Source organism: Mercenaria mercenaria, chromosome 19 (assembly GCF_021730395.1).
Source record: "Mercenaria mercenaria strain notata chromosome 19, MADL_Memer_1, whole genome shotgun sequence".
Classification (NCBI taxonomy): Eukaryota; Metazoa; Mollusca; class Bivalvia; order Venerida; family Veneridae; genus Mercenaria; species Mercenaria mercenaria.
This window is the reverse complement of record NC_069379.1, coordinates 6,856,028-6,928,116: the sequence shown is the minus strand read 5'-3', so window position 1 is coordinate 6,928,116 and position 72,089 is coordinate 6,856,028. Positions and strand designations below refer to the sequence as shown.

Here is a 72,089-nt window from a genome sequence, read left to right as displayed (position 1 = left end):
GATCATTAAAAAAGAAACAAAATTCAGTTGTCTTCAAAATAATATTTAAAGGTTGAGGTTCCAAAAGATTTAAGCCCTTCTTTTTTCTTATTTGACCAGTTACAAAATGGACAAGATTTGCTTGGGTCAATGAATGTTAATGATAGACTGAAATATAACAAATTATTATGTCATGGTAAAGAGACATCCTCTAGAACCATGCCTCTTTCTGTATATGCTTTATATCTACTGCCTTTGTACAAATGTAGGAGCATATAATTTACACAGTACTGTTAAAAGTGTTTATTTCAATTAACAGTTAGGGAAGAAGAGATTGTCATACAACACATATTTCAGAACTTTAAATATGTATGTTAATGGTGTTAACATAGTTTACCATTAAAGGTTCCAAATGCAATCTTGGTAAGCCGCTATTCACTTCTTTGTGAATTTTGTTGTGCAGATCGTGTAGAAATGAAAACGTAGCACCTTGTGCGATGTGAAGGAAATATAACTGATGTTTTTGAAAAAACTGTGAGCACTCATTTAATGTACAGCATACAAGTGACATTAACTCGCATTAAACATTTTGCATGCAATTTAGCTCACTTCATCACGGAGTTAGTTATTGCGATCACCCACCGTACATTTTACGTGTGTCTGCCGCCCGTCCGTCTATCCATTAACTCTTTCCTTACCACGAACATTCTTTAAACCCGGTTAAAACCATAGTTCCACTGCAAAATGCTTTCTGCCAATATCTAAGCTCACTTTTTATTGACTCGTATTTTCACGTCAAATGTGTTAACTTGTAGCTTATTGTTTTTCTTGATATTGTCTCTTTGTACACAATTACTATTTCCCAAACCCCGTCGACATTTACAACCACTCCCATCCATCAAATTAGTTTTTATATCACGCCCTCCCTGCCCCTTCTCACATCATCCACCCTTTCTCTTTTAACAGTCCGTTATTCCACAGCTCTCACACACACATAAACATCCATTCAAAATTTTATTTTACTTTTAGATTTGTCTGTTAGCATCCCGTCAACCTACCCGCCCCTCAAAAAGACATATTTTGTACTTTTAGTGTCTTTGGTTTTCTTTCAGTATCTTGTATTGCCTGATAGTGTCTCCAAGTATACCATCTACTTAATCTGATGACCATTTAATATCGTTCTAGTGACACTTTTTCCCGAAGCGTTTAGGAAGATTTTTATACTGCTAAAAGTTCTGCAGCTCTTTATCTCCATATTGTTTGGACAGTACTGAACTAAGTATTATACATATATAATAATAGAATCTTCTTAGAGATGTCACTAAATGTAAGCCTATATTAAAAAAGGAAAATAGCATAACTAACCTTATATTAATAAACGATTTATACACCTTGGCATAACATCAAGAAAAAAAGTGGTCATGTATTCACCAAAACATATTTTTTTGTCTGACAGCTGATACACCTACAAAACTGAAAGTTAAATATGGATAAGAACACATGTGAAATACTTTCGTTTACATTTCTATAAAAGCAAAATTTCTGATTCAAAATGCTACTGAAGTGTCCAGTTTGAGTCCAAAATTACAAAAACAGAAACTAACATCACAGAAAACTGTTTTGTGTAGTATTGGATTCAAGAAAGAAAGATTAATTTCTCAATTATAGAGAAGAAAAAACAAATAGTTAATACGCTACGTTAATAAACAAGAGCTGTCAGTTGACAGCGCGCTCGACTATTCTCAGCGCTTGATAGTATAATATAAGCTATGAGTAAAACTTTAACTATATTCTAAATCGAAAAGGGGCCATAATGCGGTCAAAATGCTTGATAGAGTTGTCCGCTCCTGTTTACAGACTGGGGTTATGATGGTAAACAAGTATACAACATATGAAAGCAATATTTCAATGGACTTTGAAAATATTTGGGACGGTACGCAAACTTTAACATTACAATAAGCATATTCCAAGTCGAAAAGGGGCCATAATTCAGGCAAAATGCTTGATAGAGTTGCCTCCTGCTTTTTACAGACTGGGGTAAAAATGGTAAACAAGTATGCAAAATATGAAAGCAATGTCTCAGTGGACTTCGAAAATATTTGGGGTGGTACGCAAACTTTAACATTACAATAAGCATTTTCTAAGTCGAAAAGGGACCATACTTCAGTCAAAATGCTTGATAGAGTTGTCTGCTCCTGTTTACAGACTAGGGTTATGATGGCAAACAAGTATGCAAAATATGAAATCAATATCTCAATGGACTTTGAAAATATTTGGGGTGGTACGCAAACTTTATCATTAAAATAAGCATATTCTAAGTCGAAAAGGGGCCATAAATCAGTCAAAATGCTTGAAAGAGTTGCCTCCTCCTTTTGCAGACTAGGGTCATGATGGTAAACAAGTATGCAAAATATGAAAGCAATATCTCAATGGACTTTGAAAATATTTGGGGTGGTACGCAAACTTTAACATTTGTGTGACGCTTACGCTAACGTTCATGCTCACGCCGACGCCGGGCGAGTAGGATAGCTCACCTTTTTTTCGAAATGCTATTTTTTAATGCGGTTTACCTTTATACTTCGCAAGTTTAATAACCAAGTAGATGTCAATAAAAACACATAACATAATTAAGAAATATACTTACTCACGATGACTTTCGGCATTTGCTTGATACGATCCAAGAACGTTATAGGATAACTTGGGTTAGCCTTACTTTTGTCTGAATTAAAATTGCATGAAACAATAAATGTTTTATGTCGCGTTTGAGTAAGCGCGACCTTAAAGCACATTTCGTTGTGTTGTCCTGGTGCACACGCAAACACGAATCAATGAAACACGCAAAAATTAAATCTATGTTGATTGCACGAACGCAAACCCGAAACATTTGATTTAGTTTTGGCTCTTTCGCTAACACGCCAAATCGAAATCCTTTTTAATGGCGAGGACACCAATGCGAAATTAAATGTTTCGTTTCGTCGTGTTCTGTGTTTCGTTATGTCGCGGTGTTAAATTCGTTTTGTCGCGTTGGACCTAATTTTTTATACGTTATTCCTTATTCGGATAATATTTTGAAAAACAAAGCAAACACATACCCTTACTTATTTCAAAAACTTCCACGGTTTAGCATGAGTGTGTAAGATATTAAAATAAACACATGAGACTGAGATTTCGAAGATCGACATTCAATAAAGACCTGGATCTGCAATCTTAAATGAACATTAAAAATCTGTATTCGAAACAATGCATATCATATATAGGTTTTCGAAGTTTTTCATATTGGAGATCAGTATCTATTAAAGGTCTTGACCTGCAATCGTAGATCAACATTCAAAAATGTTCACATTCAAGATTGTTCAGGAATAGATGGACACTTAATTTAGACCTGGGATTGCAATCGTTGGATGAGACAATCTAAACTCTCTTCGTTTATTTATTCGCCGACTACCCAGGTGCCCGCCCGTGATAAAATAATGCACGGAAGGGCATCTGGGGTCTTCCCCGACCACCAAAGCTGGAAAGTCGCTATATGACTTAAATGAAGTCCGGACAGAACCACCAAGTAATATAGCAGGACTACGCCTTAGCACTTTTCTGTCTATCGGCAAAACCGTTGGCGGGACGTCCATGAGAACTACATCTGTTAAGCGACGCTCGAAAGCTGCTTTAAATCAGACCAGTTACATTTTTCTACACCTATTCGTTTTCAGACCAAGATAACCAGTAATACAATGGGAAGTTGGGTTTGGAGCAAACCGCCCAACGTTAGTTTATTCCCTTCGCGGGCGAATCATCGCTAGCCTGTTCCCTAGATCTTCACATGTCAGGAGTCGCTAAGCGAATTGCGTCGACGGAGACCGCCGGTCAGATTTCATTCGAGCTTCTTATCTAAGAAGTCATCTAATATAAGTTCAGTTCCTTATTTGTACAGTCTTTCCTTATTTGAGACGACATTCTGAAAACCTTGGACAGAATCGCTTACTCATTCTCATGACAGTAATATATCTACTAAAAATTTCTACTTTTGATTTTACATATTTTCATTTATTTTCGTTTTCCAGTTCCTTATTCATAACATTAAGTTAGTGGACCCGTGATGACAATTAACAATTTCAGTCAATCTAATTATTCTCTATATGCAATTTCGGCGTTATCATGTTATTACGAATGATAATGTTCTGTCATTATCGAAGGATGCCGATAAAGGATTCAGGGAATACGTTTTTAGCGCGGAAATTTCCGACAGTTACCTTAGAGTATCAATGCCTCATTTGTTTCGGTAAAATTATAACCTAACTTTATACAACAGTCACATTCGCAATTGTTTAATTTCCATGCCCTTATGCAGACATTGTATTTATATTTCAAAAAACCGTTGTATCAGATTTTCATTTTATCTCGACTATTCCAAGAATAGAAAGAGCTATTGGACTCACTCATACATCGGCGTCGGGGTCCGCGTTCGCGTCCTGATTTGTACATTTTTGCATCTCAGTAATCGTTAGTGGGAATGAATTGAAATTTCGCTCGGTTATTCATTCTGATAAACTGACTGACAGGTTCTATACCTCTGTTTTGCTTTTTTTAAAAACTCACGCCCCTTTTCCGACTAAGCAATTAGTAGTTGAATATTTGTATGTAAGCTCGTATCCTTTTCTATACCCACTAATGGTAATGGATTAAAACTTCACAACTTGTTCACTCACATGATCTGAAATGCAGTTCACAAGTTCGATAGCTCAGCTGTGCATCTTACCGTGCAAAAGTATGCCCATTTTTCGACTATGCAGTTTTTGGTCAAGTTTTTGTCTGTAAGCGTGTGTCTCAGTACCCACTAATGAGAACGGATTAAAACTGCACACACTTGTTCACTGTCATACTCTTACATGCAGTGCACATGTTTCATAAATCTACTGTGTATTTTCACAAAATCATGTCCCTTTTTCAACAGTTTTGCCTTTTGTAGTTTTTGGTTAAGATCTTTTTTGTATGTAAGTGTATATCTCAGTACCCACTAATGGGAATGAACTGTACGTTCACACACTTGCTAACATCTGACATACACTGCACAGAGTTTATTACTTTACTATGTATTTTCAGAACAGTATGCCCCATTATCAACTTAGCATTTTTCTTTAGTTTTGTATGTAAATGTATTGAAACTCCACACACTCGTCCACTGTGATGAGCTGACATGCATTGTACAGTTTCCATAACTCGGTATTGCATTTAACCTATAGTGCGCCTTTTTCAACTTTAATAATATTTATTCAATTGACAAGGCTTTAGAATAGTCAAGCGTTGCTGTCCTCCGACAGCTCTTGTTTTTCTTTTAGTAATACGAGTTTTTAAGCAGGTTTTTACTGACCCGTAACTTTTCATTTTCGGAATTTCTATATATTATTCGACTTCTGTAAAAGAAACAGGAAAGAGTTCCTTAATCCGTATCAGTCATTTCAATTTTACATGTTCATCTTATGCTGTTTAAAGATTTAAACCGGGAGCATTTATTGAAGTTTTGTCATGTTTTTTTTAATTCTTAAACGGAATAGGGAATAAGTAATAAGGAATCAGCCTACCTCTTGACTTATGGAAAAGGGTACTCCGATTAGGAGAGATTTGCACACAGTTTGCTGGGTTCACACAAATAAGTAGGTATATGAACTCTTTTCATAAATCGATTCAGAAAGTTTTCTCAGCATGTCGGTTTCAGCTGCACCACAAACTAAAAATATATATTCTCTGCTGTGTTTGTAAATATATCTTAGTTCGTGCAAACATCAAATATTAAAGAGGGATAATAAATCTCATAAAATATTTATATATCAAGTTAAAAACTAATTTGAACATTGATTTATTTCTACGTTTTGGTATTTATAGTAGTAAGGAATAAAAATGTTTAATAAAATATACAAACAGTAAGAAATACAATTACATAATATGTAACTGAACTTATGCTTAAATGTTTATATAACTTGAATTATCATTAAAGTTTGATTTTTACATTTGAGAGTACTATTCGTTGACTCGTCTGTTGATCAGGGAACTCAGCATGAGTTGATACCTATTTCGTATGACGAAGTGGTTGCATGGCGGCCTGTCACATATGCGGCTGGCGTTCAATACTCTGACAAGTCGTTTTTACAGTGGACTTTTTTTGACTCGAAATTACATGAGTTTTATTATTTTGACGTTATATTTTAATCGTATTTCATCATTATTATAGCTGTGTGTAATCAGAATGTTTTATTAGCGGTATCTGTAGTTTCGCCAATGGATACCTGAGGACAGACTCCTCAATAGAATTGTTTTAGCTAAGCATTAGATAAAGTAATAACTCATTTCATTTGCACATGTACACAATACATTGACTGTGCATTCTATAAGATATTTCAAAATTATTTCGTAAAACATATTACAATATGGGAAGTCTTTCATCGTGTTAATTTTATTTCTCTAGTGTGAAAATACGGATTTAACAAAGCTATGTTAAAGATGAAAAATGATGTACTTAAATACAAGCACAAAATGCGAATATATCGAACACACATCTAGAAAATGAAACCATTACATCGTTAATACTTATGTGTACCGTCAAGTACATTAAAGCGGTGCAGTTTACTATCCAACATATATCGTACTGAATCATATTTATTTGTAAACATTACCTTCTGTATCAGTATATTTATCCTTATCCTTATCAATATCTTATATTCCTAAGCTAATATATCCTTATTATTACATACTTGTTTCTATTTCCCTTTAAGTTACACTGGTACCGAGTGTTTCCATACACTGACGCCTGAATTTCATATCGGATGCGTGACGTAATTCAGTGTTTGTTGTTGCACTATTGTTTCTTTTTAGTTCAGTATTGTCAATTCTATTCAAGCTATTGAACATATTTATGATATTTACATTATATTTATACGTGTAGATGTGTATGTAATAAAAAGGGTATTATCTTTGCATCGGGAAATATGCACTCGTTGTTCAGTGAAAGAATATTGCGCTCCTAAAGTCGCGCAAAATTTCCGCTGAAAAACTGGTGCATATTTCCCGATGCAAAGCTAATAACCTATAAATCTTATTTATCCTTATCCTTATAAATATTATTATCCGTCAAGATATTTTATTTACAGGAAATGGCAATTTTAGCTGGATGGTTGGCACATATCTAAGATACAGTGATACAAGTTTGACATTTACTGTAAATGACACGCTAGGATTTTCAGCGGCAAAGCAAATGACGATTTATTACTGTGGATGTGAAAACCCGTCACAGTGTGATTTTGGTTCGTTTAATGGGAATTCTTCAGGTATGAAGTTATTTTCAACCTTTTCATATACAATAGTGGTCAAAACTTCGAATGACACGAAAAGCCTGTGATTCTCAAAACCAGTCATACTTTTACTGGGTTGTTTTATGGCTCTGCGAAAGTAATCAGCATTATATATAACCGCAATTTAACTCTTTTTCTGACAGTACTTTTATTGATATTTAGTATGTTAATAGTTCAAATTAGATTTTCTGTTCAAATTAGATTTTCCTTCATTTGATTGAAAATAGTGTAATTTGCGTTTCTGTCACAGAGTGCAATTAAGAAAGTGATAATAAAGTGTCCTATGACATATTAAAATCAAAGTAGCTAGGCTAAACCAGAAACCGAATAAGCCTAAAGTAAGCCATAATATTAACGCATTTAAAGAAATTATTTTATTATATATTAGATAAAATACTGTAGAACCATAAAATATTGTGGAAATGAAATACAGTGGTTTTTCTAAAAACGTCTATTTCTTGAGAAAATGAATTCGTGTATTTGAAATGTTGTGGGTATAATGAATTAAATTTTTATTTGTTAAAGTTCTTGTTGATTTCAAGAATTGATACAACCACGAAATCAAAAAAAAAAAAAAAAGAAAAAAAAAAACATTACGATGAATTCTTTCCTACCATTTCTGACAATAAACTCCGATCAAAATCTCATATACGATAATGTCATCTTACATGGAGTGTCCAGCACTGGACTACGTCTGTACTGAATTGTGCAATCATTGGCTATGGATATATTTATTATTACAAGTGTGACTTATATTGGTAACACAACAAAATTTGTAAAACTTCGTATTTTTTATTTTTATTTTATTCTACATTCCAGATTTTATTTACTTCACAACAGCGGGTGTTAAGTGCTGTGTGGCGGCCGTAAAAAGTCGCCCCGACCTCATCTCAGTGTTGTTATATTTTCTGGTCCTTCGGGATCATTGATTTCAACTCATTTAGATTTGAAGATTGAATACTGCTTAAGCCGGTGCTAGGGGGCGTGGGCAGTGTTGCATTTTCCATTACTGCTCATGAACAGACTCAGTCAAACCGAGTCTGCAATTTTCACTGTTTGCCTTGTTTTCGATGCTTCCGAGGGATCTACTTTCCAGATTTTATTTACTTCACAACAGCGGGTATTAAGTGTTGTGTGGCGGCCGTAAAAGAAACGCCCCGACTTCATCTCAGTGTTGTTATATTTTCTGGTCCTTCGGGATCATTGATTTCAACTCATTTAGATTTGAAGATTGAATACTGCTTAAGCCGGTGCTAGGGGGCTAGGGCAGTGTTGCATTTTCCATTACTGCTCATGAACGGACTCAATCAAACCGAGTCTGCAATTTTCACTGTTTGCCTTGTTTTCGGTGCTTCCGAGGGATGTACTTTCCAGATTTTATTTACTTCACAACAGCGGGTGTTAAGTGCTGTGTGGCGGCCGTAAAAAGTCGCCCCGACTTCGTTTCAGTGTTGTTATATTTTCTGGTCCTTCGGGATCATTTATTTCAACTCATTTAGATTTGAAGATTGAATACTGCTTAAGCCGGTGCTAGGGGACGTGGGCAGTGTTGCATTTTCCATTGCTTCTCATAAACAGACTCAATCAAACCGAGTCTGCAATTTTCACTGTTTGCCTTGTTTTCGGTGCTTCCGAGGGATGTACATTCCAGATTTTATTGATTGAGCTTGTTCATGGACGGTAGTGGAAATGCATGCTACCGTCCACGCCCTGTAGCCCCGGGTTGAGCAGAACTCAACATTTACACATGTTAAAAGTACAAAAAGCAATTTAGAGACATCCGCAGATGTATTCAAACGGCATGGAACCTTCAATGATACACGTGTTGAGGAGTGTAATTCCATGAAGAGCGGCGTTTGGTCCCCAGATAAAGTAAAGGGTTTGCCCCAAACGAGACAACAATGGGCAGAACTAAACAAACTGGAATTTAGAAAGGGGATCTGAGGTTATGGAGCCTGCGTATCACAGGAACTGTCAAAAGACAAAATTAAAAAGCAGGCACCATATCCAAGGGGTGACTATCCAATACCTAAGGCTATGAAAGCGGGAGTATTAGAACCACCCAGGCCGAAATGGTCATGTTGAGAAACTAAACAGTACCAATAACACGACATAAAGGTTGTGCTGAAAGATCTGAGAAGATGAAAATATAACAGCCCTGATTGAATGTACGGGGAGACGTTTTACGGCCGCCACACAGCACAAACAACGCTACTGTGATAATAAAATAGAAAAAAGTAGAAACTTCACAGGTCGCCCAAAACGACAAAAACGAAAATGTTGCAGGCTCGGTTTGATTGAGCCTGTTCATGGACGGTAGTGGAAATGCATGCTACCGTCCACGCCCTGTAGCCCCGGGTTGAGCAGAACTCAGCATTTACACATGTTAAAAGTACAAAAAGCAATTAAGAGATATCAGCAGATGTATTCAAACGGCGGTGAACATGGAACCTTCAATGATACATGTGTTGAGGCGTGTAATTCCATGAAGAGCGGCGTTTGGTCCCCAGATAAAGCAAAGGGTTTGCCACAAACGAGAAAACAATGGGCAGAACTAAACACACTGGAATTTAGAAAGGGGATCTGAGGTTATGGAGTCGAATATGTTATATGTGAAAATCATCTATATAAGTAGTGAGTCAATATTGTTAGTTCTAACGTAGCGAGAAAAAAAAAGGTATGATTATACATTAATATACATTCGATGCTAAAACTGACACTCATTTTTATTTTACAAAAGCGGATTTAAAGAAGGCATACTGCAAGTGTCCTGCATATTCGGAAGGCTTGTACTGCGAAGTACAGTTAGATCCGTGTAATGATTACAAATGTTACAATACCTGCAATGGATCTTTCAATCGTAGTAGTCCAGTGTGGCCGTGTGCAGATTGTCCAGCAGGACGAAGAAGTCTGATCTCTTCCAATCATCAAACTTGTGAAAGTAAGTAACTTTACCACGTAAGAACATAATATTTGCCTAATAATATCAGTTCAAATTATTTGCTTCGGTGAAGCCTTTTAAAGCTATTGTTCTAATCTTATGAACCTTTTGATCCAAAAATGCGAAACATTCTAAAGGTGAAAACACATCAAATGTTCGCAATCCCACATTGTCGTAAAAAATACGTGTGTTGTACCAAGTATTACCGAAGAACAACATGTGTTGGGATATTCCAACATTTGATGTTCAAACTGTTACTGCTTCTTGAGGATTGAATAATTTTCAATGTATGTATCACTAGATCATTGAAACAATATGAAGTTCAGAAAGAGAAATGTAAGGTATGATTCTTGGTTTAACAGTTTCAATAAGGTTTTAAATGCAGTTTTTGGTTTAAAGTTTGCACAGATTCAAACACTTTAAACAGGCTCATTTATATCATGTTGAAACTACTGTGTTTTTAATGTTAACCATTCAAAGCCGGTTACTGAACGAGAAGAAGTTAAGAACCCGTATTATTTATCTCTTGTTGGTATAATAATATACTTGTTGCGATTTATTCTCCTATTGGGTCCTTTCAGTTCTGCACATGGAAGAAGATCGTTTGCAAATTTAATAAATGTTAGGGTTGATTTTGCATCTAATCGAAGGAATCCTCAATTGTTTATACTTGTTGATGTTTAATATATGGATAAACCGCGATCTAATTTTTTGAATTTTCTTTTTAAAACGTTTAGTATAATTACGACAAACACCGAAGCTCTCGCATTATATTCCGCTTATATCAACGACTACTGCATGTGTTTGAAATACTGTACTGAATCAACAACAACTAGCTTAAAGTTCTGTTTGAAATCTTTGTTACAATGTATTTAGGTATGTGGAACGATGCTTCATGTATGTAAAGCAAATCTACTTTACTTTGTTAATTTCAACATAAATATAAGGTAAAAATGATAAACGTTTACTTGGTACGGAATATCACAGCAGAAAATCTAATATAAACTGGAAATCTCTCTCTCTAATCTTACATTGTCTGACATGCAGATATAGATGAGTGTAAAGTTGTTCCTAATCCTTGCGAACAGAATTGTACTGACACGGATGGTTCATATAAATGTCATTGTAATGAAGGATTCAAGTTAAATATAGATGACCACAAATGCGATGGTACGTATTATCTCTTGCATTGCAGGTAATGGATATTCAAAACTATTTTGAACTCACTTTCATATCTACATCACATTTTATAGACATTAAGATAAAAGTTTATCAATAACCGACTTCCTTCTCATCACCGTAAGTAATACGGCCATTTACAGGTTTTAGTTTATACTGATTTATTTTCGCCCGATTGTGATGAAAGCTTCAAACCTCTTTGAGCTAATTCCCTAGTCCGCTTCCTAGCAAAAGCAGTACTGGTGTCATATGAGAGAGTATGGTCGTAACCCCAGTGGGGCACGAACTCACGACAACTGGATTGAGCACCAGATACCTTAACCACTAGACCACCATTTCTTAGGTTTGTACTTGGTTTGCTCTATGCAATTAAAGTTTACATTTATGGAGACTCGTTCACGACTTTAAGGCTTTTTTTCTTTTTTCTCTAAACTAAAACCCGAAATGCCGTTAAAAGATCAATGTAGGCAATGTTTTGATATATGATTTATGCAAGATTTCCCAATAAATTAACATCTATATTTTGTGCAAGGGAGACATTCAAACCATTTTTAAAAAATGGAGAAAATCAGCCTCTTTTTGCTTTTTATCATTTTTAATACGTTTATTAAAATTACTTTGTATTGTTTCAATGCTATATAATTCTTTGCCAAACTTTGTGGAAATGAACATCTTAAAAAATCAATCAAGTGTGAGCAAATATACTTAAATGAAATTAAAACGATGAAACGATGAAACTAATACATGTTACAATAAATTACATCTTCAAATATTTAATTCCTACTTGATATGATAGATACTTACACGTTTTGTTTATTTCTTTACAAAACTATGTTATCTATTTGAATTAAAAAGTACTATTCAGTCTTAATATGTAGATGGGTTGTTCGTTTGAACGGTATCTTGAAATGGTCTGTATTGTACAAAAATACCCGTTTTGTCTAAGAATTCATTTAAAGAGTATTTCTTAATAAATGATTCACATGAAACGTATAATTTTTAATTTATTGTTGTTTTTTTTTTTCTCACACTTATAAAGATAAAGACGAATGCAAGTTACCCCCCTCAAAATGCACAGGACAGAATGAGGTTTGTCTGAATACTGAAGGAAACTATAGTTGCATTTGTGAGCCAGGATATAGCAAGACAAATGGTACCTGCAAACAATCAGGTAAAACACATACAACCCTCAATCATTTCGATCGTTACATGGCTTTATATATCGACGACATATAAAGTTAAAAAAAACTAGAAACATTAATTATGAACACTTTAGTCGGGATTGGATGTATATTCGTAAAGAAAGTATTTTATAAGGACAAGGTGACCATTTATTTACATTGTATTTGTTTTGTTACTTCACCTTATCCTTTGTTACACTCATGCATCTTTTGTGTTAATTGTAGGGGGTTCCAAATATGTTGGTTATATGGCTTTTACTATCTCGGCAACAATTCAAGATGTTTCTAAAATAAACAAGACAATTAATTCTGATGAAAACAGAAAAGATGTCCAAGATAAGGTAACGTTTCAAGATGTCGATCTTTATCATATTTGTGGAAACCAATGTAAACTGGGATAGACAAAAAATGAATGATGCAATTAGACCACTGTTATCATAACTCACTCTTTGACTAAGAATAAGATAGTTCTAAAGATTAGAATTGATTGATTCAATGTAATCTGTATTCATACAGTACAACCTATATTCATACGGTACATTTAGTATTTTGCTGTCTGCACGAATACACAGTTCAAATACATGTTCTATTTGTGACCCTGTCATGCGTGAAATGAGTGTTTTCATGTATGTTCCTGCTTTTTAAATCATGTTTGTCAGACTACCACCGTGACTGTGATACTACGACACAGTAGGCGTGTGTACTTTCAGCAACTAGGCTGTGAATGGTTCAGATATTAGAAAATTATATCGTCAATTATTTAAAGGAAGTCAATAGGTTAACTAGTAATGGCTCAGTTTGTCAATCAGTATTTTGTATCAGTGCATTATATCAGATAACGTGTGTCTAATGTATCAAATTTCAAAGAATAATTAGCATCATGGGGTTTCTGAATAGCTGAGAATTTATAAGAAGATCTAAATACAGGTTCGATCCAAGTATTTTGTTTTATCTTTTATATTACTACAATCAAAGCTGGTTTGAACAGTTTCAGTGCACTTTCACCTATGTTATGAATACAGACCGCCTGTGTGTGTGTTTTGTTGTTGTTGTTGTTTTGTTTGTAATTTGATATAGATATCTTTCTTTGAAGCTTGCTGAAGGATTTAAAAACACGAAAGGGTTTTTAAGTGTGGAAGTTTTCCGACTGAGAGTGGTTATCCAGTGAGTATCTGCATTCAATATGAAAGCACAGTTGATCGAAATAAAAGTCAAGAAAAGTCAAATGCATTTTATAAAACTGTTCATAAAATGATAATATATAGTGATAATTGAAAGAAATAATAAAATGATGTACGTTTGTTTGATACATGGCAAACCTTCACAACATATTTATCTTTATTTTTATAAAAAGGGAGTTGCATTTGGTAAATTAATAGGTTGTTTGAGTCTCGTAGAATAATAGTTATAGATTAATGTGTTGAGTTAAAAAGGTTAGAACTGACTTCAGAGATCAATGCCACCATCCAGCCTCCATTTGGAGTCCTAACACATAACTAGAATGTCATTTCTCTCCTTTCAGCCAGGGAAAGAGACCAAGGCGGGATGCTGGTCAGTATGACGTTCGTGCAGATTACGTTGTTCACTGGAAAAATGTTTCTGACATTAAAACTATAGGAGAAAAATTGTTGGATTCCTTTAGAAACTTCACTTCACAAAATAGGACACAAAAGAATCTGAAAATTGGCAATGTCGAAATTAACCTTTTGTCAGCTGAAAACCACATAAACAACGGTAGGTATCAACAGGAATTCTCAATATGATCTGATCAGTATTTTACATCTCTGAGTATTTTGCACTAGTTAGTACGTTACTGTGTCCGTTAGTTCGTACATGCATCAGAAGCAGTTAGAATCTCCGTAATATTCAAACGATTTCAGGAAACATGGTCAGAGAAAGTTTCTTTGATCAGTTATACAGATTATAAGCGGTATATTCATACTACGTTCCTTGTATATCACCGCATGCTATACATTAGACTGGCACTTGTAAGTCTATATAGTTAATCGACGTAATATATTACCTTGATCATTTCTATTAATAATATTGGCAAGATATTATTATACAGAAATAACTTTTCAGCCATAATAGTTTTTATTGTTTTTATATTCATATATTTACATTCACCATGTATTTTCCGAAAACAAACGTGTAAACATCATTAGTATAATGATACCAAGGATGACCTATCCTAGAGATATTTTGCGCAATATGAAGTCATTCACAAATAAAAGCATGAACAAAACCTCTCTTTAAAATTGGACACCAAAATTTCAAAAAGAAACATTGAGTTATAGCTAAATCTAATTTTTGTAAACGTAAAGATCAAAATTAAATAGGCACATCTGTCTGATTTTTCACTGGATTAAAAAGAAAAAAAGCAGGATTTGTATTTTATTAGAATGCAAATTACAACTGAACGGGTTGTTTTGGATATTATATTTAGATGTTAAAGAGATCGATATTCTGATATTCTGATACTCGTGGAAATCTAACCACTTATTTTTGTAGCAAGTTACTGTAGAAAATGTAATATGAACGCTGAATGCGGTTTTTAGGCGCGTAATTTTAGCGCCATTCACTGTTGTGAAGTCTCAGTCTATTTTAAACCCGTATAAATACACAAAAATAACATTTTAATCGTAAGTATGTTCTGTAGGTAGACCAGTGAAAGTCAATTGTTTAGTCGACATTATTCTATTAAGAACTATTTGTATTACTACGAATTGAATGCATTATTTCCTCGTTGTTTTTAAAGTATTTCATTTCTTTAGATTATCAAATAATTACTATGATTATGATTCTGCTTTATCGCTGATACCTAATAATGTTTACCACTGTAAATTTGTTTTATAATGACAAGAACAAAAAGTTTACTAGCATTATCGACAGTCGACAAAAAATAAACAGAAACAAACATAGTGGCAGAAGGACGAAATTATTAGATATTAAATGCTTATGATATCCGCCATTTAATTATAAATAACCACAAAAACGAACATATCAGTATCACATTTATTTTTTAACATTGCTTTTGAAAAACAAATATTCAGTCATTTAAGTTAATGTTTCTGTTTGGGTATTTACTCATTCCTAATACTAAGAGATATGTCCGTTTAATGCGTAGAGATTTATGAACAGTTATCCACTTCCTAACGATTACAGTTAACGGAATTGTTGTTACTGTTATTACGGCAAGCATTTAAAAAGCGATTTAAACTGATTAAAAAGTTGTTGTTTTTTTTCACTGTCACATGTTAATGGGTGAAGTTAGCTCAAATCTGTCCAACCACTATCAGTTACTGTATATCTTTACATCGTAACGTCTCTCCAACCCTAAAATTAAAATAAATGACGGGAAAAATGTTTCTAAAGTCAACAACGTGTTTCTTATGTTATTTGTAATTAATTCCGCCATTTAAGCATGTTTTTATGAACCGTTTATATAAATCAAATGATAAAGGCCAACCCAAATGTATTATGGATCACAATTCTAATTTTACCATTCCAACAAAGTACAACCTTTACTCTTTCAATAAATATTTTAGAGTTAATATGTTTAACGGATCTGAAAGCTTAGGATCCTAGCTAAAATTGTGGCATATTACTGAGCATATGCTTTTTAATAGACTACTCTAACCCATCTGTACATTTTGTTTGCAGACGTGTAGTGACATTAGCGTCATTCACAGTTTAACATTACATCTGAAATTTAATTGCATTGCATGTGTTTAACTGCTTTGATTTTCAGCGACGACTGAGGGTGGATTATGTATAGTTCCTGGCAAAACAGACTGTGCCCCAAACAGTACTCACTGTATTGATAAAGAGCATGGTGATTACGAGTGCCAGTGTAAAAATGGATATACACCAGCTTACTTAAACAAGAAATATTGTTCAGGTAGAGTAATAGTTTTTCCACACATTAAGGGTGCAGCAGAAAAAGCATTGTGTAGTAATATGATTTGATTAATTTTTTGATAAACTGAAACATTATAAAACCATATCATTTACCAGTTAAGAGCTCTCCTGCTCATGATAAGCAAGAATATTTGAGAAACAAAATGAAAACATAAGTTAAAGTGAGAGTTATAGACAAATATTTTAAACGTACATAAGGATCTTATACATGTCTGCATGTGTAAAACAGGCGGTTCCCAATTCTGAAGTTTTGTACACCGGAAAACAAGCCATGAGCGAGTATATTTTTAACGCTATGCCGATGGTTGGAATTGACATGTACTATCTTTTTTCTTGTCACGTTCAAAGGTATTGTGAAATAACACATAGAATCAGGTACTTACCAACATTTTGTACATACTTCATGACGTTATATTATGACTAGTACCATATTACGTCACTTACGTGCATGATTAATTAGACAATGGAACGAAAGAGAAAGTCTATTCTAGCAAATGATCGGAAAGTGCAATACTCTCCCTACAGGACAAGCAAGAATAAGAAAAATATTTTAAGTACTTATTGACGTGATACGTGCTATACACAATTATTTATGATATATAAGACCGTAATGTATTGTCACCCTCTAACACGTTGAACTGTCAAAAATTAAAAGAAGCAATACGCATATACTGGAGACTCATGTCACTAAATGAATTCATCAGAAATGTTCCAACCATTACGAAAAAGCATTGGTCTTTGAATACTTTACCAGCTCAACTCATACCTATGGGAACAACACTCTTAGGAAGCTATGCAATGGTGCAGTTTCGATAGGTACCCACCCACCCATGCTTGATTGTCCAGAGGTGCAAATTGGTTTTCCTCCGTATGAGTGAGAAAGAGAGAGAGAAAAAGAGAGAGGGATTATACGAACATACACTGGATCAATAACGGCAAAACGCCTTGCATTACAGTCAGGAAATCAAGTCAGCTAACCAAAGTATCTAGAACAATGTTTTCAACTTAAAAATATGCGACCTGTATATTTGTGAAATTCTTTGCCAACAGATATAAACGAATGTGACGCCTTTAAATATAATCGTACCACGGAAGAGCGATGTGTACATGGTTCCTGTTATAATAGTATAGGATCTTGGAATTGTAGTTGTCCAACTGGTAGACAATGGCAAGCCGTTGGAAATGCAACATATCCAGTTTACCGATGCCAAGGTATGTAAGTCCAGATTTAATGCTGATTTTTTTTTCGGCAACTAAATCTATTAGCAGGAAACTGAATTGCAAAATATGGCTCGTTTATTGGACCTATATTTTCCATTTCCGCTTAATACTAGATGAATTTGCATATACATATATTTGCCATCACGATTTGTCCGACTTTTGTGGAATTGATCCACCGACTATGAAGCTAATAATTCTTAACCATATATTTTAATACAAGTGGACAAAGATTGTCGGCTTGATAACAGTTTTCTTGTACAAGTTTGTTCAGCATAAGGGCAATCCATTTAAGGGACATACATGTATGTTTTCTCAGACAATATTCTGATTGGTTTGTCTTAGTTTTCGTTAACTTTTTCTTCTATAGATTGGCATAGTACTTTCTTACATGCATGACGTGTGTTAATAATTTTTATGATTTTGCTTATTTGGAGGATGTCAGTCAGGCTATTTCCATTACGTGATTTGAAAAATAATATCATGGACTCCGCTTTTGCTTCTTCCTTGTTATTATGGTTTGTTCTCGAGAGAAAAACAATTTTGTTCCGTTTCATTTAAGTAATAGAACTGTATGACACACCTTCAACATGAATATTGTTTCTAGAAATATCTCTCCAACGTTCTTTAAAAAACTTGGTCATAGTACCTAAACATGTATATAATACATGCATCTTAAGGGCACTGGCCTCCATATCGTTCGACATAAGAAAAGAAGATTTTTTAGATATCTGGAAATTAATGCTGTATTTCTTAGAAATGCTTGGACACTTAATAACTGACATATTATATGTTACGAAAACACATGTGAATTAATTGTTTTTACTACTATTTTTTACGATAAAAATAGAAAAGAATTTGTAACGCTTTACTCGAGGTAAATTGCCTCGATTATAAACATCTATATTTAACGCGCATTGAACACTTAATCCTCTACAGCGGTATTGGTAACAAGAACGGTAAACTTCTTTATTGCCGCATCGGTCCGGGTTCGATTCTCGCACGTTCATCTGACTTGCTTGATTTTGGCATTTTTAAAATAGTTTAGAAAGAAAGACTCAAATTCTAATGTTCATAATATGACCAAACTTTAATTTGAAATAAAGATCATTTTTAGCCAAAATCTGTTGGTCAGTGCCTTTAAAATTATTTAATTCATTTATTTCAGTTTAATTAGGTCTTTAACGTCATCATTATAGCCAGAAATTTCAAAAACACTTTATGCGTGTAATTTCACTCACTTATATACGTGTAAACAAACGCTTATAAGCTTCGAAGCGCTCTTTTTACGAGGACTATGCAATGCTTTGGTAATTGGACTAAAACAGCTGTACATGGTTTCATACAAGCAGAAACATTTATACTGTAATTAAATGAGAAAATAGACATTAGCATCTGTGTTCTAAACAAACATTTGGTTATTTAATTAATGAAATTCATATTTTTGTTGTCCAAATTACGTCTACACGTTTTCTGCCTCAAACACATCTAGCATTAAAATGGTCAGACTTAATCTGGTCAAGCAAGATGTGTGAAGAAATATTTTTTTTATCAATAACACTAATTCATAAGTGTATTAATCTTTTCAGGAAATTTTAGTTACATTGGAAACCTAAGTATACTCTGGATGGGGCAGTCAAGTAGAGAAACAATTATTAATTCCATCCAAGATCAGGTATTACAGAGTCTTAAAATACATAAGAATTGAAAATAATTGATCATACATTTTAAGCAAATCACTATTTCTTTTTCAATTTTATTTGTTTTACATTTTGGTACACGCTAAATGAATGAACTATTTATTTGGATAAAGAAGTGTAAAATCGCTTTCATGTGTCGTCGTCCGAAATTATTGTCGAAAACTAACATGAAATGAATTTAGGTAAACATTGTAAATGTCAATTCCCACACTTCAAAACGGAACCGACCTGTTTTAAATTTTATAAATCCAGCTGAAGGTAATCTACACAAACAATACACTCGAAGATACAACTTACCGTGTGCCTATAAGCAGTCTGTTTGTCTCTGCCACTGTGCTGAGTCTGGAAGAAGACAGAAGGTAATGTATTACCGTTTATATGCAAATAGAGTCGAATTAAACATAATAATCTTGTAAACAAAACATTGGCAATGAATTGCTTGTACAAAACATTGCTACTTTTTCTTTTCATTTCGGATTTATATACATTTTTAATATGAAAAGGAAATTCAAGTACAATTTGTATGGATAGTAAGGCAGTAGCCCTAGACGTAATATGTTGTTGATTTTACAAGTTCTTGTTCTTGTAGTGCTAGTGTTTTCCCGATGCATAAGTACACTGTTTTGTATAACTTGCGCATGGGCGAGCAAATTGGACGTGACAGAGTATCAAATGTATTACAAACGGTGTTTAAATCTGGAAGCTTGTTGTTCCGATATCCACAGGACAGAGACATGACTTTTAGGAATACTTCATACTACATATTCAAAGGTATGAACGCTGCATCATACAGCGCTATAAAATTTACCTGTAATGATGTATGAAATAATCTTTGTGTTAAGAAGTTAAATCAATTGCAGTTGCATAAGCGTCAAACTGTACAGTTTAAGTAGATCATATATTTGAATTAACCAAATAAAACAAACAATTGACTTGACCATACAACTGTACATTACTTTGGTAGATTCTTTGTTTATACTCATGCTACTATTGTTAGTAAGAGTTGAAACAAAGTTTTAAGTTACTGCTGTTGTTGGTGTTATTGTGGTTATTGTAGTCAATGCTAACAAATGACATTTATTAGTGCAATAATAAAGTGTATTTTGATAGCTTTTAATATTACGTTGCGTAAAAACCACATCAATTACCCACATATTACTCACGTAACTATATGTCTTTGAAACTTTTATTTTTCCTATATTTTCAAAACTAGCAATAAATAAGATTTTTTCTACTTGTTTGATTTCTTATTAAGATTCCTATAATATACTGTGTGATTTGACATCAAATGGCAACTGTGACCCAGCGACGACTGACTGTCGGCAACAGAATGGCACAACGTTTTGCAAATGCAAGGACGGATATGAGAAATTTAATCCATCAGAAAAATTCTGCATCGGTATATATATAGACTGTAAACTTGTTTTATTTTTTTTTTTTTTTTTTTTTTTTTTTTGGGGGGGGGGGGGGGTTTAACGCCGTTGTTCAACAGTATTTCAAGTATGTAACGGCGGACAATTAACCTAACCAGTATTCCTGGATTCTGTACCAGTACAAACCTGTTCTCCGCAAGTAACTGCCAACTTCCCCACATGAATCAGAGGTGGAGGACTAATGATTTCAGACACAATGTCGTTTATCAAATAGTCACGGAGAACATACGCCCCGCCCGAGGATCGAACTCGCGACCCCGAGATCCGTAGACCAACGCTCTTACCTACTGAGCTAAGCGGGCGGGCTGTAAACTTGTTTTAAGTTGTAGTGTTTTCAAACAAATTTTACGCTTAAGCACACTGGCACCAGACCGGAAAGAAAATGACTCTGTGTATGTTATACCCTACCACTAGGTATACTATAAGAACCATGGTCATGAACGGGAAAATATACTAATTTCAATCGCGCATTTCATATCTAAAACGCGCAGTTCGGTAAATGTGTACTATGGATATTGAACAAGTGGATATTTCTCTTCCATTGTGTACCGGTCACATTTCTTCAATGTTTCCCATCTTAGAGAAACAACGCGTAGTTTTTTCAACGTTGCACAAAATAATGAACATTACTAGTGAAGTTCCGGTCTAGATTACAAGGCTGATGTGAAAATGTATGTCAGTCGTCGTTTAACAACACGTGTTCGCTAATCTGTGTATAAATGTGCAATATGAATTAAATAAACAGTACGGTATCTTAGATGAATTTCATTCATCATTGCGACTTTTATTGTAAAAGCATACTGTTTCTGTTTGTTTACATTTCGCCTAAATATGTGGACACTGCTGTGACCTGTAGACCGGATGTTCATTAGGGAAGTTCACGCAAGTTTTTTTTTTTTCTGTAACGTTGACGAAAGCATAAAATATGTGGAGTATCTGTGAAATATGAAAACTTGAGACAGTTAGACTGATGCACGATGGAAAATAAATTACCTCTTGTTCAATATGCTTGGTACCCATTCACCGAACTGCGCGTTTTAGGTGAGAAAAGTACGATTGAAATGGGTTAAATGAAGTGCACTTTTCCGTTTATTAACATGGTTCTCATAGTATACCTACGGGTAGGGTATAACATGTACAGAGCCATTTTCTTTCTGGCCTGGTGCCAGTGTTTAACCATTTCGCACTTCTTTTTCAGTAGCTTTTGTTTAAATTTCTCCATTTCGCCATTTCTCGCTTTTTGACTCCATAGTTCATAGTTTGTAGGAAATTGCACTTAACATTATGTTCTAGATATATGATAAAAAATGCAATAGAATTACATCAACGACAAATCCCAATTTATTGGAACGACTTATAATATAAATATAATTTACAAAATTAAGTAATACCATTTTTGCCAACCAGATTTATTTTTTTTCTCCTGAGCACTGTACCTCATTTGTATTACTAACTTCACCATATCCTTAATCTATATTTAGTTGAGGAAAGTTGAAATAGTTTTATCTTTGACTATATATCTAAATGGCCCCAATACTCATGAGATTTTTTTCTTCAAGGTTAACATTATAATAGTTTTGCGATTCCTTGATCCGGCTCGATTTAAATCTTACTCGGGAAAAAATATACATATCAAAAACTAACTAAAACTTAGAGTGACCCGTTTGTTTATTTCACTTTTTATTATATTGAAGCTGCATAATGCATACAATATTCCTATACATTTGACGGACAGAAATCTATAGTAAAACCATAAAATTCGACTTATGCCACACACTGATTGTATCAGATCACTAATACCGAAATATACTTATAATAAAATGCAATGAGCATATATCTGTATAGTATGAAGATTGTTTTATTTTTTTTTAAATAGAATCGGAAGTTTTATTTAGAAAATAACTGTTTACAATTTTGTCGTATTTTTTTCTGAGCGTGTAGTGTTGCACTAGCGATTTTGTAACATAAGATATTACAGAACTTGTTTTAACTTTGCTACAAATTATAAAATGGTTATCGGTAATCCGCCACGTAATAATGCAGTATGATAAATGAAAATAGATCATCTCAAGTATTTTGATGAAAATGCATTGAATAAATATAAGCACATTTACATGTATATATATTTGAAAGCAGATGATATACAATGGCATAATAATGGATGTGTTTGTTCTATCGTATAATACAGATATAAACGAATGTGAAACTAACAGCTGTAACAATGAAACTTGTGTAAATCTTCCTGGAAACTGGACGTGCCAATGTAAAAACAGCGGCTTTTTTCCGGTTCAAGACGACAGAAATAATTTTACATGTGAAGGTTAGCTAATACAGTATATAAAGTACTTTGTAATGAAAGCTGGTATCTGTGTAAAACCTAATTATGAGATATGTTATCAATATTAGTGTCTAACTCTAAACTCATTCTTGACTACTGTAACAAAACCCGACAGTAGTGTATACACATAATGATGTTTCTACGGTATACATTTACACAAATGTAAACAAGACGAAGTAAAACAAATGGAATGCAAATAAAATCAGAGGATATACAATCTGAAGGATTTAACCTGCTGTTTTGCACTAAAATGTGCAATGAGTTTCATTTTCCCGTCTCTCATTCCATTTAGGCGGAGCAAAGCCCCGCCCTATAAACAAACACAGTGGCACACAACCTCTGAACGAAATGTTTTCTTTTGTAATGGCTGTAAAATGACACTTAACAGTGTAGTATTAGAGAGACATATGGAAAGGCTCATCCTTGATATATTTATTCCTTGTACGTTTTCTCGTAGAAACCAGCCAGTGTGATAAATGCAAGGACTTAAAATGTGACGGTGGAAATAAGGCATGCTTCAATGCGTCTGCCCTAAGGGATATCATGAAGGTCCTCTAGAATGGAATATATTGTTTTCCCGCCATATTTGTCTCTATGTTTTATATTTGTCGAAGAGGAGAACATAATTATAATAAAGCAAGTTAATGATATTAAAACCATTTGTGTTCAAATTGATAATGGAAACAACAAATTGCTCCGAAGCATGAAAAAAATTAGTAAATTGAAATTATGCTTTTATTACTGTGTTTCATACTTAAACACAATGTTCCATTTTAGACATTGACGAATGTAACTCAACAGAATATACCTGTGAGCATGGAAATTGCTCTAACACAGTAGGTAACTGGAATTGCACTTGCCTTAGTGTTGGATTTTGGAGGAATGAGATTTCCAAGGATGTTGTGGTCTGTGAAGGTATTTGTACCCTCTCTCTCTCTCTCTCTCTCCCTCTCTCTCTCTCTCTCTCTCTCTCTCTCTCTCGCAGTCATTTAGGTATTTTAGCTTTTAATCAGTCATACAAGGTTTTAAATGAGGAATATTTTCTAGCTGTTGTAAACATATTGAATTTCGCAAATTCGATAGACGAGCCAGAATGTCATGCTATAACTTGAATAAGGAATAATATAATTTTTAGTTCTTAAATGTATGTTTATACAGTTACTTTAGTATGCCAATTTTTTACAGATATTAATGAGTGTTCTAATCAATCCTACTTTTGTGGCGGAAAATGTAGTAATACAGTTGGTAGCTGGGCATGCGACTGCGATACTGGATTCCGGTCTCATCCGAACAAAACCAGATATGCATCAAACATCACTTGCGAAGGTAATGTCTTTTGGACAATTTATTTAGATCTATTATCATGCTTTAATTGAAGTTTGAATACATTATTGTCATTAGTGATATTACATTTGAATACCGGTACCTTTTCTACTATATTATCATAATTGAGGATGTTGATTAATCAAGCATTTCATGAACAAAATAAGTAACCTTCCAATTCATTTTAAGTATCAAATATAGTATGAAAGTCGAAACATTATTTACGGTGAGATTGTTTTTGCTGTTATTTTTATCTAATAAACTAAACTGTAATTTCTGATATTTTTCCACGTTGTTCTACATAATGTGAATATGAACTGAGAGTAACCATGTCTCCACGGATAGAGCAATTCAGAAAATATTGTCTTTTTTAGACATTGATGAATGCATCGAAAACAAAATTGACTGTTCTGGACATGGAAATTGTAAGAATATGCCAGGCGATTATACCTGTGTATGTGATGCAGGATTTAAGTTCAACGAAACCAATAAGTCGTGCGAAGGTAAAATAATTACTTTGTGTACACATGTATTAGGACATGGAAATTGTACGAATGTGCCAGGCGATTATACATGTGTATGTGATACAGGATTTATTTTCAGCGATATTAAGAAGTCGTGCGAAGGTAAAATAATTACTTGTAAAACACATGTACTGGCACTGCATTTCTATACACAAAATTTTTATCTAACTTATCCAATGCTACAAGTTTCCATTTCTGATATTTTCCACATTTCTCGATATAATGTTAATTAGAACTGTTAGTAACCATGTCTCCACTGAAAGCAGTTATGAAAATTGTTGTCTTTTTTAGACATTGATGAATGCACCGTAAATATAATTGACTGTTCTGGACATGGAAATTGTAAGAATATGCCAGGCGATTATACGTGTGTATGTGATGCAGGATTTAAGTTCAACGAAACCAATAAGTCGTGCGAAGGTAAAATAATTACTTTGTGTACACATGTATTAGCATTGCATTTCTATACACAAAGTTGGATTAAGTAAAATATCGGATTTAAGTGTGATTTTTATTGTTGTTATTTTTATCTAACAAGCTTCCATTCCTGATATTTTCCACAATATTCTATATAATGTGAATATGAACTGAGAGTAACAATGTCTCCACTAAAAGAGCAGTTTTGAAAAATGTTGTCTTTTTTAGACATTGATGAATGCACCGAAAACAAAATTGACTGTTCTGGACATGGAAATTGTAAGAATGTGCCAGGCGGTTATATGTGTGTATGTGGTGCAGGATTTAAGTTCAACGAAACTAATAAGTCGTGCGAAGGTAAAATAATTACTTAGAGTACACATGTATTGGCATTGTTTTTCTATATACACAATTAGATTAAGTAAAATATCGGATTTGAATTTAACTTCTACCATTAAAATAACAACAGTTTTTTATATTTTATTCATATATAAAGGGGACTATGCAGTATTTGACAATTTTTAAATTTAGAAAGAGATATGTGAAAAAAAATAAACTAGCAAATAACAAATGCTAAAAAGTTGACTACAGACAAAAAAGATATGACTTTTGAAATATTATAAATTTAATGGAACGGCCGCAATTTCGTGCTAGGTGACATATTCTTTCTTTGCTTATACAGGCATAAGTAATTATGGCAAAATTATCTTAAATACAATTAAACATGACACCTTGATTTAATAACATAAACATAACATAAATTTAATTTAAGACTTGTACATAATACATCGTTATACAGATAGTACATAAATAAAAATATTTTCTATCACGTGATCATGTGTTTAGTACAGTATAACAAAGTTAAAGGTATAACATATAAAGGATGAACAACATTATTAATTATTTAACAGTGAAAGTCTTACAGGCAGCTTTTATATATTTTGCTAGGTTATGATAACAGCTTGTTTAGTGTTTGCGAACAATTGTAACATTTTAAACATACTATGCCTTTGGTAAAATATATTTTAATGTATTTCTTACTTAAGTTTTCATAAGACGGACATTTTAATAAAAATGACCTCTAAATCTAACGAATTACAGTGTAGGCAGTATCTTTCATTCCTTGGTATTCTATTACGTGAATAGCGATGTTTGTATTCTAAGAGAATGTGCAGATAACCATAATCTTATGTAATACATTCTAAGATCAAAAGGTAATACATCCAAATATAGTTCATTAGATAAACCCTGCTTAAAAAGTTTGTAATTATCAAGTACTGTACTGTTGGCTACAGCAGCATTCCATTCTTTGGTACAACAATCAATGATTTTCATGAAGAAGAAGAAGAAGATTTTATTCAAGACTTGAGCTAAAAGCTCCTCATCTAAACATACAATATATCAAATATATAATGTCAAACTATACAACAAATAAGTATCTACACATTCAAAAAATAAACATTCAATACGAGAGTAACAATTCATAAATTACAAAGCTTCAAAGCATTAGTAAATATTTCATATTCTATGATTTAAGAAAGTGTCTCTAATTTTCAAGGCACAGTGTATATAACATGCGAGTTTATTTAGCACTTTTGCGTTAGTTGATGAGATCAGATGTATAAATGTTTGCATACTATGGTGCTCAAAATAATATTTAGCAATATAACGCTTTCTGATTGTTTTATATTTCGGACACACAATTATAAAATGATATTCGTCTTCTATGTCATTATTTCCACATACCTCACAAATTGTTTCAGATCTATCAATTCTATACCGACCATATCTATCTGTCTAATGTATACATGTTTGCACACAAAATAAGGTAAACATTATGTTATGACTAACAACATATTATTCTCTTTGCTCAAATTCACTGGTTTACCATATATACTAATGCCCTTATAAGGAAAGAATGATGTCATCATTGTGTCCAAAATGGCTGTCATTCACTATATCGGTGGTATTCAAATGGCTGTATCGTTTTGTTTATAGTTCCGATTTTTATTATTTTATGATCTGTGTTAATGTTTAACTAGTTCTTTCTGATAGAAATTATTGCCAAATGTTGCGCATTCACTACATTTTCTTATAATGAAGTTTTCTCTAACCACACCTTATGTAGATATGATTATGTTATTACTCAAAATGCCTTGGTTGCTTGCATATTCAATGTTTCTAATCCAATAAATGACTTACGCATGACATAACATGAATAATTCAATGCTTTTAAGATAGTTCTGCACGTTTGATTAAGCAAAATGAAGGCTAACGTCATTTAACCGGAAAACCTATAATAGTTGGCCGTTATTCAACGAGCATATTTGTTTCCAAGGAACCTATTATATCCCATTTATTAAGTGCTAAACAGTTAGCACTGTTGTCTTTCATACGGTTAATTTTGACAACCGATAGTGTTTGATAAAAAGTAATTCAAAATAATGACATAAGAAATGCAGCAACATGAGCAGTGTTAGGACTCTAATTGATAAGTGGCTAATTGTGAAAAATTAAGCACAGGAACATGTACATTTCTGTAAGCGATATGATTGAAAATAGGTAAATCTAACAACTATGAAAAATTATTTCTATACGTGAACAGCCCGCCCGGTTAGCTCAGAAGGTAGAGCGTTGGTCTACGGTCTACGGTCTACGGATCTCGAGGTCGTGAGTTCGATCCTCGGGCCGGGCGTATGTTCTCCGTGACTATTTGATAAACGACATTGTGTCTGAAATCATTAGTCCTCCACCTCTGATTCATGTGGGGAAGTTGGCATTACTTGCGAAGAACAGGTTTGTACTGGTACAGAATCCAGGAACACTGGTTAGGTTAACTGCCCGCCGTTACATGACTGAAATACTGTTGAAAAACGGCGTTAAACCCAAAACAAACAAACAAACTATATGTGAACATGTCATCCTGGAAGACTATTGTGACTAGAGAGCCAAAATCTTTAAATCTGTCTTACAAAAAATCAATTACACTAAGCTTTTCGTCTGAATTTCCTTCAAATACAGTGATACTTTTAAAAATATATTAGTTATCATTCCCCTACCGGTTGAAAACCAGTTTCGGGGATTATAAGAATGCGCTTTTCCATCCGTCCGCAATTTGGTGTCCGGTCCATAACTCTGTCATTCATCAAGGGAGTTTAATATTACTTGGCACAAATGTTTCCCATGATTGGACGACTTATCTTGTGCAAAACTCGGACCCCTGGCTCAAAGGTCAAGGTCACAATTTGAGGTCAAATGTCAACGGGGCTTATTTCTTGTCTGGTCCATAACTCATAATAAGACCATGTGTCCTGCACAACTTTTAGACCACTAGCTAAAAGGTCAAGGTCAAACTTGGCTATCAAATGTTAACATGGCATGAACAGGGTCAGTTTCCGGTCCAGAACTCTGTCATTCATCAAAGGATTACTATATACTTGGCATAAATGTCCCCCATGTTGAGAGGACTTGTCATGCGCACCCAGAACCCTAGCTTAAATGTCAAGGTCACAAATGTTAATAGGAATTTTTCCCTGTCCGGTCTATAACTTATTATGCAAAACAGGATTTAGATATCAGTTGGCACAAATATTTCCCTGGATGAGACAATGTGACATACGCAAAACCCGGGCGCTTAGCTGAAAGGTCAAGGTCACACAGGCTTTTTTTCTGTCCAGTCTTTAACTAAACAATCTTTAAAGGGATTTTAATATTACTTGACACAAATGTTCACCATCGATAGAGTGTCTTGCGCAAGAACCAAATCCCTAGATCTAAGGTCAAGGTCACACTTAGAGGTCAAAGATCAGATAAAAGAATGACTTTGACTGGAGCATTTCTTCTTCATGCATGAAGAGATTTCGATGTAACTTGACACAAATGTTCACCACCATCAGGCGGATTGTCATGCACGAGAAGCAAATCCCTAGGTCTGAGGTAAAGGTCACATTTAGAGGTCAAAGTTCAAACTCAATGATGACATTTTCCAGAGCATTTCTCTGTCATGCATGGAGGAATTTTAATGTAACTTGGCACAAATGTTCACCTTTATGAGGCACCCTTGTTTTTGAATTACTTTCCCTTATCATTACTATAAATAGCTTGTATTGTAACTTTTTAGTACTGGCCGTAGGGAAAAACGAGACCTCTTTTTTGTGGTACAACATGCATATTACATCCAATTTTTAGGTGTATTTTAACCTCTCTCTACCTGGCAAAGATGTTTGTGTGGACCTATATTATATACAATTTTTTGGATTAACTTGCCCTTGTTGTTACTATAAATAAATTGTTTAATTTATTTATTAAAATTGGAAATACAGATGCTAGTGTAAAGAAAATTGCTATGACGGGCGTATATTGTGACATTCTGGCACTCCTGTTATTATTTATAGATGTTATGAAACAATCCACAACTGTAGGTTTTTGTATATGCAAATTTTATTCCAAGTGTTTTGTTATAGCATATTGTATATAAAGTACAATATTGTTTATACATCATTGACAGAAATCAGTTCATTATGTTATACTGCAGTAGAAAAAATTAGGTGCCTTCCAGTAGGGGACTTTGTATTGCATGGTAATACCTCATTCACTTGTTCATTTTATTTTATATGACTTGTCGAGAAACACTTTAAGAAATGCATTTAATTTTACTTAAAGTAAATACCACTACGTGTTACATGTTTTTTGAGGTATCACATTTTGTCAGTTAGCGGCATTCATACCTGGTTTTGTTAAATTGTTCAGTGGAATTCTGTGTTTATCTTTAAGATATCTGGACATAAAATAGTATAGATGTATTTCATAATTATGCATTATCATAAAATACTTCCTAGAGATGATATGAAACATAGATATTTATCTTAATGCCAGACATTGACGAGTGTCATTCATCAAAATATACATGTGGTGGTGGAGGGAATTGCACTAATACATATGGCAATTGGACATGCAGTTGCCCTGATTTCGGATTTCGAAGGCAAAAGTATTCAGAAGACGTGATAGTCTGTGAAGGTATAAATTTAAAGAATATTTTCTGCTTTTACAAGTCTAATTTTCTTCTATCTGTTTAAAATTACTTAAATAGAACAGATATTTCTTATTCTGTTAAAACGCTTTCTCGTGATAATATATACGCTTGTAACACTTTGCTATACAATTCATGTGAAAAGTAGTATTGTTCAATTAATAACATTAACTGTAATTCAACCTTTGCTTTCGCGGATAAAATATGTCAAAGCAGAAGAGCCCGTTTGTGTATTAAATATTTAGTTAATATGATATATTGCATTTTTCTGTTAAAAGGCAGTTCTCTTTAAATTAGTTCGAAGAATAATCTGGCTCCGTGATTCATACGGAAATCATTCTCTTATGAATATATACTAAATTATTACAAACTCATTTAAAAACTCCGTCAAGGACAGTGGAATCTGAAACGTTAATATTTTCGCATACTGACGTTCAAATTTTAGATCGTGTGTGTGACGTTATTTGTGATGTCTGTTTTATGCATGTCGTCGCGTGTGAAACTTCTTTAACGACAATATTTTCAATTTCACTCAGGCTTAATAACAGATTTGTATCATTTATATAATAATTTTAAGTGTAGATGCGTATGTAATAAAAAATATTATTAGGCTTGCATCAAGAAATATGCACTCGTTCTTTCGCGGAATAATACTGCGCTCTTAAAGTACAGTAGTATTTCCGCTGCATAACTGATACAGATCTAATAACCTATAAATGCCAAACAGATATAGACGAATGTTCAGATAGTCCTTACCACTGTGGCGGTCATTGTAATAATACCCTGGGTAACTGGACTTGCGAATGCGACATTGGATACACAAGGGAGTCCAGTGAAGAAGGAACAGTTATAAATTGCGAAGGTAAATCTATTTATTATTATATTAATTGATCGTTTCATATATAATGCGAATTGCTAAATAATAGTTCATATCCTCAGATGAAGTCATATTTTATATTATAATTTTGCGTACGCACCATAATGAATGTTTGTTTTATTTGTTTCGTTACTTTAACGTCGCGCCGGCACAGTTTAAGTCATATGGCGACTTTCCAGCTTTGATGGTTGGGGAAGACCCCAGATACCCCTCCGTGCATTATTTAATCACGGGCTGGCACCTGGTTAGGGCCACCAACTTCCCGTAAGCCAGCTGGATGGCTTCCTCACATTCAGTGCTACGAGTGACGCTCGAACCCATATCTGTGAGGGGCAAGTGATTCGAAATCAGTTACTTCAAGTCATATGGCGACTTTCCAGCTTTGGTGGTTGAGGAAGACCCCAGATGCATTATTTAATCACGGACGGGCACCTGGGTAGGACCACCAACTTTCCGTAAGCCAGCTGGATGACTTCCTCACATTCAATGTCACGAGTGACGCTCGAACCCACATCTGTGAGGGGCAAGTGATTCGAAGTCAGTTACTTTAATTACTCTGCTACGGAGGCCCTCTGTTTACATGTGTTACTTTTTGAACGTATAAAATCAGCACAAGCTTACGTCAATGTTAGTTAGGAACAGCTAAATATTAACAAAATTTGCACACTTTTATATATCATTTTTAAAGGACCCTGTTTTCGTTTTTACCGTAAAAGTAGTTATTATATATGCATACAAAACAGAATGCAGCCATAGATAGTATTGGTATGCACGTTTTTTATTATTTTTTTTTTTTTTTAATATTAAGATTGATTACCTGGATTTAGGTTCTTCTTACAGAAAATATAACTCATTTCTAGATCAAATATTTGATCAAATATTTTAACAAATATTTTTTCTGCATATCTCTGATTTTATTTCCTACACATTTAATAACAACAACATTATAGCATGCATACTTCGTAAATAAAAAAAAATCAGTAACAGTAATATACCGATTTTCTTTACTTTCCGTCTTCCTACCTGTTAGCAGGCATATTATTGCATTTGCAGATAGAAACAGACGTTTTCGCTCCATTTTGGTACCAGTTTCAGTTTGAATAACGCGAAGTGCCCGGTCCACTCTGCAACTATTCAACTTTTTGTTTAACCCCGGAGCTAACTCAATAAGTGACAGACTGATAACTGTGCTTTTGATTGCGCAGTAACACATATTAGAAAAACCCTTCACATTTAAAAACACGCAGTGTTACATGGCATAAAAGCATTTAAAGACAATTTGAAAAGCTTAGTCTTGTCTATTCAATGCCCAATACATTATTTGGCGCCATATGACGATGCTGCCCTTTAAAGATGGCATACAGTGTGTTAGGTTTTGATCGAATCTTTCGAGGTTAAATTCATTGATATGATGAAAGGTCAGAAGTCAACCAGTGTGTTCATTTTCATCACTTTCAGATTGACGTAAGATTACGCTTAAAACTCATCACAAGCTACATGTGCTATTCAAACAGCATGAAACAAATTGTCATCTTTAATTAACTTAACTTATTTTTTAATCATTTTAGTTATGATATCGATATGGTTATGAAAGATATGTGTTTAATAAGAAGCTTAAATGACAATTGCAATTTTCAGATATAAACGAATGTGACCTCCAAGAGTCTTGCATTGATGGTGTTTGTGATAATCTAGAGGGCTCCTGGACATGTATTTGCCAAGATGGGAAGGATCCTAAGACTATAAATTCTACTACGAAACTTTGTTCAGGTAGATCTTTAAAAACCCTTAGTATGAGTCTATCCTATGTTATTACGTATCCACTGAAATAGCATTCTCATCCATCAGAGATTCATCAAAATCCCGAGACGAACCTCTAATCATTTATTTGTTTCGTTTATTTACTGAGCATTCGCACTCGTAATAACTACCTGGAGTTGTTTCAGCCAATCAATGTTCGCCATTATTCGACAGCAAAATTGAAAATGCAAACAACATCTTTTCAACATACTTGCTAGTATGAATGACGACGATACTGCATGACTGCGATTAATAAAAATTTATTCATCTAATCAGGTTCTAAGAAATATGCCTGAAGAAACAACTATATTCCTCGAAAATGGGCATCGACATTGAATAGGTCGCGATCAAGCTTTTCACGTCCGATTTTGATTGCTTCGCGAAGATTTGACGCAAAACGTCACTGATTGGATGAACTTATTTACCTGTAATGTAACTAAATAAATCTCAAATGCCGAGGATAGTTACTTGTAAACACACTGAACCTTTCTACAAAAAGTGTTATATGTAGTTAGTTTCAATACTTCTCTATTTATATAACCAAATTAATGTATATAATTCTTTCTGCAACATTGAATATAATATGCAATCAAGAGAAACTTTATCTTACAGTATACACTATACATAAAATATATGTATATATTTTTATCCATTGTAGTTAACTTTAACGACCATTTGCATCAATAAACCATACATGCCTATATTTAGAACCCACAATGGGGAAAGTCGAAAAAATCGAAACCACAATGATGAAAATTAGTAAAACGATCTCGAAAATGTGACATCATAGTACCATTATGGTATCGGGATAATGTGTTCTCATCATCGTAGTATCGTATTTTCATCATCGTCATTTAGACTGCTACCATCGTGATTTCGACTTCCGAATTTCACCATTGGAATTTTGTGTTTTCATTATGCTTGTTTTAACATTCACCACTGTGATGTCGAAAATTTTGATGTGGAGAGAGAAAAAGAAAAAGAACGCAATGGTCCAGACAGAACACCATAAATTTTATTATAAATAGAAAAAGCTTGACTGAGTATTACATTTCAGGAGGATATGTGTATATTGCGACGATAGGTATAGCGGTAACTGGTCCAATAGAAAATAAAGATCATGAACTGAAAGTCTATTTGAAGACACAGGTATTCATGTATTATAAGAAAAAAAACCCTATGTAAACATCGTTAAGTCAGTACACACTAAGAACACGAGAGTTTTGATAAAATTTAGGAAGAGTTCTCTGTAATGACTGACTGAGATTCGTTGATATTCCTCCTCCTAATCTGTTGGTGTAAGTTATATGATAGTCAGGGTAATATTGACAAGGAATCAAGGAACAATTGTCATGTTACTGGTCATTGTTGTTAGTAACTAAAACACTACACCAAACAAAACAAAGGTTTCTCATTGACATGGACACGACCCAAGCCTGAACCGAAATGTGAAAATACGATATTTAATGTCATTATATTCTACAATTTCAATTAAACAGTTAAACTCAAACTGTGTTACATATGCAAAAGCATTAGACTGGTATTCAAAGTGACAGCTAATGCTATTTGAAAAAATATGAATAAATATATTTTTCTTATTATTTCACAGATAAAATCTGCTTATGAATCCAAATATCCGGAGCACAATGTACACGTCGAAATCATATCCATTTCAAAGGGCAGTACTGATAGGAAGAAACGGTAAGTCAATACGCTTTCTAATTTTAAAGTATGAATAAACATACAGATTAAATTTTGTTCATTTAGGTACCACTACTAAACCTATATTTGCTCATCTGAGCACGAAGTACTCGGATTGGGCTGTTGTGATTACTCAACGTCCGACTTTGTCCGTCGTCGGTTTTGTTCACACTTAAAACAACATCTCCTTAGAAATCAGTCCGTGGAAGAGGACAAAACTTGGCCTGGATGTTCCTTGGACGGTCCTTTAGCAAATTGCTCCAAAGAATTCCACTACATGCAGAACTGTGGTTGCCATGGCAACCAAAAGGAAATATTTTTGAAATCTTCTTATTTAAAGTCGCAAGGCCCAGGGCATAGATATTTGGCATGTAGCATTGTGTTGTAGTTCTCAACCACACTTCTTCAAATCATGCCCTTGGAATCATAATTGGCCCCCGGCCCGTGGTATAATTGTTTTACATAGACTTATATAAGAAAATAAACAATTCTCATTCATATATTTAACTTCCACTGTCTATTTCTTAAAATACCTTTACGTGGACTCATTGTCTTTAAGGTTTTCTAGCTCCTTTTGGGACCGTTTAGTCCGTCCAATGTGTTTTTATAAAATAATTCACTTAAGCCGGGGTAAGAGGAGTTTTGCATTTCATTACCTGTCAGACGGACTCGATCGAAACAAGGACAAAAATATACAAGTGATAGCTGTGTTCCAAGAACAAAAGAAAAGAGAAACAGACAAAACCATCACATTAAGGTACACAGCGGGCACCTCCTCGCAGCGGTCCAAAAGAAATCTTCCCTTCCTTATCCTTGGTATTATCAGGTACATAAAAACTAATAAATAAAAATCACTCTTGATGATAGAGGATAATGTACTTTTAACTAGGGGGGAAATTTCTGAATAATTTGGGGACATACTTTTGTAAGAGGCATGATGCAGATACGTTGCACCACTCAAATCAACGATCGGGAGTGTGGCAATACTTTTCCCCAAGATGACATATTCCACCTGTTTTTCATAAATTTGATTTACTGTATTTTCTTACGAAGAGAAATAGTTAAAAAGGAATAAAACTGCAAAATGGAAATTCTTGGGGGAACATCTTTCAAGAACCTAACAAGTTTTACTATGAATAGATTATAATTGTGTTTGGTTTGAATAATATGTTCGGACCTCGTATGGTCTGTAATATTTTGTGGTTGGATTTAACGTCGCACCGACACATGATATGTAAATTTTAGAGGATAGTAATAGAGGACTGTAATATTACTTATATCAGAAACAAGATGTCGTCCTCCAGCTTCTGAAAGGATACTATATAATACCTTCGTTATCTAAAGAGATAAGATAAAATTTTATTTCAGTAAATTACATATTCTTTATTTACTTTTCGGTTTTACCTTCTCTATCAAATGAAACAAGTTTAAAGTTCATTTTGATTAGTTGATGTATTCAAAGAAAGCCAGGTCACAGTTTCACGGAAAAAAGTAATTGCTTAGCTAAGTGCATGTTTTTGTCCTTGATGCGTTTTCAGTGTTGACTTTTTCATCTATTTCAGAACCGTGTATGACTATTTCATAGATCAAAACACAACAATTCTGAATTTTACAGAAAACTGAGTATAGAAATCAGAAATATACTGAAGCAAATACTGAAGTTCGTTATATAGTGCTTAAATATAAATATAATATTAGCATGCTTGAAATAAGTACTGCAGACAAAAACTACTTATCAAGGTACAATTTACCTATAAATATATTGCTATAGAAACAATCGACATTAAATAACAATAAATTAAGCAATAGCAAGGTTTAAAATAACATACTTGACTTAGTAATTACTTATTAAGTTTTTTTCGTGAAATGCGGGCCGGGACGTGGTGATTTTGATAAAGGCCATAGGGGTCAAACGTTAATAAACTATAGTGTGAAATAATGTCGTATTTCAAAAATTGCAACGGCTTAATGCATTGCATCTTTTCCAGTCGAGAATTCACCAAAACTGAGTACCTGACAAGATATTTAATCAAACCATAGCCATCTTTTGCATTTATGACTAGCGTTATGTAACTGTTGAATGGTTAATTCCAATTTTCAGGCAAACATCTGAAAACCTAGTTGTTGAATTTGTTTTGCATTTTGATGAACCATTGGACTCGGAAAACATTACAACTGCATGGCAAGACTATAGGAAGGAAAGTTGCCCAAAAGGAATATGCAGATCAGAGGAGAATAATGATATAGCTGTCCATCTACCATTCAATGTGATATTTGAAGAAGATGTAGTATTTGAAGAAAGTTTGTACCAATACTACAAAATCATTTACGATATACCTGTACCAAGCTTATATATAATATTGTTATTTACAAAGGTGTACGTATATGTCTATGTCCTAAATATAGAAATGTTGAAAGTGTTACTTGATAACCGATTTTCTACCTGTACATTTTCGGAAACTACAAACATCATGTGATTGTTCATGATGAAGTTCGTATCTGCTACTTTTGTTGTCAGTATGTTTTATAAAATACTTAAAAGATTGTATATATGCAGTATTGGATGCAAAAAAATATAGTATAGTTAAACTGGTCGTAAGAAGTAGATATCTCATTCTAAGATGGTAATAAAAAGGTAGGTACATTGGCTAAAACAACTTGAGCCCAATAAATATATCATCTTCAGTATATTCTATAGTATGGCATGTATTTGGGAAAAAAAATCTTAAACAATGTTGCCAAATTGATGAATCTGTCACTATTGATAGGTGTATAAATACTTTTTTTGCATACTGCATGGAAGTTTTCTAGGTTACACTCTGAAGAGAAAAGACATTCCATAATGTAAATGCCATTATGATTGAATGCATTTGTGTAATACAACCGGTGAATTATTTCATATTTTATTTTTATCAGGATATAAATCATGTTCCTCCTAACCAGGTGCCTTGGAGTTGGATATTACAAACATTTATTTTTATTTCTGTGTGCTGTATTTCAGATAAGCAAAGTGATGGATTATGCAGTATACCACAAAATAATCTCTGCAACCCTGACTCAACAAAATGCCAATACATAAAAGCTGAATTACATTGTGAGTGTAAGAAAGGTTACACACGCAAATCGGATTATGAATGCAAAGGTAATACGTGCTTTAATATCTATATTAAAATTCATATAGTAGGTATTTATTATATCACAAGTATTATAGCTTTAAGTGTGTTTCCTATCTTTTTGTTCATCAAATACTTCGTTTCTTTTTGTTTATGTAACAGTACATACGTAAGATAACGCTGTTTGAACAATTCTTTTCATTGTTAATGTTTCAGTTACTTTATCTCTTTCACCACGAATGTATCAAAATGGCTTGAAAGGAAGCTGATATTAGATAGTTGGAAAACGTAATTTTTTCGTGAAATTTGGGCCGGGACGGACGTGGTGATTTTGATAAAGGCCATAGGGTCCAAACGTGTTCTAATACTTTTAAGATTTTTTTTTAATATATACAAAGATGGATTTACCGTGCATTGTCTTATTGATTGGAACACACAAAATGATTTACTTTTGGCTATTTCACCTATAAAGAATTCCAGATTAGTATCCCTTTCTGGTGTAACTCGAACGTGTTGAAATAGATTTTACTTTTGCGTGTTTTCTTGGCAAATAAAACACGATGTTTTAATCTACCTATCTGAACTCCAAAACGTGTTTTATTTGCCAACAAAACACACTTGTTTAAACGTGAGTCGGTTGTATTTTGGGCATATTTCTGGTATTTAATACTTTCGACCAATTACTATTTCAGTTATCTAAATATGCATCTTCATACATTTTCAGTTTCAAATAATACCTGTAATGAAAATCCATGCCAGAATTACGGTTCATGTCATATGATTAATGAGGACACCGATTTTGAGTGCAGGTAAGTATTAAACATGATATGAGCCGCATCATGAGAAAATCAACATTGTACATCCGCGCAGTCGGATCAGGATCTAAGCTGTTCGCTTTCAAATATTACTGCAATTAAGGAAACTGTTAGCGAACAGCATGGATCCTGACCATACTGCGCGGATGCGGATACTGGTCGCGAATGCACTGTGTTGATTTTTTCATGGTGCGGCTAATATGTGCATCGAATCAATACGTGTTATCGTTTTATTTTTTTAACAGAATCATGTAAGAGTATTCTATATAGGATATGATTATGGATTACACCGCCCTACAAAAGTTGAAGGGTTATAGCTAACGCTAAAATGTAATGTACAGTTAAAAAGATTTAATACGCTTAATTTACCCTATTGTTTTAAAGACTGATGCAATTTCATTCATATATGCATTCTTCAGTTACTAGACCGCATGAACAGAAACAGTTAAAGAGTGATTAATTGTACAATGGTCGTCCTTCAACAATTATAATGTTAATGTAACGATGGCATTTCTTAAACTTTCATAGAATGTTTATTTGCCTTGTAGTTTGTTTTTGTCTTTGGTTTGCTTTATATCAATCTTAAATTGAAAAAGGGAAAAATGAAAATTTATTCTTTTTATTCGTCATGAGTTATCTATTTAAGAAATAATATATCTCATCGGTGATTTGTCGCTGAATAAATCACTGCTTGGAGTTCAGATGCGAAGGAATTATATCACGAGGGCGTAGCCCGAGTGATATAATGCTACGCATCTGAACGACAAACAGTGATTTATTCAAGAGCAAATCACTAAATGAGATATATTATTTCGATTCTACACGTTATCAAGGACTTTAAAGTACACCTTGTCGGCATGCATTAAATATTTGCCCGTTTTCAGTCGGGTTCTTTTCCAGCGCGCCGTTACGCCGCTTGACGCTATGACGTAATAGTTGTGACGTCAGAGCAGTGAATTGTTGTTTAATAAATCACTGTCTCCAGCCTTCTTTGTTTAATAGGAAAATGAATCGGATCGTGTTAGAATTATGCATTATGTACCAAAGTCATAATGTTTATCACCGCTTATTGGTTCACTTTATATTTAGCTGAGTAATGAGTATTTAAGGGGACTCCGTGGCTGAGTGGTTAAACTCGCTGACATAAAACCACTTGTCACTCAGCGATGTGGGTTCAAGCCTCACTTAGGGCGTTGAATTCTGCATGTGTGGAAGCCATCCAGCTGGTTGACAGAAAGTCGGTGGTTCTACTCAGGTGCCAGTTCGTTAAGAAATAATGAACGGAGGGTCACTGGGATCTTCATCCATCATCAAAGATGAAAAGTCGCCATATGACCTATAATTGTGTCGGGGCGACTTTAAACCCAACAAAAACGAAACGAGTATTTTATATTAGGTTTATTCAAGTTATATTGAGCCAATAACTTCTACTAATTTGTGGCCATGAATTTAATAAATGTATAAACCTTCAACAGTCACCTTACGAAATTTTCAGAATATTCCATAAACAATAAAGTAATATATACATGATATACATGTAAAGAAATTATCGTTGATGTTTTTTTCTCTCGAAATTGTATAGGTCGAACACTGACATAGAGACTTACTTATTGAAAATAAATGCATTATTTCAGAAAAACAAAATCCTTACAAAACACTATGACAACTTGTACCTAGATCATATATTTACACAGTTATGTTACTGATAGCTTTAGCAATTTGTAGGTGTCGTGATGGGTGGACTGGGAAAATTTGCGAGGACGTACAATTAGCGGAAACAGGTATTTCTTCGAAACATATATGTATTAAATTCCCATCTGGTCATTTAATTAATTGCGTCTGCTTTTTTATATGGACATAAGTAACGACATGCGTACCTTGAAAGGACTACGTTGTCGCCATGCATTTGCTTCATAAAATGGAAATTTCGAAAAATGACTGCGCTTAACTTTGAATTAAATCAAGCTCGACACTTGGTGATAACGTATTCTCATTAGGCATTTTGGCATTCTTTGGGCGTTAATACAGTGTGTAGTTCAAAAGGTGCATGGCTTTCCGTAAAAAACGGAGAATGCTGAAATTGTGTAGGGAGAATACTTATCATAAATGGTCCACTAGCTTAAACCTACAAAGTTAAGAGTTTTATTTAGGCTAAGTCAATGAGCGCTACCCTAGTTAGCTATTGGAATATTATTATATTTTGATATGTCAAATAAGAAAGAAAAGTTAATAAAGACAAGAAATTGAATTAAGAGGTATATACACATTAATATATTACATAGTGTCTATAAAATACGTATCATATTTCAAACCAATCATAAGAAACTAAGGCAATAAGTTTTATGTACTGTTCAAGGCAAATTAATTTAAAATAAGTAGGTCACGTGTAATTTTAGCTGAAAGTTATTTTCTTTGTTAATCAGTGATGACGTCATTCGTGATTACCATTTCAATTCGGATTGATTAGTGTCGGTACCGAAAGCACTTAACTAGATTAACTGGATTTCAACATTTTTAACAGAAGTGCCGATGTGTATACATACGTATGTTATGAAGCATGGTCATTGTATGTTATTTTTGAATCTTGTTATCTATTTTAGATCACAAAAAAATTCTTATTGCAACGGGGAGTAGTCTTGGAGCTGTTGTCTTTATATTGGCAGTCGTTGTCTTTGCAGTATGCAGGTGAATATAATTACAATAATCAAACTAGATATATGTACATTGACTATATGAATGAAAGACTATAGAAGTCAGAATGTAGTATATTTGCAAATTATCCTCGAAAATAACTTCAACTTTTATATTTAACTTCACCATGTTACTAAACATATGGTTAGTTGTACTTCCATATATTTTTTCCACAGGTGTATAAAACAATTCGATAAGTATCGAGGTAGCAATCGCTTTTACTGGACGCACCAGCTGCAACATGTTTTCTACGAAAGCTAAACATTAATTTGTCTTTAAAGTTTAGAACTACTTCCTCTCTCACAGAGCTAGTACTTAAGTCTAAGGTACTTTGAGTATGCTTGACAGTGTTTCATATTTTCCAGATGGAAAGCAGCCAAGGTTAAGGAAGTTGAGAAAATGTCTATGAGGAACATGGATAACAATGCCTTCAAGTCGTTCGACGGTTCTTTAATAAATAGCCAGTATATGAGAGACGGTCAGAACTTTTCATACGACAGGAACTCCGTAAATAGTTATAGGTAAATAGTAAACCAATTTTATGTGTATAGACTTTGTTGAGCATTTCTTAAACATGGATATGTTTGATCAACAGGAAAGGGATTTTGTTCTAAATGAATACACCGTGGTATTTTAAGCCGTTGGTTTTACATTTTTGTTTGTTTCTTTAGGGTTTAACGCCGTTTTTCAACTGTATTTCAGTTATGAAACGGCGGGCAGTTAACCTTACCAGTATTCCTCGCAACTTCCACACATGAATCAGGGGCGAAGAATGAATGATTCCAGACACAGTGCCTTTTATCAAATCTTCACGGAGAACATATGCCCCGCCCGGGGATCGAACTCACAAACCCGCGATTCGTAAATCTGCGCTCTTCCTATTGAGCTAAGCGAGCGGTTACAGTTGCATTTAGATGTTGATATGTATGAAAATACAGTCAAACCTGTCTATAAAGACCAATAAAGGCTCCATTTTAAGAAAAAAAAAAAAAAAATACATATACATAGTGATGAATATTTTATTGTTCGTGACAGAAGTAATCCATTCTGAATATTAAGTTTACACCAAGACGGACAAGTTGTAATGATAATTAATTAGTTTCTTGTTTTCCATTTATCATTACCTTTTATCAACATTTTCCGTAACGAGTTATTCCTTCTTGTAGTTTCTTTTGAAATGTATGAAATCATACATCATTCAAAAGAACTCAGGAGCTGGAAATAGTATTGTGTTTCCAGTTTAGAGATACCTGGATCAATGTTGAATAAATTTGAATCACTGTACAGTCAAACCTGTCTATAAAGACCACCCTTGGGAGAGCCAAAATGCTGTCTTTATTGGGAGTAGGTCTTTATTTGCAGGTTAAAATACATTGTAATTTCAAAATGGGAAAGAAAATATGTGGTCTTTAGAGCCAGGTGGTCTCTGTTCAGAGGTGGTTTTTAACACAGGTTTGACTGTATTTTTTGAACACCAGCTTTTAAGTTAGTTTCGTTTAGCTAGTTCTTCTATTCAAGATTCGAATCGTCTAAAGTTTATCTTCAGCAGATGTTCCGGGCCCAACAAGAAATCTTACGCTTAACGCTCTTTAGTTTCTCGATCATCCTCTCCTTTTCACATGTTACGCAACAGCTTATTCGCATCTATTACACAAGCCCGCCTGCTTAGCTCAGTAGGGAGAGCGTAGATCTACGGGTCGCGGGGTCGTTAGTTCGATCCCGGCCGAGGCGTATGTTCTCCGTGAAGATTTGATAAAAGACATTGTGTCTGAAATCATTCATTCTCCACCTCTATCTATTTTACTAAACCTTCAACAGTAAATACCACCTGACACTTACCATCAAAACAGGATAAGCATTTGAAAATAGTTATTATCTTAACATTTAGTTTTAAACATGCAATTTAGACATAATTGACATATAAAGTTTCATATCAAACTCAGCTGAGACTGAAAATGTTTTATGAACACGGGGCCAGGAATCCTGGTTAGGTTAACTGTTTGCCTTTACATACCTGGAAAACTTGAAAAACGGCGTTAAACCAAAATCAAACAAACAAACATCTATTCCATAACCTTATCAAAAATAGAATAGTCGGCATACTTTCTTAAATAGCCTCCAGGAACATACCTTTTGTTTGTTTCTTTGTACAGGGCTGTCATGATGAACCTTACATTTTCATGCATCCTTTTGCACCAAAAAAGAAATGTTTTTTCGAATAACTCCTAGCCGCTTGGACATCTGTCATATGTCGGAAGATTTACACTTGAGATCATACTACGAAGGATAGTCGGTGCTTTTGCAGTAGGTCGTGCTTGGAAAGATTTATTAAATTCCGCCAGTGCTTTTATTCTTGCACAGTTTTACGACAAATGCTTTTAATCAGCTTATAGAAATATAATAATATTCGAGCTCTTTACCACTTTTCATACACCTATATGAATGGCGAATCTTCAAAAGTCCACAAACCGAACTATGCTGTCTAATTTGTCTTATGTTTTCGCGTTTGCAGCTAACAATATTTTGAATCGAAGTACTTGTATCTATAGGATTTCAAAATGAAGAAAACAGGAAAATGCGCAATTATATATATTTCATAGTGTTCAATTAAATGTTGTAGCCTCTCGTATTACGTTACTGTTTAATGGCCGTCATCTTGTACTATTTTCACTACACAAATCAAATTGTTTTTGTATTTTTTTTCAGGTCTCTACCCTATGAACAACAAAATGGCGGTAGCTGTTATAGAAACCGCAATGGTTACCTCAATGGTTCAGCCTACGCGAAACCTAATAAACTACCAAGGCCTAACTTGTACGGCTCTATGCCAAACCTTGCGAATAATGATGCCCATTTCTATCGCTCCGATACCCGACGGTACTCGGGTGAAGAGCCAAGAAGGGTTTTAAGTTACAACCAAGGCTTGGACGCAAATTACGATATGGACTGGAGAGCTCCGAGGAACAATGTGAATGGCCGAAGATCTCCTTCCCCTGATTACGGAAGACCAAGTTCACCGAGGCCGGACTATGGTCGAAGAGAAAAGCTTAATAGATCTAAGGACAGTGGAGTGGTAAGAATATAAGTTACAGATATAATTGATTACCATACGTGCTCATGTTCCTGTTATATGTCCCTGTTTCAAATGGAGTGTACAATACGTCTTGGTCTAATCTTTTACAAATAATATATACCAATACATGTACTTTCTGTATTCAAATGTACATTAAAAATCCTTCGAAAATATGGTCATTTTTTATTGTAGCTAATTTCAAATGATCGTGCTGTAACAAGCGTAAACAAAATGTCATATGAAAAAAAACACAACAAGTTATTGGTTATAGAAATACCTGTTTCATTTTCCAGTTCTCAAAAAAGTAAGACAAGAATAACTAACTTATATTGTATACCTAATAAAACTAAAGAAATCAATGAAATTAATACTTTCCTAAGATATCAAAACATAAAGATATAATATTTTGATTAATTCCCTTCAATATTTGGCTTTTAAAAGTAAGTGGTCATTTGACTTGTTTTATTTATCATTTAAACATTCGAAATAATAATTGCTCAATTTTGTTTTTATTCTGTTCTTTGTATCTTTTCTTATATTATAGATTTGTGTATGAAACGCATCAGAACTATGTTAAAATTGTTATAATACTTATCAATTGCATGATATTTTATCCGTAAGAGCATAGAAGCAACGCGCTTATTCAGACACGATTTTTGTTTAAAAACAATGAAAACCACCGTACCTATCGAATAATATGTATGCTATTTTACTTTGCTCTCTGTGAGAGCAATTCCAAATACATTTTAAAGCCGAGAAGCTGATATTGTAACGTATAAATCCCCACAAAACTATTTAAGAAAGAAAATTGTTTCCTGTTTTTGTGTAACTGGTCTTTGGTAAACCAGTATATGTACTTCACAAATGTTTCGGTTTCCTTTAACGGGCCGCCGAATAGCTTTTACAAAAAGGTTCATTTGTTCACAGGGGAATGGTTATAGTAGCGGAAGTAATGAATACCGACGACCGGAGAAGAGGAGGGAATACTACTACGGCAATAGGCGGAGTACAAACTTCTAGAAACATACATATAGAGGTTGTGTTTTCATGTGACAGATGACAGCTGATGTATTTTTTGACACAAAAGGAAACAAGACGATTTGTGCTAACAGTTTTATCAAATGAAAAAGAAAATAAAACTAAACACCTGATCAAGCAGCATTAGAGATCTATGCAGGATGTAGAAGCGATAAATGCAATGAATCTACAGAATATTTCCTGAAATGAAAATCTTTGCATGTGAAAAAAAGTTTGCAATTAATGTTTCTATACGCTATGGGTTTAAACACGTAGCAGTATAATTGTTTATAAACAAGTGTATGGTGTTGCAACAAGAACACATTGTATGAGTTCTAATTTTAGCTATTGATGTTCAGATATGATAAGTATGTAATGTTGAACTTCATCAAAGCATTTTACATTCAAAATTAGCCGTGGAACGACACACATTAGATACTATTTGATGTAAACTTGTACAAATAGCATTATATTTGGCATATCTCACAATCTATTAATATACAACCTTTCATGCTTTACGAGCTACATTTTGTAGATATAACGTTCTCTATACGAACATGTGTTCATTTGTATATGATACAAATTGTGTTTTTTTGCAAAAATGGTTTCAGAACAATTAATTTATCATAATGTACTGCATTGAATGCAATCATTACACTGTGTTTGAATGTAGATAGTTTTTAGAAATTAATTGCTTTTATTTGTGGTTATTTTATCAGATTTTAGGGTAACAGATGTTTAAATGTCTACCTATAAAAGCACACTTTCTTTCTTATTTGTACAATTGAAATTCTTCGTTCAGTAGCAAGAGTAGAAAAGTGTTATTTTAGTTTATAGAATTGTATGCTTGACATCCATTTTGTTGATGCCCTTGCGTTCTCTTGTAGCAATATATTATGGGCATTTGTGCTCCAAACATATCCCCCACCCCGCTCACATACGTAAATATTAATGGCAACAGGCGGTGTACAAACTTCTAGAAACATACATATAGGTGTTGAGCTTTCATGTGACAGATGGCAGCTGATGTATTTTTTGACACAAAAGGAAACATGACGATTAATGGTAACAGTTTTATCAAATGAAAAAGAAAATAAAACTAAGTATCTGATTAAGCTGCATTAGAGATCTATGCTGGATGTAGAAGTGATAAATGCAATGAATCTACAGAATATTTCCTGAAATGAAACTTGAAATTAATGTTTCTATACGCTATGGGTTTAAACACGTAGCAGTATAATTGTTTATAAACGAATGTATGGTGTTGCAACAAGAACACATTGTATGAGTTCTAATTTTAGCTATTGATGTTCAGATATGATAAGTATGTAATGTTGAACTTCTTCAAAGCATTTTACATTCAAAATTAGCCGTGGAACGACACACATTAGATACTATTTGATGTAAAAATGTGTAAAAATGTACAAATAGCATTATATTTGGCATATCTTACAATCTATCAATATACAACCTTTAATGCTTTGCAAGCTACATTTTGTAAATATAACGTTCTCTATACGAACACGTGTTCGTTTGATACAAATTGTGTTTTTTTTTGCAAAAATAGTTTCAGAACAATTAATTTATCATAATATACTGCATTGAATGCAATCATTACACTGTGTTTGAATGTAGATAGTTTTTAGAAATTAATTGCTTGTATTTATGGTCATTTTATCAGATTTCAGGGTAACAGTTCAACTTGTTTTGACAAAATGTGAAATAAATGGTTAAATTCGTCAATATTTCATCGTTCAAAATGTTGTGTCAGCTATCTCATGACTACAAAGCGAAATATTTTGATAAATGTTTTATTTCAGACATATCTAAATATTTTAAGAATATTAAACAGTTAACTAGTAGAACTCCAATGATTTTAAATACAGTACAACCTCTCCGGAGCGAACCTCTCTCAGGGAAAAACCTCTTTATAACAACGTCATCAAAATTTCCCTAAGCTGAAATATTTTATCAAATTTACCTCTCCAGAACAACAGCATCTACATTACAGTCAACATTTGTATCTCCCAAAGGGCGTTGCTTAACAGAGGTTGCACTGTATTATCAAATACACCACGTTTTTGAAAAGCGTTTGTAAACAGAATTTGAACATAGATTGGCTCTTTGGCAATATCATTATCATTTCTGTTTGGTGCATTGAAAATAAACTGTTATCATTTTTTAAAGCTGCTGGTCGGTTGTCCAATTCGTGCATTTAGTTTCCGTGAAGTATGTCCGTTTCACACTATGGATCATCAGTTGTAGATATTGAAATTATATTTCAAATATGAAATTTTAGTATACAATTTTTTTGTTGTTGTTTTTACAACGCACAAGTAGTACATGTTATTAGGCGCTAAACAGGAATAAACATTTTGGTTTCAAATATCATTTACATCGAATTCTAACACATTCTGATTTATTTTCCTATTAAACAAAGAAGATTAGAACTGTGTGCTATTATGCAACACACACTCAGTTTGTACAAAAAGAACAAAACCACACAAAACGGGCAAATGTTTGATTATATTTTCGAAATTGTAGATAATGTACATTGATAACGTGTTACAATCGTAAAAATATATCTAAAACAGTGATTTGCTCTTGAATTGAACATGGTCTGTAGTTCAGATGCGTAATATCATATCACTCCAGCTGTGCCTTCTTGATATAATTCTGTCGCATCTTAACTCCAAACAATGATTCTATTCAACGACAATCACTGTTTTAATTATATTTGCTCTTAACTTACGATATGAGGTATTAATTCAAATCATTCATTGCTCTTGTCCCAAACCTCATGTGCATTGTATTATTGATTGGATATATTTATTTGTACATTATACTAAATGATAATGTATTGTGTGACTCAATTCCAAAAAGTATTCTTTTTTTAAATAGTTTTATGCATATATAACAATATACATTTTGTATAAATGCCTCTTTCAATTTGAAAATAATTATATGTATATTTGCGATTATAGAGTCAACTCCAAATTATTTAAATATTTACATATTGTTTTTATTTTCCTTTCAAAATTTCATTACGTTTGATATGTCTTTGGCGTAAAATGTGACAGTTCTGTTTCCTTTTCAAAAAACAGATGTTTTTACATAAAATATGGTATGCAACTTTTTATATTTCAAAATCAATAAATATGCATAACTAAATTTAGAGGACACACCATGTAACGATATACAAATATATTATATAAATCACTCTTACTGAGGTACATTTGGTTGCTAGTTTATTGAAGAGAGAGAGCCTTATGTTGGAATGGAGTAACGTTTAGAATATTTCAGTACATGCTTATGTAAAAAGCGTTTGTTTATTATATAGAATTTGTACTCTACGTTTTTGTTGATCTTAGTTCTTACCGGTATGGCGCTAAAACATTTGTACATGTATGTTAATAGCATATTTATTACATGTTTTTAAAAATGTACATTTCATTTTGCAAAAACCAAATCTAAAATGATACAAAATTTGGTTCTAAAATGTTCATCTTAGTTTGCTGACAATGTTTTGTCTGTGTATCTTAGCACAACTGAATTTTTAGCTCACCTGTCACGATGTGAAAGGGTGAGCTATTGTGACCGCTTGATGTCCGTCGTGCGTCTAGGCTTTGGGCTTTGATATTTGGTATGTAGCATCATCTAGTGGTCCTCCAAGATTGTTCAATAATCTCCCTAGGGTCAAATATGGCCCCGCCCGGGGGTGAGGGGGTGAGGGTGGTGGGGGTCCCAAGTTTTACATAGACTTATATAGGAAAGAAAGTTTAAAAATCTTCTTGTCTGAAACCACAACACCTAGACCTTTGATATTTGGTTTGTAGCATTGTCTTATGGTTTTCAGCCAAAATTGTTCAAATTGTGTGCGTGAAAAGAGGCCCTGCCCTCGGGTTCCCAAGTTTTATATAGACTTAGAAAAAAGCTTTAAAAATCTTTTTGTCTGAAACCATACGACCTAGGCTTTTGATATTTGGTATGATGCATTGTCTAGTAGTCGTCTACCAAAATTGTTCAAATTATGCCTCTGGGGTTTAAAAGAGGTCCCGCCCTGGGGTCACATAGTTATTATGTGAGTTATATAGGAAAACTACTTAAAAATCATCTGATCCTATTTCCAAGACTGTTTAATCATAATTACCTGATGACTCCAAATAATATGATGTCACCTGACTGTGACATTGACCTACTGACCTACTTTCTTGTTTTGTTAAGATACAGCCTTGAAATTTTGATGACATACACCATTTTGCACACAAATCGTAAAACTGAATTTCATTTACCGTGAATTTGACCTACTGACTTTCTTTATATTTTATCATCAGTTTGACATTTGAAACATTTAGCTCATACAACTCAGGTGAGCGAACCAGGGTCATCAATACCCTCTTGTTAGTTTTTGGTACCAAACGCAAACTAAAGCAGTATAAAGATTTCAAAATTGTTTGTAATGGACATAACAGTAGTAACATTCCTTGGCTGCCTTGATACCTTTTTGTTCGGTGAAATCATGGTGAATGAAACTGTAACTAAGGATAATTTACGACTTAACTTTCTATGAAGACAAACTAATGGTTTAAAACTAGGAAATACTTCTCACTTTGATTTAACACCTCAACCAGAATATGTTTTGGAATATAATATGCCAAAATAAATGTCCTGAACTTATTCACAGCTTGGGAGCTAAAGAAAATGTTTATAATAGTCGTCTTTCTGATTTGGCTTTGTTCAAAGGCAATAGGAATTGACAGTTGTGACTTAACCATATTTTTAACGGTTTTAACAATGCAATATGTTTTAATTGGGTGCAGTTTCAGCTTTAGTCAATAACTGTACTTATAGTTTGTAACTATAATTATGTTCACCTGAAAAAATATCTATGTATCTGTCTTTGTGTTTGCTATGAAATATAATATTCTCTTTAAATCCCCGTGGTTATATTATTCTTGTCTCCACTTAGTTACATTGGCCTAATTTCAGCTCAACTACTTTCATTTTAACTGAATTTAGTTACATTCGTCTTAAGTCTACTTGGTTACATTCTTCTGAACTTTACTCGGTCACATTTGACTTTACTCTACTCTGTTTAATTCCTCTTAGCTACACTCGGTTTCATTCTTCTTAACTTTGCTCAGTTACATTCATCTTAACTCCATACAATGATAGGGTTCTTAAATCTACGTAGTTACATTCTTTTCAACTTTACTTGGTTCTGTTCCTGTTATCTATGCCCAGATGCATTCTTCTTAACTCTACTCTGTTACACTCTTCTTAACTCCACTTAGTCACATTCTTCTTAACTCTGCTATTTTACATCCGTCTTAAATTTACTCGGTTGCATTTGACTTTACTCTACTCAGTTAAATTCGTCTTACCAAACTCTGCTCTGTTACATTCTTCTTAACTCTTCTTAGTTACATTCGTCTTAATTGCACTCGGTTTCGTTCATTATAACTCCACTGATTTCATTCTTCTGTAATCAACTCTGTTACATTCGTCTTCCTTCCACTCACTGACAAGCATTTTAACTCTGCTCAGTTACATTGTTCTTAACTTCCTTCGGTTACATTCATCATTGCTCTACTCTGTCACAGTCGTCATAATTTAATTTAAAGACACTTCTGCGAGAAGGAATATCAAAACCTGTTTTTATGGGGAAATGATTTACAAACTTCCTAAGTTTTTGGGTCATGGCAATTTTTAAATTGTGTTTAGTACAGTCATTAAACGTTTTATTAAAAGAGGTTATGACCCAACTGTTTTGAGACAAACCGCATAGTTGGTGTTCAGCCCTTTTACAATTGGACGCTACGCTTTCCTTTTTGATTGTGTCTGACGGAACAATTGGAGGACTCTATGATAAATCCCACCAGGACTGAGCTATTTTGATGTCCGTCTTCTGGCCTGTTTCGTCGGGCCCTTAAGGGTATTTCCCTTGTTGCTCTGTCTTCTGCAAAGGCATTGAGTACATGCGTTTTACTGTTGCCTTTGCGTATGCTAGGATTTTACCTGGCGGGGTTAACTTTTATTTACACTGTCCTGTGACTTTGGAATATGATGGGGGTAAGAGTGAGGTTAGGTGCACCATAAACCGGTTTAAGCTCCCCAGTGGTGGTTTTACCACTGACCGTTCCAAGGCGGTGCCCCACTGTGTTCCTTTGTTGTGGTTTTTTGTTTTTTCATTGTGTGTTTGCTTTGTGTGTGGTGTGTTTGTGTTGATCGTGTGCGCGTTTGGGGAGGCTGCGTTTTTAGAACGCGGCTTTCCATGGTAGATATTCTTCCTTGTTTTAAGCCTTTAAAGTTATATTTGTATTTTCTCTTCTGGTTTAAATTCTTTTAAATCCAGTCGGTCACATCTGTCTTAGCTCCACTTGGTTTAATTTGTCTTCTCTCCACTTATTTGCAAGGATTTTAACTCATCAGCTTAGTTCATCTTTTAGTTAACTGCATTCAGTCACATTCGTCTTAACTCCATGGTTTAACTTACCTCTGATACATTTGTCTTTAATTCACTTGGTTACAATCTTTTACATTCTTCTATATTCTTTTTGGTAACATTCGTCTTATCTCCCCAAACATTCAATCCTCTTAACTCCACTGGGTTATATTCGTGTTTCTCTCTTACAGTTGTCTTAACACTACTCGGATGCATTCGTCTTTTCTCCACTTGATTGCAATCGACCTGACTCCACTTCGTTATAGTAATCTTAAAACTCCACTTAGCTGCAACCGTCAAAACTCCACTCAGTTTAGGAAGCCCTATGTGTTCATTTAAAGTACGCAATACGTCGAAATATTACGAATTATCGTTTTGTTGTACACATTTAATTATTGTAGCAGTTAATACTTGCAACAAGATGTAAACTTCACACGGTAAAGGTATATCTACGCCCTGACAAAATCTTTGTACAGCATAGGAAATAAACTCGTATTTGCTAGATCTTGTGAAAAGAATGGATTTTCAAGTAAAATTTACCTTTGCTTTCCCTTATTGTTTATCTCCTTTTTGCGCGGATCCGCTTATTATTAGCCGAAGATAAATGCATGTTAACAAGAGGAAATTCACGCGCTGTTCATTCATAATTTTTATTTTGGAAATGCTGTGTCAAGGCCGATAATTTATTCTTGTTTTCAGTTTCAAATTGGGCGTTAGGGAACAGTGCTCGGATAACCGAGAATGTACTGATATTTTATTACATGAAATTTACGCGATTGTTTATTTTAAGAATTATCAATGATATTCGGAAGTGTACATCTGTATAGTTTTATTTAAAATCTTACAGAACTCAGAGCAGCTCTTAGAGCACGCCAACCTCTTGATATAAGTCTTACATAATATTCTTGAAGTTGTATCCCCCTTTTTAGTAGTATGCGAAAAAAAAAGGTTAATATCATGTTTTTAATACAAGAAAGAAAATTGTTTTATAACCTTATATGTTTTTGGCAGTGTTGTTGATTTGTAATCCCCGGTTATGGATATTTAAAACATGTTGACCGTTTCCAAGAACAAGGTCGCACAATCATCACATATGAAAACAATACATTTATTCTTCGTTCCATGTTTCGTATGCGAGAATAGAGACAAAACACTTCTGTTTGTGTATCAACACCTGCGGAAATTCTAAAAATATGATTGTGACCTACTGTAGACCGAAACATACCCTCGGGCGTCTGCAGACGATAATACTCAAAAACGTGTGATGCCCCTATATAAATTACAATATTTGCCAATATAAAGACACATTGTCATGTTAAAGGTTTTTGTATTTCAATCAACTTGAAGCGTTTCAAAAAAGTTAGTTTTCAAGTTGTTTTCAATACAACTTGTCTGTTACGGGTGTGCCATTTGGAACATGTATTTGCAATGCATTTCCTTGGTTTTTAATAATAACATCTTTTTCACTGATTGTGGTCTTTGTCGAATTATAATCCTCCCTCTATAATAATAATGCTAATAATTTTAAAAAGATAATGTGTCACCTATTGAGAATTCCATTTGCAAGATTTGTTTTGACCATTAGTATGGCAGCCATCTTGAATTTCAGAATGGCTGCTAAATTTCAAAAAAGTATCCCGGTATATATTCAATCTAGCCTTCAGTTAAAGCAGTTTTTCTTACTAATGTACAAATATATATTTGTATATGGTACAGACCTGGAGTAATTATTTTTATATAAAGTTTTAATAAAGTATATATTTTTTGAGATTTGCAAAATGCAATGTTTAAGATAGTAAAATGCAGTAATTATTTCAAATACATATTATGTTTATTCAAATAAATGCTTATATGCATGGGCAGATGCCTGGTCAGAACCCAATAAGCCTTGATAAGCCAGCTTCATTTTTACCTCTTATGGAAGTCATTAGAAAGTCAATTTCCGTATGTTACGGTTTCACTTGGCGGCGATAACTTTTATTTACACTGCCTTGTGACATTAGAACATGGTGGAGGGTAAGAGTGAGATAAGGTCACAAGAAACCGGTTTAAACTCCCGAGTGGCGGTTTTGCCACTGGCCGTTCCAAGGCGATCTCCCCAATGTGTTCTTGTATGTGTTTGTTTTGTCCTTGTAGGTTCATTGTGTGTGTGTGTGCGTGCGTGCGTGCGTGCGTGTGTATTGTTCGTGTGTGCCTTTAGGGAGGTTGCGTTTTTGGAATGTGGCTTTCCCTGTTCGATATTATTCATTGTTTTTTTCCCTTTAATCAATCAGTCTTGCATTACTTTTAAATTACTACCACTGAAGGATACAAAATGGAAAACATTGCGACAATGATATCCATAAAGTATGTTAAAACTACTCGCCTGGTTTGTTATTTAAATGTAAGTTTAAGAATATAATAATATTGTCAGGATACGAGTTATATGACACAGGGAAGTACCTACGCCTTTAGTATTTTGAACAATGATATGGGTCCAATCGCTAGGGTGACTATGTTAAGCTTAGACTAGCTGACAAACGATATAGAATGTCCTTTGTTAAAACGTATAACTGGTGAGACCACATATCTTATATATCAGATTTTCCTCTGGTACCTTGCCTAAATGATTCGTGTACCAGTGATTCGAAAACGATTTCTATTATGAGCTATAAAATTTCAGGAATATGGCAAAAATCATTCCATGTTTCATCTATCAATCTTCAACTCAAATTCAGCAGCTTAAACTCCTATAGGCTGGAGATACTATACTTGACTGGTATTTGTGTCGAAGTTCAGTTCAGACAATGTCTTTGAACAACAACGTACGAGTCCTATCGTATAGATGTTCAGCCTATGTTCTCTTAATTAAAGCTGCAACTCAGTAAGATTGACCAGACTCCTGGATGTTCAGCGCCTATATGCTATCACTTACAGCATTCAACTACCATATAGGTATAACCCTGATGCCTTGGCTGTACTTCGCCAATAACACTGAACCTCGTCTATAAGCTGGAAATCTCCAATTTCAGTAGATCACCAGAACCTATGTCTCTGCCTCAGCTTTTCGATGCCCAGTCTATAGTTGCTATCGTCTATAGCATACAACTACTGTTAAGGTAAAACTTCTATGCGCTAGCCCTATAGCTCGAAACCTTGATGAAATTCTGCAACTCTTCTTTAGTCTATGAACTCCAAACATTTTCCTTTTAATGATTTATCCGCCCTGACAGGGTAACTGCAATAACTTCCTCATCAAGGTACTGGGATAAATCATTAGTTGAATCCTCGATGTGTCTTCTTCTATCGCTGGATATAGAATGAACTCTCTGTCATCCATCTACTTATTTATACCTTAACAGACGTGAGCATTGATTGATGCTATTTATAGAATGTGTTCTAATTGGCCCAAATTTATACATAGTATTTTACAACGAGTACTTGCTCTACCAAATATCTGGTAACCTTTAACTATTGTATATGACATAATGTATGATGCTGGGACACAACTATCGGCATAATGAACCCAAAACTGCCAGGAATGACCCCAATCCTATTATTAACAGCAATTCAGCAATACTTATAGCAGCTATAGCATAAAAAGGGAGTCAAGCACTATCTGTGCTTATATATTACGTTATCAATATATCAGAAATACAAATTATTATGACAAATGTGCAGTTGATCTATTTAACCAAACGATGGAGAAAACAGGTACAATCTGAATATTTATTCTAAACTATCTGGATATCCCTCTTGCATTTTGTGATAATCAAATCTCTCTTTTCGTGACACTAAAATATCGATACTGATAATAACACACAAGTTTTGCCTTGATTTATTTATTATATATGTCTAGTGCAAAAGAATCACTGATGCTTTGATAGTTTTTATGATAGATGATTCCAAGAACGAAAGGAACATTTTGTTTTTTACAAGCCTTCATCTTTTTCTTTATATCTCTTTTGATGCTAAAACATACAGTTGATAAAGAAATACTTTTTTAAAGAAGGTTTTTGTTCATGTCATGTCAGTGTCTCCCTTTCATATAGATACTTCCATTCTAAAGATACAAGATAGAATTGGATATTCCATCAGAAGCCAGCTTGTATGTAACATACAGAATACATACATAACATTTTATAGAAATTTAATGTAAACGGTCGCCTAAATAATAATGATAATGATAAAAATATGTTACAAGTTTGCTTTTTTATATAGTCTTGGCGTTAAAACTTCATAAAATATAGCAACAAAATCACAAACTCCTATTTCCGAACAGTTCACAAAAGCCTATGTATATACAATTACAGAACGCCTGTAATTACTAGTAACCAAAACAGGAGTAGCACGCTTTGATCTAATTGCCAGTAATGAAATGGAAAAGTGTATTTGAGAATATTTTGGATACAGATTTAATTACATTTAAACTTTCAAAACTCGGATGCGCTTTTGCTCTTCAGGCAATATGTGTGGTATTCACAGTGCACAAATCTGTTAACTATGAGAAATGTCTTCGAAATTAGTGAAATCGAATGAACTCATGCTCGAACCTAACAATCAGTCTAGCATTGTTTGTAAGCAGTGTTATAAATTTTAGTTAAATCATGTTAAATTTCCATGGTTTGTGGACAAACCCTATCTCTCTTATCTTCTTAGTGCTCTCCCTGTGACTTGAAATGTTAATTAAATAAATAACGTTGTTTTATGACACTTCAGTTGTCCCATAAATATCAGAGACCTCTTTTTCGATCGATTTTGTGCTTGGATCAAGATTAGTCTACCTTTGATGTAGTTCTTATAAATCCTGATTTTAGTCCCACCATGAGTTTTTGAAGTGCAAGTACTTTTATATCTATTTAGAAATCAAACTAAATGTGGCGCACAGATAGATTATAACACACTAGAATCGATTAGGAAATAAGCGGGGAGTTGAAAAAAAACTCGTAAAAAGTATTTATTATGATATTTTATTGTTACATTAATGTGATATGTACAAGTTTCAGTATTTGGTCTAGAACATTTGCTCTTCCGTAAATGACTTTGCAACAGTATAAATGTTTTTTTTTCGGATATGATGCAGATATGCATGCCTTCTAGCTCGAATGAATAAGCCAACATGGCAAGGATTCCTGATCTAATTCGTGTAACTTACCGAATGTCATGTCATTTTATAGCACGTCAACCAATCCCTTACTGAATTACATATTTAAGTTAAGACAATACGACAATTTTATCAAAAAGTAGCTCAATATGGTGAAAAGTAATATTTGATATTTATATTTGTTTTTTCTACAGCTGGACTGTTTAAAATCGTTTATTTATACCTCTCAAAACAATAATATGGCATTTCCCTAAAGATATCCAATGGCATTCGTTCACTAAAATAGTTTATGTTTAGGTATTTACTTCAAATGTTTAAGATCCTAATTAAAGGTATGTAACTTCACTAAATATATAAATAAATTGTGCATATAGAACTACATCCATAATCAACTGTCATGACATAACAGTCGTTGGTTAAAATACTTTCAGTTTTCAGTGGTGGTACGCATTCATACTATGTTTAAAATTGCATACGGTATGTATTTCATTTCTAACCCATTGTGTAGTACTGTTACTACATGTACACTTGTAGAAGAAGTACATAAAGTAAGTATTCATATTTTTAAATTTCAAATCTGGTTCTGATTTATCTGAAATAGTTACAAGCCAGCAGTATTGCACTTTTATTCCAAGATGCAAAGAGACCAGAACTCTCGAATATAAGCAACTCATCCTTCCTCGTAAATAACCAAATTCTATACCGCGACATAACAATTTGTATCAATTAACTAATGAGTCGCTTTTGCATTTCCCGTTTTTCTTTTCATTTCACATCAAACGGTACGGCACTACTATCTATGATTGCATTTTTGCTATTATGCCTACAAACTGTTTGTTTTTGGTATCCCTACCTACCCTAAACGTTTCACACGGCTTTAAATGTTATAAATTATGCCTCGGAGAATTTGTTTCTCAACTGTATAACAAAACGTTGCAAAACTGCACTATTTATGCTAAAAACATGGCCAGTGATGAAAGAAGAAATCAACTTACTGATACTCAAAGCATAACCCCCTTATTTGTATTCATTTTTGACACAAAAATAATTTCCGAAAAGTTTCAAAACGATATCGACCTATGTACTTTAATATTTTTAGCATGTTACCTGAAACAAAACATTTTTCGTTAGGCCTTATCTAATAACGAATTGATGATTATTATCCCTGGTCATAATTGAGGGTCATTCTTCGTTCAAATAATGCTGACATTAATTTGATTTTTGTTCAAATATGTAACTCTGTTTGCTAAGTAAATTACTTTAGTTTAACATAAGATCAAATTAAAAATTTAGAATAGACAAACTGTCCGATAGGCTAAAGGAATGTGTGCGAATATATACTGAATGTACTTCGTTCATTGCAGCAATGGCCTTGAAGAGAAATCGTTTCATCCACCAAGCGCATTATATCTTGCGCCACTTTCTAATGTCAGAACAAACAATCAATAATGATAATAATCAATACCCTGCATTTACTAAAGGTTGTACATCGTGCGAACATTGATTTGTAGATAACAAAATAAACTTATGATGAAAAGGCAAGGCAACAGGACAATGGAAGGCATTATGAAAACGCTGAAAATATTTCAGCGGGTGTTTATTGTGTTAATTGTTATTAATAGTTTACTAATTCCGGCAATATATTCAAGGTCTTGTATGTATAAATATATATAGTTTCTGTTTAAACTGTATATGTGTGTTCAAAATATTCTAAAAAAATAACTTTAATCATGAGTTCGACAAATCTGTCTCTTCCTGAAAAACCCGGAAACTCGAAAATTAATGCTATCACATAATATTTAATTTCATATAATCTTCCATTGGATAATAGTCGAAAATCAACCTGCAATCCAGTGCTTACAGGAAAAAAAATGGCATCGCCTTTTTCCTTTATTTATCATAACAAAAGCGTTAATTACTTGTAGCATAATCAACGCAATGGCGGATTTGTAAATGTGCAGTTTGAGAATTGCTGACGCAGAAGAAATTCAGATTGTAAAAATATCCTACAAGTTTTGCCTGGACATTTACAAGAACACACGATAAAGGATTATTATAACTTTTTAAGCTTTTAAGAATGACCTAAATATTCAACAGCTAAATAGTTTGTTACAAATATTAATTTAATTACAATGTTGTTTATGTTATTTTCAAAAATGTAGGGAAGAAAACATTTTACATGCTTTACTATAAAAGCCAAAATGAAAATGAAAGTAATTATGTTTTAATCTTTTAAAGGACTTTTAATGATGTTGAGTTGCCCTCTCTCTTGCAAACGAGCTTTAAAACGTGGGTATATTTCGACTAGATATAGTATATGCTATACCGCTCACCGTGGCCTAGTGGTAAAGGCGTCAGCCTCGGGATCGGGAGGTCGAAGGTTCGAGGCCCATGAGGAGCGTTCGTCCGGGGGATGTTTGTCATGGCACTCTTTCTGAAAAGGCTGGTTTGTGAGCCGCGAGATAATTAAATGAATGGTTACCGACCTCTATCCGCCTTACGCCTGGCATAATGGTAGTAGTTGGGAGGTAATTAGTACGCACAATAAAGGTGTCTCATAAGCCAAATTGGCTGGCCCTTTCAATAGGGATGACACTATAATAAACAAGACCTTTACCTTTACCTTTTATAGATTCAACCGTCAGTATAATCCCTCGAGTCCTTCTTCGTTTTTGTATTATAACACTTCAGCATACGTGTATAATTGCACTTCTTCATACGTGTATTAAAATACAGAGATTCAACATCAAAAGACTCTATAATTGTCCCCGATGTAACCTGCTCTAAAAGTAGTTAGAAAAAATATGTCATCACTAAAATAGTTACCAGACAACTAGCGTTCACTGAACGAAGGATAATTGTGTAGTCAGTAAAAGGCTCTGTCGAGTAACCACAAATCAGTCATCCGAGAGTTATATTTTCAAGCTGCATCTTCAACTAGTGATAGATTTCTTTATTAAATACAGTACTCTTCAATTAAGGGAATAAATAATCAATTATTGATAAATAACAGTACTTGAGAGATCTTACAGCCAAGGATGTAAGACGATGTTTACAGCACTGGTAAAATTTACGTAGGAAAATCATGTCCGGCATACAAGAAATGTAGCAAGATATGCGAGATCTACACCGTATTTTTTAACCTAATTAAAGTAATACTTCAATTCGCATGATAAGGAAAAATATTTCAACAGTCTGTTTAAAATTATAAGTTTACAATAAATAGTGCGATTCCTTATAAGTTATATCTGTACTTTACAGTTGTTTGTTTGTTTGTCTTGGGTTTAAAGCCGTTTTTCAACATAATTTAAGTTATGCAACGGCGGGCTAACCTAACCAGTTTTCTTGGGATTTATACCAGTACAAACCTGTTACCCGCAAGAAAGTGTTAACGTCCCTACATGGACGAATGAAAACAGACAAAATGGCCTTTATCAAATCGTTACGGAGAACATACGCCCACCCGAGGATCGAACTCACGACCCCATGCGATCCGTATATCTACATTTTCCCTATTGAACACGGTTTTTAAAAGTTGAGTAATAATTTATTAGACTTGTAAGAACTAAACTAACACAAAGAAATATCATTGTATGCTTACAATCGGACTAAAACTGTATTAGAAAAAAATCCATCGGTGCCAGAAACCAATGAGGAACATTAGCTAGTTACTTCCCTTGAAAGTTGTATGATAAAGCGCAAGGATAACCAAATGTACCACTGGTTCCTTTCAGTTGGATTCTTCTAACTTTTTGGTTATAGCCTTTGTCCAAGATGTTGCCGATGGGCAAAATAAATATGTTTTTTATGTGAAACTTTCTAAATAAAAATTATTAATCAAATCTAAATTTAGCAAAGAGCCACTAAAAGAAAACCTGTCCTTAATAGTTTTCCAATCCAATGAAATTTAGTATAGATATTGCTTTTGAAAATTACAAAGAAGTCATCGATAAAAACAGAAGATAGCCTATCTACTTCTTGCACATAATCAGGGGAAGTAACTGACTAATGTTCCCCATGACTAGACAGTAGAATTTCATGCTAAGTACATAAGGTTTTTATAGTTAATTCAAAATTATCTTAATTGTACTGTAAATAAATATAAAGTTATTCTAAAAATAAAATAACCATTGAGACCAGGACAAGAGAAAAATCAATACCTTTACTCCTCGCTGTTTTTTGTTTTTTTTATCTGTTCGTGACATTCTTATTGTGTCAAATGAATTAAAAATTCTTACACTCAAAAGTAAGTTTAAATTCGTTTAGCTTGGCTTTTAGATTAAGAAAATGGCCAAGTTACGCTTAATAGATGAATTAAATTGATATAGCTCATAACCCCTATCGTAACCTGGCAAAACCTTTCAAAAAGCAAACAGACTTACGGTTAATCTTTCTAGTTTTTTTCAAAATGTAAAATGTGTTGCTGTTTATAAAGCGTTAACAATGCAATAGAATTGTGATACAAAGTAATTAAGTTTGCGGTATCTAATACCATCTGCTTAAAAAATTGAATTTGAACCAGATTTACTAATAAGTGTTTTATAATTGCATTCTTTAAATAAATATATTCCGTTTCGCGCAGGACAATGTGAAACTATGCTTTATTTTCTATGTAAAGTAGCAATAGATTCCAGCTTTTAAAGGCTGTAGTCCAGAACCCCGCTAACGGGATTTCCGGATTACCTATTTTTCTTTCTAAAAGTGGTTATTACTGTTTTGAACAGATAAAAAATAAACCTGTAACTTGATATAAAAAAATGTGACTTAAAATAGAAACGATTTTAAAACAAAGCAATATTCCTAATTGTTACAGAACCTTTTGTAATTAAGAAATACAATGTTTTAGAAAGTGTTATTCATATATTCAATATTCATGTATTATAGATCATTTGTTCCTAACTCAAATTTTTATCACATAAATAAAGTAGTTAAATTATCTAGAAATTCTAGATAATGTACATGGACACAACCTTCCTTCCAGGTAAAGTCATTTGCATTTCTGTCAACAAAGAAAAAACTAAATTGTCAAAAATCAGTGTAGGGTTAAAAAATGTTAACCAAACGTATTCTATTATAATTTGACATAATGTGTGTATGAACATTCCTAACCGCAATGACCTATATGTAGAATAAGCCATTTTTGCGACGATAAACAATGTTTTAAAAGTGGGAACACTATTTTTTTTTATAGAAAACAAAATCTGACTTTTGCATAAAATGACAAAAAGAATGATTTGTACAAATGTTATCGGCTAAGATGCACTAAATTCGAATGCATAAGACAATGTGGCCTGACATCCAGCATTTTTTAGCCAGCCAGTTCGTGTTATGTGCACTTTTTATGAGTTAAGTATGTCAAGCGCTGGCTATTGCGTAATACGACAGATAGTCCCCTGCTAAATTGTCAGTTTGAGTTCAGTTAGTAAGTCAGCAATATTCAAAGCATATACGTTGTCTGATATTACCGCAATATAAAATTGACTTAAAGGTTTAGACTCGTTCATACATACAGCACATAAGAACAAAACGAACTCATTTTCTGGAAAGAAAAATGTATTTTGTATGCTTGCAACTTCATTATAGTTTAAATTAGTAAAGGAATGAATCAAATGACTGTAAAAACAAAGAAAAATATCAAACAGGGAATGTCACGCACCAAAAGCGCAGCCTCCTCAAGACTGTAATATAAAGTTTCTTCGTAACTATATTGATATTTACTACAACTGGTCTGTTTAAAATCATTTGAGGGCCCTCTGTCTTGACTTGATAATTTCGCCACATCCAATATAACTTCTCAAATAATCAAATACATTATAGCAGTATGACTAACAGTTAAAGATAACAGTAAAATTAACATACATTTGGATCTAATTGCGTAATTATTTGGATCTAATTGCGTAATTATAACTTATGTCTGAAGATAAAACCTATAACTTGGTACCGTTACAAACTGTACAGCATTCGCTTGTAAATACGTGCTATAGGACTCCCAAAAACCATTTAGTTCCGTGAACAAAATATCATTACTGATTATTTACGGCACATGAGAACAAAAAAAACACTTTCTAACAAAAAGATGCGTTATGCTTGGCATTTCCTATGGTTACAAGTCAGCTACAGTGCGACAATTAACAATGCAACTTTTACCGAATGGTGAGACAGAGGGACCTGGACTACATAAGCAACTTTGCCGCCCTTGTAAATGACCCAACCTTATTCTGCGACATAACATTTTGCTTAAAAAATAAGTCATTTTTGCATTTTCCTTAACGGTAAGGTACTCGTATCTCATATCAAATTAAGTAATTTTCAATTAACATTTTTTGTTTCTGTTAAATTAATTAAGAGATTGGGAAATTAAGAGAAGTTTACTTGTAATGTCAAAATGAAAGATCGTGTGTAAAGGGATAACAAAATGGATGCAACTTTATCATTTTTACTACAAAATCATGATTCGTTCAGGTAATACTATACCGACTGATTTTTGTTGAAAAAGAGAAGTTCATTTGCTAAACGGATTACTTTAGTGTAACACAAGTTCAATATCTAAACTTTAAGTTTAAAGCGACGAACTGCCTGATAAGCAGAAGAAATATGTGTAACGTACTGAAATTTTCGACATTCTATGCACCTCTGTTATCAAAACAAACAATTTATAATAATAATAAATACTCTGCATTACTAAAGTTGTACATCGTGACAACAACATGAATGGAATAAATTTAAAAGCGTTGACATTTTTCAAGGTTGTCGATAAATAATTTCATCTAGATCTATTAAATGAAATGTCTGTGAAGACAGAAGAAAAGACGATTATCTGTGCACATATATTTATACATAAAAAAGAAAAGACTTGCAATGAACATCACGGAAACGGGACAATGGGAAGCATTATGAAAACGCTGAAAATATTTCAGCGTGTAGGTTTTTTGTTAATCGTTGTTAATAGTGTACTTATTCCGGCAATATCTTCCAGGTCTGGGAAGTTTATATATAGTTTTCTGTTTAACTTGTATATGTGTCTTCAAAATATTCTAAAACATCTTTAATCACGAGATCGAAAAATCTGTCTCTCATTGAAAGATACGGAAACTAACTCGAAATTCAATGACATCACATATATTTTATTTTAAACAATCTTCCAATGTACATATATAATAAAGTCGAAAAGCAACCAGCAATCCAGTGATAAAAGGAAAATAGGCATCACTTTATCTTTAGTCATGACAATGGCGTCTAATCAATGCACGGAGGGGTTTGTGAATGTGCAGTTTGAGCATTGTTGACACAGTAGAAATTCCGATTATAAAAATATCCTACAAGGTTTGCCTGGGAACACGAAGGAGAAGAATAATGAATAAGTTTGAGTGACTTAATTTGTTACTAACGTTTATCTAAGTATAATGTTGTTATTGTTTTTGTCAAGGCATTATACAAGAAATTTAGTCACAATACTATGAAAGACAAAAAGAATATGATAAAAATGCCTTAGTCTTTTCATTGGACTCTTCATGTATCTTATCGTGTTGTTTTTACATTTGCACAGGTATTGCGAACATTTGTATGCATACCGGTATATGGTTCATTTGTTTTCTTTAGACAATATTGCATGAACGCGCGTGTTAATGTTTTCTTTAGATTTTCTTGTAATCTTTTGCTCTTAATTCATTTTGGTTTATCAATAATTTCTCTCACTTTTTAATCAGTGCTCAAAATTGGAAGATTGTTTCAATCTTTGTATTTTATGATGGCTGATTAATGTCGATAGAATGAAAAAATTGTTATGATGTCCTGCCGAACGTCGCCCCGCCAAACGTCACCCCGCCGAATGTCGCTATGGCGCCCCGCCAAACGTCGCCCCACCTTACGTCCTCCCGACATACATCGCCTTGCAAAATGTTGCCCGCATAACGTCGGCCCGCCGACTGTCGCACCGACAAACGTCGTCAAGACCACGTCTCTCCGCTAAACGTTGCCGCGAAAAAAAACGTCATTTAAAGGTCCCACCGAACTTCATCCCGCAGAATGAACGTCGCCCAGCTAATATTGCTCACTTTTACACTTCCCACCATCCCTAAAACCGCCACTCCACGACCTTCATTACAAGAAGTTATATATAAATTATAGAAGGCAATGTGCACTTTTGCATGCGTCCGTCCATCCGTCCGTCCTTCTTTCTTCCGGTACGTCAATCTGTGCCTCCGCACCCACATTATATTTGTTTTGAACATTAGAAAAACACTTTATGCTGGCCTCAGTGAGATTGATTGTCGTGCGCGCAAACATTCGAACCCTATCTGAAAGATCTATACCATACTTTGGTGAGGGGTTTAGGCAAGGGTCATGGTATATCCTGTCCGAGCAGTAACACTCGTAGCCACATCTTTTTTTACTTCCTGTGCCTTGTGCCATGCAAAACCCAGGCCCACAAGTCAAGCAGGGCGACGTTTCTCAGAACGCATTCCGGCGACGCGAAGTTCGTCTGGGCATTATTACAACGTTTGACGGGGCAAGATTCAGCGGGTCGAATTCTGGCATGGCAATATTTGAATGGAGCCATAACGACGTTTGTCGATGTGTCGCTGCGCAAGAACATAATAACGAAATGAGAGATATTAGCTGCCATAGTATTTCGCGAGTTGTGCATTGATACGAATTGAATTACTGTATCATCTCTTTATTTTACTTGTCTTAATTCTCTGTTAATGACTGATTCTTTATGCATTCTAATACCGTTTTCAATAATTGACAACGGGTAACTACGAAGTTTTAAGATACATTTTATGTTCTGAAAGTTGGTATCATTTGGTGATGTACTTGAACATAAGGCACATATCCTTCTTGCGATTCGCAAGCAGAGCAGACTAATTTCTTTCGCTAGTGTCGAGTGACACAAATTATAAAAAGAGACAGTGTTCGCCTCTTGTTGAATTGTAGTGAAAACTTCAAAGTTTCACAGGTCGCCCTACACGATAAAAACAAAAATGTTGCACTCGCAGTTTCATTGAGCCAGTTATGGGCGGTAGTTGAAATATATCCTGCCTTACGTGTTTCAAAGCAGGTGTCTGACTTTACAACAAAATATCAAAGAAAGATAATTCTGTGAAGCTTTGGTCATCGTAAATTTCTGATTTATTAGAAGCATTTAACAGTATTTCCAGAATTTCTACGACTTTTAAATATGCTTTGAATTTTCAAAAATTTGAAAAGAAATCACATGGAATATATTTTAAAGATAGCATAGACTGATGTAAATTTTGATTGTACTTGTCGTTCACGTGCAATGTATTCTTAATAAGTATTATTATTACATACTCGTTTCTATTCCCCGTTAAATTACACTGGTACCGGAAACGTCAATATTTTTCCATACACTGACGCCTGAATTTCATATCGGGTGCGTGACTAATTCAGTGTGTGCTGTTGCACTATTTTTTATTGTCAATCCTATTTAGGCTATTGAGCATATCTATGATATTTACATAATACTCATACGTGTGGATGCGTATGTAATAAAAAGGTTATTATCTTTGCATCGGGAAATATGCACTCGTTCTTCAGCGGAAGAATATTGCGCTCCTAAAGTCGCGCAATATTTCTACTGAAGAACTCGTGCATATTTCCCGATACAAAGCTAATAACCTATAAGTATTTTGCTGCCTCCGTTACAACTTGGACGTATTTGAGAAACGGTTTATTAACATTGTAAGAATAAAACTTTTACAAAAAAATATCCTTGCTTGCATACAATCAAATGCGGAAATTAAAATATATTAGATAAAATGCATCGGTACCAGAAACCGATTACTAAACAATAAAACCACATGCTAAGTACATAAAGTTATTATGTTGCATTCATACTAGCCTTAAATGCACTGTAGATAAGAATTATCTGAAGGATTTTAACCTTGAGATCAGGATACGAAAAAAATCAGTACTTATCATTTAATGTTTTTGTTCATGACATTCGCCATGCACCGAATGAATAAAATGCTCTTATACTCGACTAAAATTTTACTTCGTTTAGTTTGTGTCAATACAGGTAATTTCGAGGTTTAAGAAAATGACTGAGTTACGTTTAATACATGAAATAAATTGAAATGGCTCGTACCCCCGATCGTGACCTTTTAACCCTTGCTAAAAGCGAGCACATTTATACTGCAGGATCATGATTAATCTCTCCAATTTTAAGAGATAGTTTTCAAAATGTAGAAAATGTACTAGTTTGTAAAGCAAGTAGCATTGATTATTACTTTCTCATTTTAGCTAAACAAATATTTTATCATGTTTATGTTTAACACATTCATGACGCTATTTACAATACCCAATATATTTTTGTCTTCTTCATTCCATTGACTGACAAAAAGTGTGAAATTTTAAATTTGTTTTATAAGTGGAATAATAGGGTCAAATGACACTGAAACAGATGTTCTTATTAGCGAATATAGGGATAGGATTTTTTTCTGGGTTCGCGACCATTTAGATATAGAAAATTTGTTAAATTCTATTTTAGACAAATGTGGTCATGATAATGAGTTTTTTTGTATTAATGCGGGTTCTACAGTTTGTCGTTTTATTGATATATAGTGTCATTTTCCCGCCTAAGGAAGGCCATTTTATTCATGCCATATTTAAGTTTAATTGGTGCTTCACCGTAAACATTCTTGGAAGAGTTTCGGCAAAATTACGAGTCTATGTCTTAATTGGTGGGTAAAATGAAATTGAAAGTATTAAAAATAAGTATTTTCTTATGTCTTTCTACACAATATTAGCGTCTCAGTCACATTACTACAATTCTTTTGCTTGTTAAACTCCGCTTCTTTTCGGACATTTTCGATTGCCTTTTGACAAACCTTCAAGACAAGGGGATCTTCAAAACCGGAAACGTCAGTTAAGATTTTATATATTCCATTTGTATACAGAAAATAATCGCAAAAACGTTGATATTGTCTAGCTTAAATGTAATCATCGCGCCGAGCGTTTATTAATGTTGATATTCATACGCATACTTTTATAGGTGAACGGCTTTCATTGTCCATTGCATCATTCAATAAGGTATATATGTATTGTATGGTAACCATCACTCTTGGCTGGAATTCCTGACGGCAAATTAGAATGTACTTTTTTTGCGTATGTTATTATATAAATGTTTTATCCGCTTAAAACTGTACGATGATAAAATTAAGCCAGATACAATAGAATTCTTCGTTTTGATTTGTACTCGTGAATTTAAACCTCGGTGTTTAAGCCTTCGAAACATAACGACCGATTATATTATCAGTCAGGAAAGTCTCTGAACCAAACCTGATCTACTTTAAAAGATATTTGAGCCGCGCAATGAGAAAACCAACATGGTGGCTTTGCGACCAGCATGGATCAAGACCAGCCTGCGCATCCGTGTTGTGGCTTTAAAATCTATAAATTTAACTAACAGAGCAAAGTCATATATCTTTACATGAAAAATATATCGATACAAATGTACTTAAATATTTTTTTTATTTACACTCAACCTACACAATATACATGTTCTTTCGCGGAGTTATACTGTATAAAATTGCGATTTTAAAAATGGATAATAGATTTTGAAAAACAAATCCAATTACACAGATGAATTTCAATGACAGGTCCCATACGTGTTTATCATAACATACAATGATAAACTTTGTGCAGGATAATTACTTTGCAGCTTCCTCATAGAGAGGAAAGAGTTTGGACTGTAGCAGCAAAACTACAGATGTAGTCGAATAAATTCAAATATCAAACATGACTTAATTAATGTTAACAAGATAACAACTTAATAACAAGATATGGGAATGTTAACCACTAGTTAAAGAAATCGATTCAGGTATTTTTACACCTAAACGTAGTAATTGCCCTCGTGTCCAAAAGCCAAATTTATTGTTTGCAAGACAATGTTTATACGTTGTAGTAGCATTCTTTTTTTTCAGCAGTCATTGCAAATATATACGAGTGCAGTAGTAAGTCTACAACATAGTTGATATTACATTTTTAAACATGAAATGTAACCATGACATATATAATTTTTAAAGCCTTTTCACAGAACAAATAATGTTGGTATACGAATCATTTTTATCAGATTCATTTTACCTAGAACCATTGCTGAAATAGAATATATCATTTCTCGAAAAGAAAGCTAACTAATGCTGAAAAAGACACGAGGTAAGCATTGAAAGAAATGAGAAACATACGAAGCAGGTCCATACTATTTTCAAAAGTCATGTTATATTGATATACGAACGATTTAAGATACATATCCAATAGCAAATCACGATAGGGTAAGAGATAACCTCAGTCTTATAACAGCTGGCGTGCACCTAAGCAAATAAAGAACGATAGATATGTCTTCTTTTGATTGTGTGATATATTCATATTTATTTTACTTCCAGTTGTGTACTGTCAATTAAGTTTAACATAGAGAAAACAATAGTTTAAATAGTTAGGTATTTCGAGGTTCGACTAAAATGCCAGGTTTCTTGCATGTTGTCTTAATTAGCACACACTTAAAAATGGTTTACGTATATCACTACATTAAACATGGTTTAAAACCCTGTAAAATATCCATTAAAATAGGAAAACCCGTTAATTAACCCCATTAATTCTTGCATCAATTTATTTAACAGGTTTCACAATATAAATGGGTTACATGTTAAAATACCATTAAAACACCCATTTTTGACCATGAATCATGCCGTTAAAAAATTAGTTTGATAGCTAAAAAAGTTAATTGCTTTGAAAAAAATAGTAAAATTCTGTATATTTTGAATTTAAAGGGATTATTCATGGCCCTACAATTTGATTTAATGCCAATTAAATGTTCAGGCTCTGTACGATTTCATTTAAGAGTAAACTTAATGGCCCTTAACAGCAATGTGGTGCCCATTAAATCCTACATTCTGTAAAATGTGATTCGTATATTTTCAGAAGCACAAAAAATATTTTTTGTTTGTTTTTGGCTCGCACTCGTCCCATTGAATGCTTATAATTCCAGTCCCATATTGTTCTAAAATGGACTTTAATCACAATAAATACATACTACGCACACATCGTCTATAATATATCATGATGTTATGTTTAGTTGCATTAAAGTTATTTCCCCTTGATGCAGTTACGCCATTTTTTTAAATGTTTGCCAAATTGTGTTCCTACAAAAAATCGGATTTATTTCAATGAAAGTCGGATGAAAACATATTAATTTATTTGATAACATCAATCTACATTATTTTGGTAAGGGTAAATACGTATTGATACATGCCACTTTTTCTGTTTTTTTTTGTTTTTGTTTTTCCTGTCAAAATAATCAGCATTTGTATAAGAAAGTGGGTGGGGTAAGTAATTTACATGATAAAATGTGTTCAGACCAGTTTAGATTTTCAAATTTTCAAATTCTTGAGTAGAAACTAAGGTTTATAGAGAAGTGAACAGTACACGTGATTGTGAAGATTTACAGTCTGATTTAAATTCATTTGGGCATGGTCAGATCAATGATTTCTTCGTTTCAATGAATCAACGAGTGTGGTACGTTTGATTGGGGGAGCTACTTGTGATGCAATCCCTCAAACATTTGCTCTTAGCTGTTTAAGTGCATGCACCTGAGCACAAAGTACTGAAGGAGAGCTAAATTGTGATCGCCCATTGTGCGCTGACATTGTCATCAACAATTGCTTTTTGAATACACCTGACGCCTAATGTCTGTACCAATAAAAACTTGGTCAGAATGTTCGTCAATATAAAAATGTTGAATAGTTAAAACTACCCACATGGTCACTTGATCTATTAAACCGGTACCTGTAAACCCTTCTCAGTACAACACAATACAAAATACAATATCCATTTATTTTCTCATTTCATATGAACATATGACAGAATGAGGATACAATATGACAAATGTTTGTACGAGGCTGTTACATGTGTTTACATTACAAAATAATGAGAGAAAAAAGAAGAATCAAATATTCTTCTAGCATTTTACAAAACAGTACATATGTATAGATACTATTACGTGTGTAGTAATACGTAGTTTAAATCAATACGGCAAATATCAAAATGAAGTTGAATATCTTAAGATATCTAATTCTGATGGCAAAATTTCATGGCCCTTAATTTGATATACCATTAAAATATTACGAACTCATTAAAATTGAATCTGGCATATTTAATGAGACCATTAATCAATTTTTAATAATTAACGGCCATTAACAGAGCATTAAAAATCAATGGCCTCATTAGTTTATACTAATTAATGTAGAATTACGGGGTATTTTTTTAATGGCATATTAATTTTATGCCAATTAAAAATTTTTATGGAGTTTTAAGGAGCCAATTTACTTATTTTAATGGTTTATTTTAAGCAGCTTTTCGTAGCCATCAAAGTCGTTTTAACAAGGTTTATTTTACCAGGGTTTTAATGTACTTATTTCATGGCTTTTTAATATATAGCATTAAAACTATGGTCATGAAAATCTCATTAAATAGTAAGAAGTAATGGGTGAATTTTAATGGTGACCTGTTAAAACTCTGTTAAAAACGTTAGAAAAAATTAAGGCCAATTTCATGACCCTTTTAATGGCATGTGCATCCAGTAGTGGTATATATATTAAAAAAAAAAGATGTTGAAAAATATGATTATTCAATTTTCAAAGGATATAGTTAAAAGCATAACTTACTCGTGTGCAAATGTTAGATATATTCCAGTTTGAGTCAGGTCCAGACACAAATGTGCAAAGATGAACAAATCATATTGAAATTTTAATAACAATCGAAAGTCCCCGTTATCACGGTATACTATTTCGTCTTTTTGCGGTTTTTACGGGAAAAAAAATTTGCACGTTAAACTACATTTACAATCGAAGAGATGCCGATTGTGACGAAAATGTATGATTGCACGGAGATTGCCGAGTGTCATTTCAGGTCCACTTTTTTCAACTCTGAAA

At 33.6% G+C, this 72,089-nt stretch overlaps 2 protein-coding genes and 2 long non-coding RNA genes across 4 annotated transcripts; all 4 read left to right on the top strand.

The window, feature by feature from the left end:
• Positions 1-20,751: 20,751 nt before the first annotated feature.
• LOC128551087 (uncharacterized) lies at positions 20,752-24,541 on the top strand. The gene is made up of 4 exons (XR_008368609.1): positions 20,752-20,858; positions 23,081-23,212; positions 24,008-24,145; positions 24,416-24,541. It is a non-coding gene; the product is annotated as an uncharacterized LOC128551087 (long non-coding RNA).
• A 558-nt stretch (positions 24,542-25,099) lies between these two features.
• On the top strand, positions 25,100-33,496 carry LOC123542573 (adhesion G protein-coupled receptor E2-like). Its single transcript, XM_053532080.1, has 7 exons — positions 25,100-25,179; positions 25,369-25,497; positions 25,723-25,851; positions 30,370-30,510; positions 31,251-31,385; positions 33,039-33,170; positions 33,477-33,496. Exons 2-7 carry the CDS (start codon positions 25,428-25,430, stop codon positions 33,494-33,496), a joined length of 627 nt encoding a protein of 208 aa, XP_053388055.1. The 5' UTR covers positions 25,100-25,179; positions 25,369-25,427.
• Positions 33,497-34,228: 732 nt separating this feature from the next.
• LOC128551085 (uncharacterized) lies at positions 34,229-37,196 on the top strand. Its single transcript, XR_008368607.1, has 3 exons — positions 34,229-34,349; positions 34,810-34,901; positions 37,003-37,196. It is a non-coding gene; the product is annotated as an uncharacterized LOC128551085 (long non-coding RNA).
• Positions 37,197-37,908: 712 nt separating this feature from the next.
• LOC128551084 (uncharacterized) lies at positions 37,909-50,539 on the top strand. The gene is made up of 7 exons (XM_053531446.1): positions 37,909-38,043; positions 38,739-38,823; positions 40,555-40,610; positions 41,430-41,514; positions 41,886-42,041; positions 44,227-44,593; positions 45,521-50,539. Exons 2-7 carry the CDS (start codon positions 38,792-38,794, stop codon positions 45,611-45,613), a joined length of 789 nt encoding a protein of 262 aa, XP_053387421.1. The 5' UTR covers positions 37,909-38,043; positions 38,739-38,791; the 3' UTR covers positions 45,614-50,539.
• Positions 50,540-72,089: the final 21,550 nt, after the last annotated feature.

Coding starts and splice junctions, on each gene's coding strand:
- LOC128551084 (XM_053531446.1), top strand. CDS start 38,792: ATGATTAATGAGGACACCGATTTTGAGTGCAG. Junction 40,611..41,429: donor CGTACAATTAGCGGAAACAG/GTATTTCTTCGA, acceptor TATCTATTTTAG/ATCACAAAAAAATTCTTATT. Junction 44,594..45,520: donor GATCTAAGGACAGTGGAGTG/GTAAGAATATAA, acceptor ATTTGTTCACAG/GGGAATGGTTATAGTAGCGG.
- LOC123542573 (XM_053532080.1), top strand. CDS start 25,428: ATGCCAGGCGATTATACGTGTGTATGTGATGCAGGATTTAAGTTCAAC. Junction 25,498..25,722: donor AACCAATAAGTCGTGCGAAG/GTAAAATAATTA, acceptor TGTCTTTTTTAG/ACATTGATGAATGCACCGAA. Junction 31,386..33,038: donor AACAGTTATAAATTGCGAAG/GTAAATCTATTT, acceptor TGCAATTTTCAG/ATATAAACGAATGTGACCTC.